The 63,295-nt window shown below is 48.6% G+C and overlaps 4 protein-coding genes across 5 annotated transcripts; all 4 read right to left on the bottom strand.

The window, feature by feature from the left end:
* Positions 1-3,216: 3,216 nt before the first annotated feature.
* LOC119975700 (heat shock 70 kDa protein 1A-like) lies at positions 3,217-5,585 on the bottom strand. The gene has a single exon (XM_038815509.1). It carries the CDS (start codon positions 5,450-5,452, stop codon positions 3,542-3,544), a length of 1,911 nt encoding a protein of 636 aa, XP_038671437.1. The 5' UTR covers positions 5,453-5,585; the 3' UTR covers positions 3,217-3,541.
* Positions 5,586-11,929: 6,344 nt separating this feature from the next.
* Positions 11,930-14,294, bottom strand: LOC119976049 (heat shock 70 kDa protein 1A-like). Its single transcript, XM_038816164.1, has one exon. It carries the CDS (start codon positions 14,158-14,160, stop codon positions 12,229-12,231), a length of 1,932 nt encoding a protein of 643 aa, XP_038672092.1. The 5' UTR covers positions 14,161-14,294; the 3' UTR covers positions 11,930-12,228.
* On the bottom strand, positions 11,930-50,939 carry LOC119976050 (heat shock 70 kDa protein 1A-like). Of its 2 annotated transcripts, none has more exons than XM_038816166.1 (2): positions 32,398-34,472; positions 11,930-12,225 (listed from the first exon to the last, which is right to left on the bottom strand). In XM_038816166.1, exon 1 carries the CDS (start codon positions 34,327-34,329, stop codon positions 32,401-32,403), a length of 1,929 nt encoding a protein of 642 aa, XP_038672094.1. In that variant the 5' UTR covers positions 34,330-34,472; the 3' UTR covers positions 11,930-12,225; positions 32,398-32,400. The 2 variants fall into 2 exon arrangements, with proteins under 2 accessions (XP_038672094.1, XP_038672093.1); XM_038816165.1 differs by lacking the exon at positions 11,930-12,225 and adding an exon at positions 50,760-50,939 and having other exon boundaries at positions 32,095-34,329.
* Positions 48,466-50,793, bottom strand: LOC119976051 (heat shock 70 kDa protein 1A-like). The gene has a single exon (XM_038816167.1). It carries the CDS (start codon positions 50,757-50,759, stop codon positions 48,831-48,833), a length of 1,929 nt encoding a protein of 642 aa, XP_038672095.1. The 5' UTR covers positions 50,760-50,793; the 3' UTR covers positions 48,466-48,830.
* Positions 50,940-63,295: the final 12,356 nt, after the last annotated feature.

A 63,295-nucleotide genomic window follows, 5' to 3' on the forward strand; every position in this document is an offset into this window, starting at 1 on the left:
ACCTTTGCCCTGTGACTCCTGCCCCACACTTGACCCTCGATGGCCACTCAAGTGGCCGGGCAAGTCTCTCAAGAGGGCGGCACAGCGGTTCGCACTGCTGCCAGGAACCAGGCTTCAATTCCAACCGTGGGTTACTGTCCGTGTCAGGTTTGCACGCTGCCTGCGTGGGTTTCCTCCGGTTGCTCCGGTTTCCTCCCACGGTCCAATGATGTGCATGTTAGGTGGATTGGCTGTGATCAATTGCTCTTTGGACATCCTAAAGATTGTCTAAATTGCCCAAGCCTAGGTGGGGCGGGGGGAGTGGACCTAGGTAGGGTGCTCTTTCATAGGGTTGGTGTAGACTCAATGGGCTGAATGGCCTCCTTCTACACTGTAGAGATTCTATGAAGAGTGAGCACAATTTTAATCTCTAAAATATGGTCACCCACTAGCACCTGACAAGATGAGCCAGAATGTGCAATAAATGTAGCATTCCCACTCTCGGCTATCGTTCATAAATGCAACCTTGCGACGGGGACCCATGACCTTGTGCTTTTACTGCAATGAGACAAATCTACGGCAGGAAAAGTCTCCACTTGTCAGAACAGGCCCTTCGGCCCTCGATGTTGTGCTGAGCAATGATCACCCTACTCAAGTCAACGTATTCACCCTATACCAGTAACCCAACGCCCCCCCCCCCCCATTATCCTTATAAAAAAAATAAAAATAAAAAATAATTTAAAAAAAAAAAATTTTTTTTTAATGACTTGATCTTGGTGGGCCGCATAAAGACCTTTGGCGGGCCGCATGCGGCCCGCGGGCCGTAGTTTGCCCACCCCTGGAATAGGATGTCCAATGACAAATCTCTTCAAGCAAGTAGAGAAGTATGGAAGGCAATGAAAAAACGCAAACGGAATGCTGGCCTTTAATTCGAGCAGAAAAAAATACACATTCGGGGATTTATCTTTCTGTTATAAAGCTTTGCTGAGACCCCATCTGTGTGTTCAGCTCTAGGCACCACACCTCAAGACATACATATTGGCCATGAACTGGTGCAACGCAGGTCTGTCGGAATTACACTGGAACTTTAAAGTAGTCCTTCTGTAGTGCACAACTTAAAACAAAAGAGACATTTTGTCCAAGGTTTACATCTTGCATTCACTGGCACAATTCGCGAGAATAACAGAATCTACTTGCCAACCATTCAGCACTCCCTTCTCCCAGAGCAGAAACTTGCCCTGACATTGGACCTCTTCCGAAATGTCCTGCTGTGTGCAAGGCAAAAAACTCTGATTTCAGGAAATGAAAGGTTATTTTTGTTTTTACAAGGACAATTTTGGTGCACGGCTTTTTCAATTCAGAGAGGTGGAACCAGGTTCAGTGTCAAACAGGATCAGCTCCGAAATGTCTCCACCGAACCAGAAAATAATCTAACCAACAGATAAAAGAAAATTCCTGCGGACGCTAGACTCTGAAACAAGAAACGGAAAATACAGGACCATCTCAGCGGGTCTGGCAGGGTCTGTGGAGAGAGAAGGGAGCTCATGTATCGCGTCTGGAATGCTCTTTGTCAATGCTCTTTCTCGAACTAACAGATATTCAGTCGGTGTGGTAAACATCGTGCTGTGCCCGGCAATGGCGGCACAGAAGCACAGTGGTTAGCACTGTTGCTTCACAGCGCCAGGGTCCCAGGTTCTATTCCCGGCTTGGGTCACTGTCTGTGCGGAGTCTGCACGTTCTCCCCGTGTCTGCGTGGGCTTCCTCCAGGTGCTCCGGTTTCCTCCCACAAGTCCTGAAAGCTTGTTAGGTGAACTGGACATTTTGAATTCTCCCTCAGTGTGCCCGAACAGGCGCCGGAATGTGCCGATTAGGGGCTTTTCACAGTAACATCATTGCCGTGTTAATGCAAGCCTACTTGTGACAATAAAGATTATTATTATTATTATTATTATTATTATTATTAATGACAGAACTATTTAAGCGTGCCACACACTTCCCCTCCATGACCATCTGGGCACAGCCAAGAGTGTTGAGAAACATGGTTGCTCAATTGGCTGAGTTGCCGGGGACAAATTGGCAGTCTGGTTATACTGCCTGCTCCGTTCAAACCCATCGTCAAACTTCCCTCACCCCCAGCACAACCTCAGACAGCTTGGAGGGGGAGGGGTGGGCACAGTTGTCATTGGTTGTGTAGCCACCGAAGCTAGCCACTTCCCGACATAAAATGGAACATTGAGTTGCATGCAGGGAAAATTGGACAATGACAGAGAGGCAAGCAGGTTGCAGAACCTCTCTGTGGATTCTGTCTGTGAAGAAACCAGACAGCATAGAAACTAACAAGCTGCGCATATTAATTGAGTGATTCCTGGGCACAATGGACACAATTAAGAATAACAAAGGCCAAGCTAGACTCTTCGGCGCCAGCAGGAGTCCCGGACAATAAGATACAAACAGCCCCAAGAACCGCCCAGTGATCGAGGAACAGCCCCGTTATTGGGGAAATTCAAATCAATCGATTGGGAAGAGACCCAATCGATTGCAAGTTTATAGAGAGTCCGCCCAGATGGCCGCGAAACCCAAAACAGTATAAGACAGAGACCCCGACCCCAGCTCTCTCTCTAAGCCAGCCCTCCTCACTCTTAGCCGGCCCTCCCAGCAGAACACCTTTGCAGCAGCTCTCCAGGAACTTGCACGTGAGGAGGAGAGGCCTGGCCAATTGCTACACCGACAAGTAAGTGTCATACAATGCATGCTACGAGAGTAGACACTCCTGACCCCTTTAGCCCACACCAACTGGAAGCCTGCGGATCCAGGACAAAGCAAGAGGCCATTGTTCCCTGATCCGGCAGTTCCCTTATTCCAGATAAGTATGGGCCTAGTAGTGGTAGGAACAGTTTAGTCTTAGTATTATGTGCATGAGTAGTAAATAACTGTGTAATAATAAACGTGTCTTGTTTGAACTTACTAACTGGTGTATTGAGTAAGTGATCTGAACTTGAACTTGAATCTTGTGGCGGTATCAAAGATACCTGGCGACTCCAGAGCTTAGGAATAAAACAGAGCCAATTGAGTGTAAAGCACACTCACCCAGAACGAGCAACAGTTGGTGCCCAACAGCAAGTGTGTAAACAGTGGGACACTGCGCAAGAAATGGGTGAAGGGGAGGTTATGTGGCAAATGGCATTTAAAAGTGCTGCGTATCACTTGCTCGTGTTAAAAACAAAACGCCAAACCGAATACTTTCAATGCAGGACTTTATTAGCCTCTTAAACATATGTACTCAGATAATCAGATGTAACCAGGAGAGTAAGAACACACTTCAGCATAACCATGTATAAAAAACATGCAAACTCACTTGATTAAAAACCCCTTATCGCAAAACCAACTGGGGTCCTTCAAAGCCAAGTAACCAACTTGTGCAATATATCTGTCCAAATGACAGCAAAATACTGACGTCATGTCAACACGTATTCAAGTTACTTACACTGGGGGTGTGTGTGTGGGCGAGTGGGGTGGGGGTAGTGGCGAGAGGAGAGGGGGAAACAACAGTTTGGGAAGGAATTCAATCGACCTCCTCAATTGTTGGACCACTGAAGGAATTTCCTTTGCCAGCCTGGTCTCCAAAGCCGACGGGCACATCGCCCTGGTATAGTTTAGCAAGAATGGGATTGCAGGCATTTTCCAGCTTCCTCAGTTGCTGCTCAAACTCATCCTTGTCTGCCTCCTGGTGCGCCTCCAGCCAGGATATAGCCTGGTTACACATTTCAATGACCTTCTGCTTGTCTTCCTCGCTGATCTTGTCTTTCATTTTCTCCTCCTCCACCGAACTCTTCATGTTGAAGGCGTACGACTCCAGGGAGTTCTTGGCTGCAATCAATTTGCACTGATGGTCATCTTGGCCCTTGTACTTTTCTGCTTCCTGCACCATCCTCTCAATTTCCTCCTTGCTCAGCCGACCCTTGTCATTGGTGATGGTAATCTTGCTCTCTTTGCCGGTGCTCTTGTCCACGGCCGACACGTTCAGGATGCCGTTGGCATCAATGTCAAAGGTGACCTCGATCTGTGGTACTCCGCGTGGTGCAGGGGGAATCCCACTGAGGTCAAATTTGCCCAGGAGGTTGTTGTCCTTGGTCATGGCTCTCTCTCCTTCATACACCTGAATCAGGACGCCTGGTTGACTGTCAGAATACGTGGTGAAGATCTGGGTCTGCTTGGTGGGAATGGTGGTGTTACGCTTGATGAGCGCGGTCATCACCCCGCCTGCTGTTTCAAGACCCAACGAGAGGGGAGCAACATCCAGGAGAAGTAAATCCTGGACATTCTCCGACTTATCCCCCATCAGAACAGCCGCTTGGACAGCCGCTCCATAGGCCACGGCTTCATCAGGATTGATGCTCTTGTTCAGCTCTTTGCCGTTGAAGAAATCTTGCAGCAGTTTCTGGATCTTGGGGATGCGAGTGGAGCCCCCGACCAAGACCACATCGTGGATCTCTGATTTGTCCAACTTCGCGTCTCTCAGAGCTTTCTCCACTGGTTCCAGAGTGCCTCTGAACAGGTCAGAATTCAGCTCCTCAAACCGAGCCCTGGTGATGGAGGTGTAAAAGTCTAAACTTTCAAACAGAGAGTCAATCTCAATACTGGCTTGGGTGCTGGAAGACAGGGTTCTCTTGGCTCTCTCGCAGGCTGTCCTCAGTCTCCTGACCGCCCTCTTGTTCTGACTGATGTCCTTCCTGTACTTACGCTTGAACTCCTCAATGAAATGATTGACCATGCGGTTATCAAAGTCCTCGCCTCCCAAGTGGGTGTCACCCGCTGTGGATTTCACTTCAAAGATCCCGTCGTCAATGGAGAGAACAGACACGTCGAAGGTGCCACCTCCCAAGTCAAAGATGAGAACATTGTGTTCCCCTCTGCCCTTCTTGTCCAGGCCGTAGGCAATGGCAGCTGCTGTTGGCTCATTGATGACACGGAGGACATTGAGGCCAGCGATCACCCCGGCATCCTTGGTTGCCTGGCGCTGGGAGTCATTGAAGTAAGCAGGCACAGTGATGACAGCGTTGGTGACGGTGTGTCCCAGGTAGGCCTCAGCCGTCTCCTTCATCTTAGTCAGCACCATGGAGGAGATCTCCTCAGGGTTAAAGGTTTTATCCTCCCCCTTGTACTCGACCTTCACCTTGGGCTTCCCCGCGTGGTTCACCACCTCAAAGGGCCAGTGCTTCATGTCAGACTGGACCAGAGGGTCGTCAAACCTCCTCCCGATTAGCCTCTTGGCATCAAAGACTGTGTTCTGGGGATTGAGAGCCACCTGGTTCTTGGCAGCGTCTCCGATGAGTCTCTCAGTTTTGTTGAAGGCCACGTAGCTGGGGGTGGTGCGGTTGCCCTGGTCATTGGCGATGATCTCCACCTTGCTCTGCTGGAAGACCCCCACGCAGGAGTAGGTGGTGCCCAGGTCGATGCCAATGGCTGCTGGCATGGTTTTACAGGGTCCTTGTGTTGGGCCCTGTGGTGTGTGGGTGTCAAACTGTCCCAGCTTACGACGATGCCGGGGCTTCTGTCGCCGTTGGCGCCGGCCAGTTGCTTATTTACAGTCCGCCGGCGGAAATCCAGAACTGCAGCCAATGACAGGACGCCCCGCCCCCCGTCTCTCGAATGCGGAGACAGGCCCAATGCCGGGAGGGCCCAATCAGCGAGCGCGCAACACGGTTGCCTGGCCGACCAGGTAATAGCAACATTACGTCGAACAAAGGGCGCGCACGTGGGACCCTTGTTGTCTCTTTGCACCTTTTAATGTCCTGCCTGCGTCCAGCAAAGGTGCCTTACCTCCAATTCTAGCCCAAGTATCAACCATTCACATGGAAGAAGACGCTGATTCCTGGACGAAGTGGGGGGGAGGGGGTGGGGGGGGGGGGGGGTCTTAACACCAGGAAAGGCACACAAACACAGGCTGGGCCCGCTTGTATCCATTGAAGTTGAGAAGAGTGAGCAGTGATATCCAGATTTCACTTGACTTAACAGAGTGGATGCTCCACTCCACCCACCACCCCCCCCCCCCCCCCCCACCCCTTGTGGGAGAGACCTGGGGATGGGATTCTCCGGCCTTTCCGTCGCTTGTCAATGGGATTCCTCACTGAAGCCATCACACTCCGCGGGGAAACCTAAGGGCGGGGCTCCGCTGCCGGAGATTCCCGCCCCCAGCGAATGAGCGGAGAATTCCGGCCTCGAACTAAAGATCCCAGTTTAAAAATAAAGGACCTGCCATTTAGATTAGGAGAATGTTTTTTTTTCTCGCCGAAGGCCTGTGGTCTGTGAAATTCTCTCTGGCAAGGCGTGCCGCAATTATGAGTGGCATGGACAGAGTGGATAGTCAGACGCTTTTTGCCAGGGTGGAAAAGTCAATTACTAGCGGACATAGGTTTAAAGTGCGAAGGGCAAAGTTCAGAGGAGATGTGCGAGGGATGTTTTTTTACACAGAGGGTAGTGGGTGCCTGGAACTCGCTGCTGGGGGAGGTGGTGGAAGCAGATACGAAAGTGATATTTAAGGGGCATCTTGACAAAGACATGAATAGGATGGGAAAAGAGGGACAAATAAACTAATCTGTGCAGACCAGATACAATATGCAAAAGCCCAACATTGGAAATAACTCCCTAACACCCAAAATTTATTGAAGTTTTTACATATTGTACACTATCATAGAATTTACAGTGCAGAGGACAGCACGGTGGCGCAGTGGTTAGCACTGCCCCTTTGGTGCTGAGGACCCTGGTTCGATCCCGGCCCTGGGTCACTGTCCGTGAGGAGTGTGTGATGCACTATCAATTGCGACAAGACGAGAGTAGAGAGTAATCAAAGCTTTATTACGCAGAGATGTGGAGCCTCCCGCAGCTGTTGCCGAAATGGCTGCAGCTCGGAGAGCCGACACATTTATACTCCGCCTACTGGGCGGAGCCAGCAGGGATCTACCCCCGTACCTGTAGTACAGGGGCCTTACCATAATACCCTTGTATGCAGTATATAATACAACAGTGGTGACTGCCACATTCACCCCCTGTTAAAAAAAAGAGTCCAGCGGGGTGGTGGAAACTATTTACATACAGGTTGTTAAAAAAATTTTGAAAAAGTTTACAAATTTAGACGGTTGGGCGCCTTGATCCGCCGTTGCGAGCGCCGCAGGTGTGTTGTTGATGCCGGCGTTGGCTCGATCATCGGTGACTCCGGGAGCGTGTCGACCTCATCTTCATCCATGGGTGGGACGAAGGGGAGGGTGGATCATCCTGGAGCGGGGGCTGTGGCGGGGTGCTCTGGGGGAAGGGAGGGTGGTGCCAGGGCAGAGGGGGCAGTGTGTAGGGACCCAGCAGGTGCCAGGTCCCAAAGGGAGACTGTGTCAGAGACCCAGTCACTGTGGAAGTAAGCAGGGAAACTGAACAGAGCAAAGATGATGTTAAGGGCTTTGAAGACGGTGGCAGACGTCATGTCAGGGCATGGGATGGCGAAGGGGAATCTCGAGTACTCGTCAACCACATTGAGAAAATACGTGTTGCAGTCGGTGGAGGGGAGGGTCCCTTTGAAGTCCACGCTGAGGCGTTCAAAGGGGCGGGAGGCCTTCACCAGGCTTGCACAGTCTGGCCGGTAGAAGGGCGGTTTACACTCCGCACAGACCTGGCAGTCTCTGGTGATAGCCCTGACTTCCTCGATGGAGTGGGGCAGATTACCGGCCTTTATGAAGTGATAAAAGTGGGTGACCCCTGGGTAACAGAGATCGTTGTGCAGGGTGCGGAGTCGGTCCACTTGTGTGCTGGCAAATGTACCTCAGGATAGGGCAACGGGGGGGGGGGGGGGGGGGGGGGGGGGTCGTTGAGCTTAGCGGGGTGATACAAAATCCGTAATTGTAGGTGGAGAGCTCGATCCTCCACCTCAAGATTTTAGCATTTTTGATCTTGCCCCGCTGTGTGTTAAACATGAAGGCTACCGACCATTGGTCAGTGAGGAGAGTGAATCTCCTGCCGGCCAGGTAATGCCTCCAGTGCTGCACAGCTTCTACGATGGCTTGGGCCTCCTTTTCAACAGAGGAGTGCCAAATTTCGGAGGCATGGAGGGTGGGAGAAAAGAATGCCACGGGTCTGCCTGCCTGGTTGAGGGTGGCGGCCAGAGCGACGTCTGATGCATCGCTCTTTACTTGGAATGGTAACGTCTCGTCGACCGTGTGCATCGCGGCCGTGGCGATGTCGGCCTTGATACGGTTCAAGGCCTGGTGAGCCTCGGCCGTCAGTGGGAAAGCAGTGGATTGAATGAGTGGTCGGGCCTTGTCCGCATAGTTTGGGACCCATTGGCCGTAGTACAAAAAGAACCCCAGGGCATCGTTTGAGGGCCTTGGGGCAGTGGGGGAGGGAGAGTTCCATGAGGGGACACAGGCGATCGGGGTCGGACCCTAGAACTCCGTTCTGAACCACATAGCCGAGGATGGCTACAAATTTAGACGGTTGGGCGCCTTGATCCGCTGTTGCAAGCGCCGCAGGTGTGTTGTTGATACCGGCGTTGGCTCGATCATCAGTGACTCCGGGAGCGTGTCGACCTCATCTTCATCCATGGGTGGGATCAAGGGGACGGTGGATCATCCTGGAGCGGGGGAAGAGTGAATCTCCTGCAGGCCAGGTAATGCCTCCAGTGCTGCACAGCTTCTATGATGGCTTGAGCGTCCTTTTCAACAGAGGAGTGCCGAATTTCGGAGGCATGGAGGGTGGGAGAAAAGAATGAGCACACACTTCTCCTTGTTGGAGGTTAGGTTAAGGAATTTGGCAGTGTGGAGGAATTTGGAAAGGTTAACGTCGTGGTCCTGCTAGTCGTGGCCACAGATGGTGACGTTGTCCAGGTACGGGAAAGTGGCCCGCAGTCTGTACCGTTCAACCATTCGGTCCATCTCCCGTTGGAAGACCGAGACCCCGTTAGTGACGCCAAAGGGAATCCTAAGGAAATGGCAAAGGTGGCCATCCGCTTCAAATGTGTGAGGGGAGCAAGATGGCAGCGCTCACCTAACCTGCACGAGTTGTGAGGGGAGCAAGATGGCGACGCCCACGGGCCGCACGAGGTCTGCGGGGAGGAAGATGGCGGCGCCGGGGGGTCGCACATGGGGGGCGCCGGGGCAACAACGGCAACCGAGTGGGCCTGGCACACAGCAGCAAAATGTCCTTTCTTACCGCAGGCCTTGCAGAGCGCGCTCCTTGCAGGTCAGCGTTGTCGGGGGTGCTTTGACTGTCCAGAGGAGTAGACCTTGGGTCCCCCGGAGTTGTGTGGTTGTCGCATGGCGCTGGCCTGGGGTTGGCTGGGGGGCGGTTGCTGATGGGGTAGGGCGTTCTCTGTCGGGGTCCACGATGTCCAGGAGTGGCAGGCCGCGCGGTGGGGGGCATACGCTTGAATATTGCGTGAGGCGACCATGAGCGAGAGTGCTAGTTTCTTGGTCGGCGCAAGGTCGAGGGTAGCCCCTTCTAAGAGTCGCTGGCGGATGTAGGCCGACTCTATGCCTGTAACAAGCGCGTCTCTAAGTAGCAAGTCTGAATGTTCAGAGGCTGAGACGGCCTGGCAATCGCAGTCTCACTAGGAGGTGCAGGGCCAGAAATCCTCCACAGACTCACCGGGGAGTTGATGCCGCGGTGAGAGGAGGTGCCTGGCGTAGGTCTTGTTGGTCTGCTGCATGTAGCTCTCCTTCAGTTGCGCCATGGCCTCAGCGTATGTCCGCGTGTCCCAGATGAGGGGGAAGATGTCTGAGCTCAGGCGCGTGTAGAGGATCTGGAGCTGATGTGCTTCTGAGGGTGGTTCAGTCGCAGATCCGATGTATGCCTCGAAGCAGGCTAGCCAATGTGCGGAAACTGACTTGGCATTGTCTGCTTAAGGGTGCAGCTGCAGGCGACCAGGCTTGATGCGGAGATCCATTGTTTTAAAATCTCTGCATAATTAACTGATGCACTATCAATGACGACGAGACGAGAGTAGAGAGTAATCGAGGCTTTATTAAGCAGAGATGTGTTGCCTCCTGCAGCTGTTGCCGAAATAGCTGCAGCTCGGAGAGCCCATACATTTATACTCCGCCTACTGGGCGGAGCCAGCAGGCAGGGATCTACCCCCGTACCTGTAATACAGGGACCTTACCGTAATACCCTCGTATGCAGTATATACAACAGTGGTGACTACCACAGTTTGCACATTCTCCCCTTGTCTGCGTAAGTTTCACCCCCACAATCTCAAATAGTGCAGGTTAGGTGGATTGCTAAATTGCCCATTAATTGGAAAAAATATTTGGGTACTCAATTTATTCAAAAAAAAATTTACAGTGCAGAAGGAGGCCATTCAGCCCATTGAATCTGCACCAGCCCTTGGAAATAGCACCCTACTTAAAAGGTAATGCAGTAACCTCACCTAACCTTTTGGACACGAAGGGCAATTTATCATGGTCAATCCACCTAACCTGCACATCTTTGGACTGTGGAAGGAAACCAGAGCACCCGGAGGAAACCCACTCAGACACTGGGAAATCGTATAAACTCCACACAGTCACCACCCGAGGCCGGAATTGAACCCGGGTCCCTGACGCTGTGAGGCAGCAGTGCTGTGACCTCCGCCCCTCCCCCCCCCCTAATCCCCGAAGCCCCCTTCCTTCGTTGTTTCAGGGCCCTTTTCTGGGCCGTTCACTGTGCCCTGGGTAGTCATTTGTTATTTACAAGTGGGCGATGCCTCCCCTCCCCCTTTTATTGTTGGTCCCTCCCTCTTCATCCCGATACCCCGGAGACCGCCATTGAGGGGCACGGCTTCAACCTCACCCCCACAACCTTGGACATTGCCTCGGGGAAGGCTGTCCAGAACCCGACAGATCTGGAGCTTGCCCGAACATGTGGGTATGATTGGCTGGGCCTCCCTGGCATCGTTCACACATATCCTCCACCACCTTACTCATTCTGGTTCTTGTCAAGTGCGATGAGGAGGTGGAGTTGACCCTGTACAGTGCTTTGCTCCACAGTCCCTACCCTATTTCCACCCCGAGCTCTTCCTCCCAATTTTCCCCAAGTTTCGTCCAGCGGGAAGCACGTCCTTTCTAAAGGTCGTCTGTACACATCCCCACAGTGTGTCCAAAAACTTTAATGGGACTCTCCAGGAGTTGGAAATAGAAGCGCTCAGACAATACAGTACACGCATCCTCATACCATTTCCCAAAGGAAACATTCTAAACGTGGAATATTAGCAACAGGAGGAGCAACCTGTTGACTTCTGTTCAAAGTAAAGATGTGTGCACCCCTTTCCGATCATCTTTAAACATTCTGCAACATCCAATTAGAAATGTAATTTATTCCGGAATTAATTGAACTGTATTGTTGCTCCCTCGGACGATTCGTAGAATCTTTGAAAGTTTATAACAGGGGCAGACCTCTCTTTTTTTTTATTCCAATGAATAAAAACAATTGCCCACATCCCATGAACAAATTAGAAAGCAATAAACTATCTAGAATCTACAGTGCAAAAATAGGCTACTCGGCCCATCGCGTCTGCATCGGCCCTTGGAAAGAGCACCCTGCTTAAGCCCACACCTCCACCCTATCCCCATGACACAGCAACCCCACCTATCCTTTTTGGACACTAAGGGAAATTGATCATGGCCAATCCACCTAACCCGCACATCTTTGGACTTGTGGGAGGAAAGCGGAGCACCCGGAGGAAACCCACGCACACACGGGGAGAACGTGCAGACTCCGCACAGACAGTGACCCAAGCCGGGAATCGAACCTGGGACCCTGGAGCTGTGAAGCAACAGTGCGAGTCACTGTGCTGCCATGCCACCCTATAGTTGGCTGTTGCAACAGTAATAATGGGAAGTGGTTGACAAATTAAGGTGGGCTGAATTGTTAATCTGTGCAACTAAACACGAATGTACCAGGAAGAAAGAAAAGAGAACGAGTATAAAACAAGTTAATTGAAAATTTCAGATTTAATTTCACACAATTAAATAGTAGCACAAACAACATTCATTTATGGAAAATTGACAGAGTTAAAATATGTCCAGGCACCTCACAATAACTAAGAACGATAGCAAATATGCATCATATACATAAAAAACATTTCCTTTCCTTCAAACTTAATGGAACAAAGGCACAGCAAGATGTTAAATAAGAACCTCACTTGTCCAACATTTTAGGAAAAATCAATGTCCATATAACCATTTGTGCAATATTTAATTCAAGGCATTAAACAAAGTTAATTCCGGCCTTTCAATCCACCTCCTCCACAGTGGGTCCTGTGGGATAGGCATTCCCAGCCTGGGATCGGCAAGAGCTCCCAGCTGCTGCTGCTGCTCCTCCTTGGTACAGGTCGGCAATGATGGGATTGCAGAGTTTTTCCAGCTCTTTCAGCTGGAACTCAAACTCCTCCTTCTCTACCATCTGATTGTTCTCCAGCCACTGTATTGCCTGCTCACACTGCTCAATGATTTTCTTCTTATCTGCCTCACTGATCTGATTCCTCACACTCTGCTCCTCCACCCAGCTCTTCATGTTGAAGGCGTATGACTCCAGGGAGTTCTTGGCTGCGATCCTCTGTCGCTGGACTTCATCCTGGCTTTTGTACTTTTCTGCTTCCTGCACCATCCTCTCAATCTCCTCCTTGCTCAGCCGGCCCTTGTCGTTGCTGATGGTGATTTTGTTGGATTGGCCGGTGCTCTTGTCAACAGCAGAAACATTGAGGATGCCGTTGGCATCAATGTCAAAGGTGACCTCGATCTGTGGCACCCCACGGGGGGCAGGGGCAATGCCACTCAACTCAAATTTGCCCAGGAGGTTGTTGTCCTTGGTCATGGCTCTCTCTCCTTCGTACACCTGAATGAGGACCCCGGGCTGGTTCTCAGAGTAGGTGCTGAAGGTCTGGGTCTGCTTGGTGGGAATGGTGGTGTTACGCTTGATGAGTGTGGTCATCACCCCTCCTGCGGTCTCGAGACCCAGAGACAGGGCAGCGACATCCAGGAGAAGTAAATCCTGGACATTCTCCGACTGATCCCCCATCAGAACAGCCGCTTGGACAGCCGCCCCATAGGCCACGGCTTCATCAGGATTGATGCTCTTGTTCAGCTCTTTGCCGTTGAAGAAATCTTGCAGCAGTTTCTGGACCATGGGGATGCGAGTGGAGCCCCCGACCAAGACCACATCGTGGATGTGTGATTTCTCCATCTTGGCGTCTCTCAGAGCTTTCTCCACTGGTTCCAGAGTGCCTCTGAACAGGTCAGAATTCAGCTCCTCAAACCGAGCCCTGGTGATGGAGGTGTAAAAGTCTATGCCTTCAAACAGAGAGTCAATCTCAATACTGGCTTGGGTGCTGGAAGACAGGGTTCTCTTGGCTCTCTCGCAGGCTGTCCTCAGTCTCCTGACCGCCCTCTTGTTCTCACTGATGTCCTTCTTGCATTTACGCTTGAACTCCTCAATGAAGTGACTGACCATGCGGTTATCAAAGTCCTCTCCTCCCAAGTGGGTGTCACCCGCTGTGGATTTCACCTCAAAGATCCCGTCGTCAATGGAGAGAACAGACACGTCGAAGGTGCCACCTCCCAAGTCAAAGATGAGAACATTGTGTTCCCCTCTGCCCTTCTTGTCCAGGCCGTAGGCAATGGCAGCTGCTGTTGGCTCATTGATGACACGGAGGACATTGAGGCCAGCGATCACCCCGGCATCCTTGGTTGCCTGGCGCTGGGAGTCATTGAAGTAAGCAGGCACAGTGATGACAGCGTTGGTGACGGTGTGTCCCAGGTAGGCCTCAGCCGTCTCCTTCATCTTAGTCAGCACCATGGAGGAGATCTCCTCAGGGTTAAAGGTTTTATCCTCCCCCTTGTACTCGACCTTCACCTTGGGCTTCCCCGCCTGGTTCACCACCTGGAAGGGCCAGTGCTTCATGTCAGACTGGACCAGCGGGTCGTCAAACCTCCTCCCGATGAGCCTCTTGGCATCAAAGATGGTGTTGGGTGGGTTGAGAGCCACCTGATTCTTGGCAGCGTCTCCGATGAGCCTCTCGGTGTCGTTGAAGGCCACGTAGCTGGGGGTGGTGCGGTTGCCCTGGTCATTGGCGATGATCTCCACCTTGCCGTGCTGGAAGACCCCCACGCAGGAGTAGGTGGTGCCCAGGTCAATGCCAATGGCTGTTCCTTTAGCTGGTGGCATCTTGAGTCCTGATCCAAGCCGAGTGAATTCAGTCGCTGCTGCTGCTGCTGCTGCTGCTGTGAAGTTTTGCTGATGCAGTGATCCAGTTGCCACCTGCTCTGTGCTCCGGGCGGGAGGGTGATTGTGACTGGGAGCCGCTCAGCTCTTGTCCTTTATATCGGCTGAGAGCGGCCGAGTGGCGGCGCCCGGAGGCTGATTGACGGCGGCACGGACCAATGGGGGCGGGGGAGGTGACGTCCCGCGGAATGTTCGGAAGCGGCGGCCAATGAGAGCGCGGGGCGGTGATGTCACCGCGGAATGTTGGCCAATGAGAGCGCGGGGCGGTGATGTCACCGCGGAATGTTGGCCAATGAGAGCGCGGCGGGCGGGCGGCAGGCGGAGAGTTGGAGAGTTTTGTGGAAGGTTCGAGTCCCGGGAAGAAAGTTGTGGAAAGTTGCGGGAGGCGGGGACGGGAATGGACTGTGAGCAGCGGGAAGCGGCTGGAAGCGGGAAGGAGGAGCGGAGCAAAGGGGGCATTGTTGGTCAGCGCCGGCCAGGGTGATGCCAACCCTCCCGGACTGGCCGGGAGTCTCCCGGAATTGGGGAGAGATCTTGGGAGCAAATCCTGGAGAGGGGGAAGGAAACATGGAGCATTTAACAAGTTGATCTTTTTCATCACTTAACACATTCCAAATTTCTTTCTCAATTTTTGTTTTTAAGAATCCCTCTGTGCAGGAGGCCATTCAGCCCCAATTCTTTACTCCCCCAAGTCCCAATATGTCTGCGCCAATTGGATTAAACTCAGCTATTTAAGTGTAGTAAGGCAAAATGTTTTTCTCTGCATACACACACAGAAAGAAGTCTTACAACATCAGGTTAAAGTCCAACAAGTGTGTTTCAAACACTGGCTTTCGGAGGACTGCTCCTTCCTCCGGTGATGTTTCCTCAGCAATTGCTGTGCATTTCTCAACCGGGGGACTGCCCGGTTTGGAGCAACGGAGGGGGGGGGGGGGGTGGAATGAGTTCCCCAGCACATCTTCGGGGCACCCCCAGTTATGCTGTCCCTAATCGCAGCTGTTATATGTATGGTAATTGTGTTATGGTAAAGGTAAAGCCGCTATAGTCCCAGATGACCAGAGGCTTCTTTCCCCCTTGAGGGGGGAGAGCTGACTGGTGGTGATTTAACCTGAGGATCACCACACCTCAGGAGAGGGGCAAGGTTGAGAAGGCTGGGCCGTCATGAATAACCTCGGCCGGTACGGGTTTTGAACCCACGCTGCTGGCATCTCTGCATCATAAACCAGCTGTCCAGCCAACACACATGCATCTCACTCAGCTAGAAATGTTATCTCTGCATATTTATCCATTCATATCAATAATTACACATAGGATTGAAAACTTTGAAATCAAACGAAGGTTTTATTCAAGTCGAAATGACTTGCTTCCCATTTACATATTGTAATAGTTTGAACAGGGAGACGACTTGCGGTCAATCAAAGTTCCCTTACCAGCCTCCCCGGACAGGCGCCGGAATGTGGCGACTAGGGGCTTTTCACAGTAACTTCATTGACGCCTACTCGTGACAATAAGCGATTTTCATTTCATTTCAAGTTGCAGACATAATCAGGTCCACAAATGGAGGCTAACATGTTTACTCAGCACCCAGCACAGGTTATATTGGGCCTGTGTTGTTCCTCGTGTCTTAATAAAGCTCGCAGTCTCAAGTGTGGAGAAGATGCTTTATTGTGGGTTCGTTCAGTTTCCAGAGCTCGACCTAGAACTACCTTCCAGTGCTAACTACCAGCTTTGCTTGCTGTGTGTCCTGCTTACCAGCCCCCCTGCTGTGAAGAGTGTGTCCTCACTTCCTGTCCTGATCTATTTATATGGCTCTCCCGTGCTCCCTCTAGTGGTCGCTCAGTTGTGTTGCACCTGGTTAACTTGTGATCACCACATCCCCCTTTTTCTCTTAACATATTTTCTGAACATCGTTAAAGAAAATTGTACATCCTGTCCCAGTGTATTTATAGCTCTCCCGCTCGTGTTTGCTCTGTTGTTTTTGTATCTGGTCAATCTACGATCACCACATCCCCCTCTTTCTCATTACATAGTTTCTGTACATCATTAAGGAAAATTATACAAAACAGTAACTTATGATATGCGTATCTATACAAGTGATGATGCTATTGCCTTGGTTAACAAAGCCAATGTATTTATATGTCCAAACTTAATAAACACATTTATGAGTCCAAACTTGATGAATTTGTTCAGAGCTTTTTCTTTTTTTCTTTTTGTTGTTGATGACGTGGTGATATTGATATTGCAAGTCCGCTGTGAATGTTGTTGGTGTTCCTTGTTATCTTAAGTACCCAATGCGTCATCCCGAGGTGTTTGCATGGTCACATCACTGATGTTGACTGGCATGGACTTTTTTTTGTGCTTGTGGTGTTGATTTATTGTCTCATCCGCCTTGGATGCTGGTGTGCTTGCTTGTTCTGGAGCAGACGTGAGTTTGTGCGATTCGTTGTCATCCCATGACATGTTTGTAGTCTTGTTATCGTTTTGCAGTGTGCTGTGGCATCGTCCATCATGTGCCAAGTAGTACCATTGTGTACAAGTCGTTGTTTCATTGCTGTTGTTTCTGTCGTTCCTGTTTTTTGTTGTTTCCGTTGCCGTACTTGTCGCTGTTTTTGTCGTTTCCGTCTTTGTTGTTGTCGCTATCTTTGCTCCTGACTTTGTTGTGTTTGTTGCCCTTCTTGTTGTTTCTGCCTCTGTCGTTGTCGCTATCTTTGTGCCTGACGTTGTTGTTTGTCTTGTTGCGCTTCATGTTGCTTTTATTCTTGCTGTTGTCGTTCTCGTTTCTGCTGTGCTTCTTGCTATTGTTGTTTGTCTTGTCGCGCTTCATGTTGCTTTTCTTCTTGCTGTTGTCGTTCTCGTTTCTGCTGTGCTTCTTGCTATTGTTGTTGGTCTTGTCGCGCTTCATGGTGTTTTTGTTCTTGCTGTGTTTCTTTTGACTTTTGTTTTTCTTGTTATACTCTATGAGTGTCCCGAGTGGATAATTTGAGTCATTGAGCATTCCGTCTCGCGAGTGGTGCGAATGATCTGATGTTGCATCGGTGCAGGTGACATCAATCAGTTGTGGAGAATTGGATTCCGCATCTTTGCTTTCTTGGTGCTCGTCTTCCGGAGTCAAAGTCTTCTTGATTACATTTGACGCGGTGTCTGTGGACTCTCGGCGCTCCTCTTCTGGAGTCCAAATCTGCATGATTTCAGTTGACGTGGTTTCTCTAGACTCTTGGTGCTCCGCTTCTGGAGTTAAAATCTTCATGATTTCTGTTGATGTTATCTCACTGGACTCCAGGTGCTCCTCTTCTGGAGTCAAAATCTGCATGGTTTCTTTTTGTTTGATGTCTCTGGACTCCAGGTGCTCCTCTTCTGGAGTCAGAATCTGCATGGTTTCTTTCGGCATTGTCTGTGTGGACTCCAGGTGCTCCTCTTCTGGAGTCAAAATCTGCATGTTTTCTTTTGGCGTTGTCTCTCTGGGCTCCAGGTGCTCCTCTTCTGGAGTCAAAATCTGCATGTTTTCTTTCGGCATCGTCTCTCTGGACTGTTGGGTGGCCCGACTCTGTGCTTCTGTACAGACAAGCTGAGAACTGTCAGTCTCACTGTGATCCTGTACGTCGAGTGCGAGCACCTTGTTACTGTTTTCACTCTGTGCGTCGGTACAGACAAGCTGAGAACTGTCAGTCTCACTGTGATCCTGTACGTTGAGTGTGATCACCTTGTCACTGTCTTCGCATGCAGTGGGCAGAGGTGCATTGTCTTCTTCTTGTTCCTGTGAGCGTGTTGGACTTTCATAGTCCGCTCTTTCTTCTTGTTCCTGTGAGCTTGGTAGACTTTCATAGTCTGCTTGCGGTTGCTCAGGTACAGCGGGTTTACCTTCATGGTCTTGTTCATGCTTGGTGTCCGCCCGGGAGTGTTTGCTTGCATCCCTGTTGGCGTCTTTCATCACTCGCACTGTGGAGCCTGTCATCGCTCGCTCCGTGGAGTCTTCCTGTGCTCTCTGTGTGGCGTCGTCTTCGTCTTGGGTATTGCTGTCATCCAATGTATCGACGAGCTGCCATGGCACCATGGTGTTGGATTCATCCACCATGAGTAGAGTCGTGTTGAGCTTTGCAACGGTGTCGCTGATGCTGTGATCAGCATGTCCAAATAACTCCTCCATGTCTGAGTAGTATTCTTTGAAACCCATTTCATCTTCGTTGGCTTCTTCTACCACGAGTTGATTCGTGTTGAACTTTGCGACCGTGTCGCTGATGCTGTGATAAGCATATCCGACTGACTCAGCTGTGTCTGAGTAGTATTCTCCGAAAACCAAATCATCCTGGTTGGATTCTTCTACCACGAGTTGATTCGTGTTGAACTTTGCGACCGTGTCGCTGATGCTGTGATAAGCATATCCGACTGACTCAGCCATGTCTGAGTAGTATTCTTTGAAAACCAAATCATCTTGGTTGGATTCATCTACCACGAGTTGGTTCGTGTTGTGCTTTCGACCGTGTCGCTGATGCTGTGATAAGCATATCCGACTGACCCAGTCAGGTCTGAGAGGTAATCGTCGAAAAACAAATCATCTTTTGTTGTTTCGGAATTCTTTTTGTTCGCTTCACTGTGTGTGGTGAAGGCAGCTTTTTCCAAGGTTTTGTGCAAGTTGTTTTTAACTGTTGGTTTAAGTTCAGGCGTTTTTTGTGTTCTGAGGCAAGAAAATTTGGTTTTACCACTTTAAGTGTCTTGTTTTCAATTTTCGGGCATTTCCCTTTTAAGTGGGCGTGGTCAGGATTCTCAGACGTCATGACGTCACGCGTAGGAACGACTTGCACATGCGCAAATCGGCTTTCTTTCCTTGTGCGGTTCGGTGTCCATTGCGCATGCGCGGCTTGCGCATGCGCATGACGGTCCGCGACGAAGACTTTTTTTTGACTGCGCATGCGCGGCTTGCGCATGCGCATAACGACCCGCGACGCGATCTTTTGTAAACTGCGCATGCGCGACTTCCGGTCCCGGCGCATGCGCGACTTCCGGTTCCGGCGCATGCGCAACTTCCGGTTCCGGCGCATGCACAGACGCGATTTGTAGTTCTTTGCTTACCATAGACTGCAAAATGTGCTCCGACGCCATTTTATCGCGGATTTCAGCGTTTTTTCTTTCTAAAAGTTGTAAGTTACCTTTTCTTTCCGATCTGGACTGGATTTCAGCGTTTTGGCTTTGTGAAAAATTCATGTTATTTCTTCTTTTTGATCTGTACTGTGCATTCGCGATTTCCTGATCTTTTTGTGATTTTTTAAGTCTTGCATCACTCAGTCTCTGTGCAGGTTGGACTGTGAGCATGCCTTGCTGTTCAAATTTCTCACAGTACTCTTCAAATTTGTTTAGTAACGTTTGTAAGCTGTTCCTGTATTCACCTTTTGAGTGTTTAAATCCATTATACACTTTCCTATTGACAGGCCCTTCGATGAGAATTGCTATTTTAATTTTGTCTGAGGCTTCTGCAACATCATTAGCTATGAGATAAAAATCGAACATTTGTTTAAACCTTTTCCAGACATTTCTTACATTACCAGTCGTGTCCAGCTGAGGTGGGTATCCATGCCACATCCTCGAATTAGCGATGTCTTCCCCAGTCAAATGTCCAGTAGGAGATTTCCATGCCATTTTGTGCTTTCTGTATCTGCAGCTGAGTTGTCCTGTCGTAAGCGTCCTGAAATCACTGCTGGTACCATGTGTTGTTCCTCGTGTCTTAATAAAGCTCGCAGTCTCAAGTGTGGAGAAGATGCTTTATTGTGGGTTCGTTCAGTTTCCAGAGCTCGACCTAGAACTACCTTCCAGTGCTAACTACCAGCTTTGCTTGCTGTGTGTCCTGCTTACCAGCCCCCCTGCTGTGAAGAGTGTGTCCTCACTTCCTGTCCTGATCTATTTATATGGCTCTCCCGTGCTCCCTCTAGTGGTCGCTCAGTTGTGTTGCATCTGGTTAACTTGTGATCACCACATCCCCCTTTTTCTCTTAACATATTTTCTGAACATCGTTAAAGAAAATTGTACATCCTGTCCCAGTGTATTTATAGCTCTCCCGCTCGTGTTTGCTCTGTTGTTTTTGTATCTGGTCAATCTACGATCACCACAGGGCCCAGTGTTAATTTGCTGATGTAGCTCAGGGTGAGCGTCAGTGTGTGTGACACCACTCAATGTCTGTGTGTATGTACATTATGTATTTACGTATATCCTGTTTTTTTTATGCATGGAACAATCTATCTGGACTGTATGCAGAACAATGCTTTTCACTGTACCTCTGTACACATGACAATAAATCATATCCAATCCAAACCCAAAATGTGAATGCAGACAGCATAACCTACAAGGTACAGTCGAACATTGTGAAGGCCGTTCTGCTCGCCTGCTGCTGACACCAAGCACTGACACCCCAATACAGAACAGGAATTAGCCTCTGTAAATCTGGCCCACTCAACAGACTGCGCCCATTCCCTGCTAACCGGATCACTGTCAACTTCATTTCAGAATTACTTGAAACAAAATGGAATCAATTATCGACTAAGGTTAGAAATCAGGACAAGCGAAAAGCAGAAAGGATAGGATTTCTCATGTCTGCTATAACAACCCTAACATTTAAAAAAAGGTGTCAGGAAACTGAGGTCTTTGGCGAATAGAAGAACTGGAATGTAGTTCCGGGGTGGGCAGTCCGGGAGCCATGTGCGGCCCATGAGACACTTTGTTGGTTGACCCTTTCCCACGTAAAGGGGCACCATTCCGCCGATTCCTGACCACGTAGCTTTTCTCTCACCGTTGTGAAGAGATTCGCACGTAAAACAAGGGCAAGTGAAGTGAGGCGTGTGCTAATCGCACACAACATTGACTGTGAGAGCCGTGCGCTCCCTCTGCATCTTTTGTTTGAAGTTGATGGACAGTTCCATTAATATATAAACGATTATGCATTTTCTCCAACTTGTTCTCAAATATGCAACATGTATTCAATCTTATACACAGAGTCTGGTTAGAGAACAAGCCTGATTTGAACCTTGCGGCCCACCCAATTAGAGGGCCACTCATTAGCCTAGGTTGCCCATCACTGATATGGTACCATTGGTAATCTCAGGATGCCCAAACATGTTTTACAGACAGTGAAGTGCCAGTCATTGCTGTAATTTGGGGAGCAGAAGCTATTTTGTACACAGCTCCCAAGTGATGCACAAATGACTGATCATCCTGTTTTTTAGTGCTGGTCATTGTGAATTATCTATTGGCCAGTGTTTCGGGAGGAACCCCCCCTCCTGGGTTTGAAATGACTGCTGTGGGATCTTTCCTGCCGAGTTGAGAAGGCGGATGGACACTCCAGTCAATGTCTGGGCTGAAAGCTGAACGATCAGACTGTGCAGCACTTCCTCAGTGCGGCTGAGTGGGCGGCGCCCGGAGGCTGATTGACGGCGGCGCGGACCAATGAGGGCGCGCAATGAGGATGATGACACCTCGGAATATTGGCCAATGAGAGCGCGGGGCGGTGATGTCACTGTGGAATGTTAGCCAATGAGAGCGCGAGGCTGTGATGTCACCGCGGAATGTTGGCCAATGAGAGCGCGGGGCGGTGATGTCACCGCGGAATGTTGGCCAATGAGAGCGCGGGGCGGTGATGTCACCGCGGAATGTTGGCCAATGAGAGCGCGGCGGGCGGGCGGCAGGCGGAGAGTTGGAGAGTTTTGTGGAAGGTTCGAGTCCCGGGAAGAAAGTTGTGGAAAGTTGCGGGAGGCGGGGACGGGAATGGACTGTGAGCAGCGGGAAGCGGCTGGAGGCGGGAAGGAGGAGCGGAGCAAAGAGAACATTGTTGGTCAGCGCCAGCCAGGGTGATGCCAACCCTCCCGGACTGGCCGGGAGTCTCCCGGAATTGGGAACAGATCTTGGGAGCAAATCCTGGAGAGGGGGAAGGAAACATGGAGCATTGAACAAGTTGATCTTTTTCATCTTTCAACACAACACCTTTGTTATAAAGTGATTGCATTTGGGGCCAAAGGGTATTTTGCTGCCAGTGATGAATAATTTCCATTTGCAAGATGATGGGCCCTGAGAATTGAAATGCTGTGTGACAGAGTGTGGGAGTGGGGTTCATAGGGGACAGGACATCTTGGATTAAAATTTGCAGCAATATATCTGTACGGAGTTGGCAATTCCAGCTGCCAACACCTCGATGCCCCCCTGGCAACTGTATGAGACGGTGCCAGGCTGGTCATAATTTTGGTGTCAAACTTCGGGCCGAGATGATCCTCTGACACCTCTGTGTGCCTTGTTGCAGGTTCCGGGGTTTAGGTGTTTTAGTAAGCTCAGAGAAAGGGGCAAAAGAGGGGGAGGTGTGGCGCTGCTAGTCAAGGACAGTATTACGGTGGCGGAAAGGATGCTAGATGGGGACTCTTCTTCTGAGGTAGTATGGGCTGAGGTTAGAAACAGGAAAGGAGAGGTCACCCTGTTGGGAGTTTTCTATAGGCCACCTAATAGTTCTAGGGATGTAGAGGAAAGGATGGCGAAGATGATTCTGGAAAAGAGCGAAAGTAACAGGGTAGTTGTTATGGGAGACTTTAACTTTCCAAATATTGAATGGAAAAGATATAGTTCGAGTACATTAGATGGGTCGTTCTTTGTACAATGTGTGCAGGAGGGTTTCCTGACACAATATGTTGACAGGCCAACAAGAGGCGAGGCCACATTGGATTTGGTTTTGGGTAATGAACCAGGCCAGGTGTTAGATCTGGAGGTAGGTGAGCACTTTGGAAACAGTGACCACAATTCGGTGACCTTTACGTTAGTGATGGAAAGGGATAAGTATACCCCGCAGGGCAAGAGTTATAGCTGGGGGAAGGGCAATTATGATGCCATTAGACATGACTTAGGATGTGTTGGTTGGAGAAGTAGGCTGCAAGGGTTGGGCACACTGGATATGTGGAGCTTGTTCAAGGAACAGCTATTGCATGTTCTTGATAAGTACGTACCAGTCAGGCAGGGAGGAAGGGGTCGAGCGAGGGAACCGTGGTTTACCAAAGAAGTGGAATCTCTTGTTAAGAGGAAGAAGGAGGCCTATGTGAAGATGAGGCGTGAAGTTTCAGTTGGGGCGCTTGATAGTTACAAGGAAGCGAGGAAGGATCTAAAGAGAGAGCTGAGACGAGCAAGGAGGGGACATGAGAAGTCTTTGGCAGGTAGGATCAAGGAAAACCCAAAAGCTTTCTATAGGTATGTCAGGAATAAAAGAATGACTAGGGTAAGAGTAGGGCCAGTCAAGGACAGTGGTGGGAAGGTGTGTGTGGAGGCTGAGGAGATAAGCGAGATACTAAATGAATACTTTTCGTCAGTATTCACTCAAGAAAAAGATAATATTGTGGAGGAGAATGCTGAGACCCAGGTTATTAGAATAGATGGCATTGAGGTGCGTAGGGAAGAAGTGTTGGCAATTCTGGACAAGGTGAAAATAGATAAGTCCCCGGGGCCGGATGGGATTTATCCTAGGATTCTCTGGGAAGCCAGGGAAGAGATTGCTGAGCCTTTGGCTTTGATTTTTAGGTCATCATTGGCTACAGGAATAGTGCCAGAGGACTGGAGGATAGCAAATGTGGTCCCTTTGTTCAAGAAGGGGAGTAGAGATAACCCCGGTAACTATAGGCCGGTGAGCCTAACGTCTGTGGTGGGTAAGGTCTTGGAGAGGATTATAAAAGATACGATTTATAATCATCTAGATAGGAATAATATGATTAGGGCTGGTCAGCATGGTTTAGTGAAGGGTAGGTCATGCCTCACAAACCTTATCGAGTTCTTTGAGAAGGTGACTGAACAGGTAGACGAGGGTAGAGCAGTTGATGTGGTGTATATGGATTTCAGTAAAGCGTTTGATAAGCTTCCCCACAGTCGGCTATTGCAGAAAATACGGAGGCTGGGGATTGAGGGTGATTTAGAGATGTGGATCAGAAATTGGCTAGTTGAAAGAAGACAGAGAGTGGTAGTTGATGGGAAATGTTCAGAATGGAGTTCAGTTACGAGTGGCGTACCACAAGGATCTGTTCTGGGGCCGTTGCTGTTTGTCATTTTTATAAATGACCTAGAGGAGGGTGCAGAAGGATGGGTGAGTAAATTTGCAGACGACACTAAAGTCGGTGGAGTTGTAGACAGTGCGGAAGGATGTTGCAGGTTACAGAGGGACATAGATTTTTTTTTTTTTTATAAATTTAGATTACCCAATTATTTTTTCTATTAAGGGGCAATTTAGCGTGGCCAATCCACCTACTCTGCACATTTTTGGGTTGTGGGGGCGAAACCCACGCAGACACGGGGAGAATGTGCAAACTCCACACGGACAGTGACCCAGAGCCGGGATCGAACCTGGGACCTCAGCGCCGTGAGGCGGTTATGCTAACCACTAGGCCACCGTGCTGCCCTCAGAGGGACATAGATAAGCTGCAGAGCTGGGCTGAGAGGTGGCAAATGGAGTTTAATGTGGAGAAGTGTGAGGTGATTCACTTTGGAAAGAATAACAGGAATGCGGAATATTTGGCTAATGATAAAATTCTTGGTAGTGTGGATGAGCAGAGGGATCTCGGTGTCCATGTACATAGATCCCTGAAAGTTGCCACCCAGGTTGATAGGGTTGTGAAGAAGGCCTATGGTGTGTTGGCCTTTATTGGTAGAGGGATTGAGTTCCGGAGCCATGAGGTCATGTTGCAGTTGTACAAAACTCTAGTACGGCCGCATTTGGAGTATTGCGTACAGTTCTGGTCGCCTCATTATAGGAAGGACGTGGAAGCTTTGGAACGGGTGCAGAGGAGATTTACCAGGATGTTGCCTGGTATGGAGGGAAAATCTTATGAGGAAAGGCTGATGGACTTGAGGTTGTTTTCGTTAGAGAGAAGAAGGTTAAGAGGTGACTTAATAGAGGCATACAAAATGATCAGAGGGTTAGATAGGGTGGACAGCGAGAGCCTTCTCCCGCGGATGGAGGTGGCTAGCACGAGGGGACATAGCCTTAAATTGAGGGGTAATAGATATAGGACAGAGGTCAGAGGTGGGTTTTTTACGCAAAGAGTGGTGAGGCCGTGGAATGCCCTACCTGCAACAGTAGTGAACTCGCCAACATTGAGGGCATTTAAAAGTTTATTGGATAAGCATATGGATGATAAGGGCATAGTGTAGGTTAGATGGCCTTTAGTTTTTTTTTCCATGTCGGTGCAACATCGAGGGCCGAAGGGCCTGTACTGCGCTGTATCGTTCTATGTTCTATGTTCTATCACTATGACGCTGTATTTCCATCTCCAAGCCATTGCTCAACTTCGTCCATGCCACAGATATTTTCATTTGTGTCTTTGCTACCGTTAGACTGACTATTCCGACACACATCAGGCTGGCCTGCCACATGAGATCATTCCAAACTCTGCTGTGTCTGTCTTAACTCTCATCAAGTCCTGTTCCTCACCACTGCTTTCCTCACTGACCTACATCGACTCCAACTCAGTCAAAATCCTTCATTCTAAAACTCTCAACCTGGTTTTCAAATGTCTCCTTTCCCTTGCTCTCACAGATGAAATAGGAGCAGCAGTAGTCCATTCGGCCCCTCCAACCTGCCCCACCATTCACAAAGATCATGGCTGACCTGTTTGTCTTTCCAAATCTGCAATTCCCATCCACACCGAAAAACCTTTGATTCCCTTACCCAACAAGAATCTTATCTACCTCCACTTTAAAAGAATTCAGTTTCCCCGCTTTCACCGCCTTGTGAGAGATCCAAGATCTCACAACCCTGCTGTCCCCAAAGTCACACAATCCTGCTTTCCCCAAAGTCACACAACCCTGCTTTCCCCAAAGTCACACAACCCTGCTTTCCCCAAAGTCACACAACCCTGCTGTCCCCAAAGTCACACAACCCTACTGTCCCCAAAGTCACACAACCCTGCTGTCCTCAAAGTCACACAACCCTACTGTCCCCAAAGTCACACAACCCTGCTGTCCCCAAAGTCACACAACCCTACTGTCCCCAAAGTCACACAACCCTGCTGCCCCCAAAGTCACACAACCTTGCTGTCCCCAAAGTCACACAACCCTGCTGTCCCCAAAGTCACACAACCCTGCTGTCCCCAAAGTCACACAACCTTGCTGTCCCCAAAGTCACACAACCCTGCTGTCCCCAAAGTCACACAACCCTGCTGTCCCCAAAGTCACACAACCCTGCTTTCCCCAAAGTCACACAACCCTGCTTTCCCCAAAGTCACACAACCCTGCTCTCCCCAAAGTCACACAACCTTGCTTTCCCCAAAGTCACACAACCCTGCTGTCCCCAAGTCACACAGCCTTGCTTTCCCCAGTCACGCAACCCTGCTGTCCCCAAAGTCACACAACCCTGCTTTCCCCAAAGTCACACAACCCTGCTTTCCCCAAAGTCACACAACCCTGCTGTCCCCAAAGTCACACAACCCTGCTGTCCTCAAAGTCACACAACCCTGCTTTCCCCAAAGTCACACAACCCTGCTGTCCCCAAAGTCTCACAACCCTGCTGTCCCCAAAGTCACACAACCCTGCTGTCCCAAAAGTCACACAACCCTGCTGTCCCCAAAGCCAGATAACTTGCTGCATCTGGATACCAACCTTTTCTGACTCATGAACTCATACAACGAGATCCCTCTGCTCCGCAGAATTCTGCAGCCGTTCTTTGCTTCAGTAAAAGTCTGCTGTTTGATTCTTGCTGGCAAAGTGAACAACTTTCACATTGTGTTCTTCTGCCACACTTTTGTCCAATTGCTCAATTTATTTCTGTACATCTGCAACCCCCTTCTGTCCTCTTCACAACATACTTTCCAATCTATCTTTGCTTCATCTGCAAATGTATTCCCTGTGCCTTTTCGCCCCTCATTGAGGTCATTGATATAAATTGTATAATGTGTAGAACTCTACACTGACCCCTCCAGTAACACCCTCCAACTAGACGTCACTACTTAAATATAAGTGGTCGCTCATTTAACACAGCGATGAAGAGAAATATATTGTCATCGAGGGTCGTGACTCTCTGGATCTTTCTTCCTCAAAAGGTCGTGGAAGCAGAGTCTATGAATATTTTTAGGGCAGAACTATCCATTGAAATCCTCCAGTGCGGCACGGTGGTGCGGTGGTCAGCATAGGACCTGGATACAATCCCGGTCCCGGGTCACTATCTGTGTGGAGTTTGCACATTCTCCACCACAACCCAAAGATGTGCTGGGTGGGTGGATTGGCCGTGCTAAATTGCTCCTTAATTGAAAAAAAATAATTGTCTACTCTAAGTTTATGAAGAAAAAAAGAATCCCCCTAAGCCATTCAGCCATCTGATCTGCACCTTCCCCTTGAAAACGCACCTTATTCAGGCCCCTATCCTAACCCCATAACCCCACTAACCGGCACATCTTTGGACAGTAAGGGGCAACTTAGCACGGCCAGTACACCTAACCTGCACATGGAACCTAGAACTAGGGCAGCACGGTAGCGATTAGCACAATTGATTCACAGCTCCAGGGTCCCAGGTTCGATTACCAGCTTGGGTCACTGTCTGTGCTGAGTCTCCACATTCACCCCGTGGCTGCGTGGGTTTCCTCCGGGTGCTCCGGTTTCCTCCCACAGTCCAAAGACGTGCAGCTTAGGTGGATTGGACATGCTAAAATGGCCCTTAGTGTCCACAATTGCTCTTAGTGTTGGGTGGGGTTACTGGGTTATGGGGATAGGGTGGAGGTGTTGACCTTGGGCAGGATGCTCTTTCCAAGAGCCGGTGCAGACTCGATGGGCCGAATGGCCTCCTTCTGCACTGTAAATTCTATGAACAGTACAGCACAGTACAGGCCTTTCGGGCCATGATGTTGTGCCGAACTAATCTGAAACCATCCATGTTACAAGCTCACCAACCTTATTCCTGATGCTCCTCGCATTGAAGTAGACACACTTCAAACCACCTGCACATCTTTGGACTGTTGGAGTAAACCGGAGCACCCGGTGGAAACCCTTGCAGACCAGGCAAGAACGTGCAATTTCCACACATACAGTGACCCAAGGTGGGAATTGAACCCTGGTCCCTGGTGCTGTGAGGCAGCAGTGCCAACCACTGTGCCATCACTGCGCTGCTGGATTGATTCTTAATTAACAATGGGGTGAAAGGGTAGTGGGCGTGGGCAGGAACGTGGGGTTGAGGTTACAATCAGATTAGCCATGATCCTATTGAATGGTGCAACAGCGTCCATGGAATTCCTACAGCGCAGGAAGAGAGTGTTTGGCCCATCGTGTCTGCATCGACCCTCTGAAAAAGCACCCTACCTAGTCCCACTCCCCCACCCATCCCTGTAAACTCATAACCATGTCACCTAACCTCCACATCTTTGGGCACAAAAGCTCAATTCATCTCTATCCATCTTCAACCACCTTATGTCCTCTTCACAACAAACTTTCCTACGTATCTTTGTGTCATCTGCAAATTTAGTCACCATGCCTTTTCTCCCCTCATCTACATCATTGATTATAAATTATAAGAAGTTGGGTACTCTGCACAGAGCCCTACAGAAACCCAGGCGTGACATCTTTGAACAGTGTGAAGAAACCGGAGCACGCGGAGGAAACCTACTGAGACACGAGGAGAACGTGCAAACCACACACAGACAGTCACCCAAGGGCAAAATTGAACCGGGATCCCTGGCGCTGTGAGGCAACCTTGCTAACTAACCACTGCACGCTGCTGGATAGGTTCTTAAAGAGCAAGGGGGTGAAAGGATATCGAGGGTAGGCTGGAATGGGGGGGTTAAGGTTACAATCAGATTCGCCATGATCTTACTGAACGGCGCAACAGGCTCCATTGAATTGAAACAGTGCAGAAAGAGGCCATTCGGCCCATTGAGTCTGCACCGACCATCTGAAAGAGAACCCGACCGAGACCCACTCCCCCTTCCTATCCCTGTCACCCCATAACCCCACCTTACATGCATGCCTTTGGACACTAAGGGGCAATTTATCCCAGCCAATCCACTAAACCTGCACATCTTTGGACTGGGGGAGGGAATCGGAGTATCTGGAGGAAACTCACACAGACACGGGGAGAACATGCAGATTTCGCACAGACAGTGAGCCAAGGCCGGAACTGAACCCGGGTCCCTGGCTCTGTCAGGCTCCTGTGCTAACCATTGAGCCACTGTGCCGTGATCGAGGGGCCGAGTGGCCTCCTCCTGGTCCTAATTCATGTGTTTGTGTTCTGCTAATCAGAAAAAACAATCAATTTTTGCTCACTCTCTGTCTTCTGCCATCCAATTGTCTATTCAATCTTCTTGACGTTAAGAATCTCGCCAAACCCCATCAACCTCTGGAATAACGATGCTCTTCTGATTCTGCCGTCTGAAGCCGAGTTGCTCTAATGCTGTTGGGCGCTCCATAGAATCATAGAAATTACAGTGCAAAAGGCGGCCATTCGGCCCATCGAGTATGCACCGGCCCTTGGAAAGAGCACCCGACTTAAGGCCACCCCTCCACCCTAGCCCTGTAACCCCTCCTTCAGCAGCCTAAACCCCAAGCTCTGAAATCCCCTCCTTCCACATCACCAGCTGTCTCTCTCTCTCCTTTACCAGCGTCATGTTAAATCCTCCATCTTTGGCCAAGTAGTCTGCAACCTGCCATAATATCGTCTGCAGTGTCTCGGTGCCACATTTTGCTTCGGTACCCTCCTGTAAACCTCCTCGAGGCGGTTTATTGAATTAGTGGGAAAATGTGAACAGAATGTGTTCCTGCTGGTGGCAGGGACAGCAGCAAAACCCCTTCTGGCGTCCAATGTCACGGTGACTGTAAAATGTACAAGATTAAACAACAGTCAATGCCAGACGTGGTTAGGCTTCATTCCGGAGTGTGGCCTTTATTCCCTTCTCTTACTTTTTTCTTGTTTGTGTGAGAGACATGAGCATCACTGGCAAGGCCACATTTAGTGAATTTCGGGGCTCGAGGGGCTGAATGGCCTCTGCTCCTGTTTCCTATGTTGCTGCCGCTGAGTGCACTTGGTGAGCAGTTGCAGAGGGCGACATTGCCACCTACTGTCCCGGCATGGAAGCTGCTGCTTCCCTGCTCCTGAACTGTCTGCTGGTTCTTCTGGAGTCGCCGTTCAGTCTACCCGTAAACGGGGCTCAGTTGGCCGGACAGCCCGTTCGTGATGCAGAGCGAGGCCAGCAGCGTGGGTTCAATTCCCGTACCGGCCGAGGTTATTCATGAAGTCCCCACCTTCCCAACCTTGTCCCTCTCCTGAGGTGTGGGTGATCCTCAGGTTAAATCACCACCAGTCAGCCTCTCCCCCCTCAAGGGGGAAAGCAGCCTATAGTCATCTTTGGTATGTTGGGCTCAGTTTGATTTGGTTTAATCTCGGAGTAGCGGACGGTGCAGAATGTGTCAATGGCGTGCCACCTGTGTGTTGTAGAGCGGACAGCAGAAACATAGACAATAAGAGCAGGTGGAGGCCATTCGGCCCTTCCATCCCGCTCCGCCATTGATTATGATCATGGCTGATCATCCAACTCAACAGCCTAATCCCGCTTTTGTCTTCTAATCTGTTGCTCGTTTTACTGGAGTGTGATTAACACGCCTCCATTTAAAGGCCGTGTGCTTAACACTACTATGGCTCTGTATGTGTAATTATGCTCGGAGTCACCAGGTGTCGTATTGAGACACCGTCACAAGTATATCAAGGTCAGGTTCAAAGTAATAAATCCATACACCGATTAGTAAGTCCAAACGATTGGTGTTTATTATAACAAATATAATAAATACTCATGCATACGCTAAAGAGACTAACTTACTTCTAATACTAAACAACTAAATACTTATCTAGACAGGAACAGGCAAGGTCAGGGAGCAAGGCCTTCGTCCCGTTCTTGGTCTGTAACTTTCTGATTGGCAAAGTTGTCAAGAGCTAGCAAGGTCTGGATCACGTAGCGATCGTTGTGTTGGCACTTACAGTTCGATGGCTGATGCTCAACGTCCGGTGATGAAACTGGAGTCAGGATGCGATGCAACAGATCTGGGCCGGAGTCTGGAAGCAACAGACCGAGTCATGTGCTTGACCTTCTTTTTATAGGTCCCAGGAGGTTCAGGCCCCCTTGGGGTGGTTCCCTCCTCGATTGGGTCTTTCCCAATCGATATCTTTCAAATTCCCCAATCCTAGGGTCGTTTCTCGATGTTTGGGGCGGTCCCTACCGCTCTTTGTTTTGGTTGCTTTGGCGCCGTTCTGTCTGGGCGTCTATGGAAAAGTATCCATCGATACTTAAATGTTTCTATTGTACCTGGGCCTGGGCCGGGATCACCTCATTAATATGCAGATCTGTTTCCCATTTGCACCTTTGGCTGAAACTCTGCAACTCTTTGGAAACTGGTTTCTGTACGTGCAAAATGCAAAACAGTCTTTTGCAAGCTGTGTGTCCTCACTGTGACTGTTTTTCCCTGTGTTCCTTGCGGTTCTCCATTTTGTAGCCCAGTGTCCATCTTAGATGGCTACAAATCATACAATACTTTTATTCACACCAGGGAAATCTTAGTCCCTTGCTCTGTAATCAGAGTTTGATTGAAAAATCTTGTTCAGTTTAGCGTTCAGAACGTCACTCCAGAAAGCGTATATAATTAGAAGTAAATGGTCTCAAAATGTTTAAGTTGCAAAAGGGTGTCATGAATTGCCAATCTAGTTGTTCACTGAAATGGGTTCAAATAAACCACAGAGCTGGTGGATAGATTCTGTCAGCGATCCTTTGTCAGTGGAAAAATAAATCAATATTTAAAAGCACATTTTCAAAAATGTATTCATGTCAGAAATCAACACAAATAAATCATTCCGTGAGCAAAAAACTTTATTTAATGAAAAATATTCAGCCCAGCTGTGAGTAAGTGCAAATAAATTTAACCTGTACATTGAGGACATTTCCATACTAGATGTGAAACACAGTGAACCTCTTCAATATAATACATTGATCAAATTATTCCAATTAACAACAGTGGGTGTGGTACAGGCTCTACACAGTTTCCAGGCACTGTCACCATCACAGTTATATTACAGTCACTGTAGACCTGGCAGCATCGAGACCAGTAAATGCCACCACTGTCAGTCAGGAATACAACACGTCTCAGCGCCCAATCCAGTAAAGTCCAAAAATCTGATGTGTCCGATTCCCAACGTACATCCTTGTTCTTTCCGGCCTTTCAATCCACCTCCTCCACAGTGGGTCCTGTGGGATAGGCATTCCCAGCCTGGGATCGGCAAGAGCTCCCAGCTGCTGCTGCTCCTCCTTGGTACAGGTCGGCAATGATGGGATTGCAGACTTTTTCCAGCTCTTTCAGCTGGAACTCAAACTCCTCCTTCTCTGCCATCTGATTGTTCTCCAGCCACTGTATTGCCTGCTCACACTGCTCAATGATTTTCTTCTTATCTGCCTCACTGATCTGATTCCTCACACTCTGCTCCTCCACCCAGCTCTTCATGTTGAAGGCGTATGACTCCAGGGAGTTCTTGGCTGCGATCCTCTGTCGCTGGACTTCATCCTGGCTTTTGTACTTTTCTGCTTCCTGCACCATCCTCTCAATCTCCTCCTTGCTCAGCCGGCCCTTGTCGTTGCTGATGGTGATTTTGTTGGATTGGCCGGTGCTCTTGTCAACAGCAGAAACATTGAGGATGCCGTTGGCATCAATGTCAAAGGTGACCTCGATCTGTGGCACCCCACGGGGGGCAGGGGCAATGCCACTCAACTCAAATTTGCCCAGGAGGTTGTTGTCCTTGGTCATGGCTCTCTCTCCTTCGTACACCTGAATGAGGACCCCGGGCTGGTTCTCAGAGTAGGTGCTGAAGGTCTGGGTCTGCTTGGTGGGAATGGTGGTGTTACGCTTGATGAGTGTGGTCATCACCCCTCCTGCGGTCTCGAGACCCAGAGACAGGGCAGCGACATCCAGGAGAAGTAAATCCTGGACATTCTCCGACTGATCCCCCATCAGAACAGCCGCTTGGACAGCCGCCCCATAGGCCACGGCTTCATCAGGATTGATGCTCTTGTTCAGCTCTTTGCCGTTGAAGAAATCTTGCAGCAGTTTCTGGACCTTGGGGATGCGAGTGGAGCCCCCGACCAAGACCACATCGTGGATCTGCGATTTCTCCATCTTGGCATCTCTCAGAGCTTTCTCCACTGGTTCCAGAGTGCCTCTGAACAGGTCAGAATTCAGCTCCTCAAACCGAGCCCTGGTGATGGAGGTGTAAAAGTCTATGCCTTCAAACAGAGAATCAATCTCAATACTGGCTTGGGTGCTGGAAGACAAGGTTCTCTTGGCTCTCTCGCAGGCTGTCCTCAGTCTCCTGACCGCCCTCTTGTTCTTACTGATGTCCTTCTTGTATTTACGCTTGAACTCCTCAATGAAGTGACTGACCATACGGTTATCAAAGTCCTCTCCTCCCAAGTGGGTGTCACCCGCTGTGGATTTCACTTCAAAGATCCCGTCGTCAATGGAGAGAACAGACACGTCGAAGGTGCCACCTCCCAAGTCAAAGATGAGAACATTGTGTTCCCCTCTGCCCTTCTTGTCCAGGCCGTAGGCAATGGCAGCTGCTGTTGGCTCATTGATGACACGGAGGACATTGAGGCCAGCGATCACCCCGGCATCCTTGGTTGCCTGGCGCTGGGAGTCATTGAAGTAAGCAGGCACAGTGATGACAGCGTTGGTGACGGTGTGTCCCAGGTAGGCCTCAGCCGTCTCCTTCATCTTAATCAGCACCATGGAGGAGATCTCCTCAGGGTTAAAGGTTTTATCCTCCCCCTTGTACTCGACCTTCACCTTGGGCTTCCCCGCCTGGTTCACCACCTGGAAGGGCCAGTGCTTCATGTCAGACTGGACCAGCGGGTCGTCAAACCTCCTCCCGATTAGCCTCTTGGCATCAAAGATGGTGTTGGGTGGGTTGAGAGCCACCTGGTTCTTAGCGGCGTCTCCGATGAGCCTCTCGGTGTCGTTGAAGGCCACGTAGCTGGGGGTGGTGCGGTTGCCCTGGTCATTGGCGATGATCTCCACCTTGCCGTGCTGGAAGACCCCCACGCAGGAGTAGGTGGTGCCCAGGTCAATGCCAATGGCTGTTCCTTTAGCTGGTGGCATCTTGAGTCCTGATCCAAGCCGAGTGAATTCAGTCGCTGCTGCTGCTGTGAAGTTTTGCTGATGCAGTGATCCAGTTGCCACCTGCTCTGTGCTCCGGGCGGGAGGGTGATTGTGACTGGGAGCCGCTCAGCTCTTGTCCTTTATATCGGCTGAGAGCGGCCGAGTGGGCGCCGCGCGGAGGCTGATTGACGGCGGCGCGGACCAATGGGGGCGGGGGAGGTGACGTCACCGCGGTATGTTCGGAAGCGGCGGCCAATGAGAGCGGTGATGTCACCGCGGAATGTTGGCCAATGAGAGCGCGGAGCGGTGATGTCACCGCGGAATGTTGGCCAATGAGAGCGCGGCGGGCGGGCGGCAGGCGGAGAGTTGGAGAGTTTTGTGGAAGGTTCGAGTCCCGGGAAGAAAGTTGTGGAAAGTTGCGGAAGGCGGGGACGGGAATGGACTGTGAGCAGCGGGAAGCGGCTGGAGGCGGGAAGGAGGAGCGGAGCAAAGAGGACATTGTTGGTCAGCGCCGGCCAGGGTGATGCCAACCCTCCCGGACTGGCCGGGAGTCTCCCGGAATTGGGGAGAGATCTTGGGAGCAAATCCTGGAGAGGGGGAAGGAACCATGGAGCATTGAACAAGTTGATCTTTTTCATCACTCAACACATTCCAAATTTCTTTCTCAATTTTTGTTTTAAAGAATCCATCTGTGCAGGAGGCCATTCAGCCCCAATTCTTTACTCCCCCAAGTCCCAATGTGTCTGCGCCAATTGGATTCAACTCAGCCATTTAAGTGTAGAAAGGCAAAATGTTTTTCTCTGCATACACACACAGAAAGAAGTCTTACAACATCAGGTTAAAGTCCAACAAGTTTGTTTCAAACACTGGCTTTCGGAGGACTGCTCCTTCCTCCGGTGATGGTTCCTGAGCAATTGCTGTGCATTTCTCACCTGGGGACTGCCCGGTTTGGAGCAACGGAGGGGGGGGGCAGTGGAATGAGTTCCCCAGCACATCTTCGGGGCACCCCCAGTTCTGTCCCTAATCGCGGCTGTTATATGTATGGTAATTGTGTTATGGTTAAGGTAAAGCCGCTATAGTTCCAGATGACCAGAGGCTTCTTTCCCCCTTGAGGGGGGAGAGCTGACTGGTGGTGATTTAACCTGAGGATCACCACACCTCAGGAGAGGGGCAAGGTTGAGAAGGCAGGGCCGTCATGAATAACCTCAGCCGGTACGGGTTTTGAACCCACGCTGCTGGCATCTCTGCATCATAAACCAGCTGTCCAGCCAACACACATGCATCTCAGTCAGCTAGAAATGTTATCTCTGCATATTTATCCATTCATATCAATAATTACACATAGGATTGAAAACTTTGAAATCAAACAAAGGTTTTATTCAAGTTGAAATGACTTGCTTCCAATTTACATAGAATTTACAGTGCAGAAGTAGGCCATTCGGCCCATCGAGTCTGCACCGGCTCTTGGAAAGAGCACCCTACCCAAGGTTAACACCTCCACCCTGTCCCCATAACCCAGTACCCCACCCAACATTAAGGGCAATTTTGGACACTAAGGGCAATTTATCATGGCCAATCCACCTAACCTGCACATCTTTGGACTGTTGGAGGAAACCGGAGCACCCGGAGGAAACCCACGCACACACGGGGAGGATGTGCAGACTCCACACAGACAGCGACCCAAACCGGAATCGAACCTGGGACCCTGGAGCTGTGAAGCGATTCTGCTATCCACAATGCTACCGTGCTGCCATGTTGTAATAGTTTGAACAGGGAGACGACTTGCGGTCAATCAAAGTTGCAGACATAATCAGGTCCACAAATGGAGGTTAACATGTTTACTCAGCACCCAGCACAGGTTATATTGGGCCCAGTGTTAATTTGCTGATGTAGCTCAGGGTGAGCGTCAGTATGAGTGACACCACTCAATGTCTGTGTGTATGTACATTATGTATTTACGTATATCCTGTTTTTTTATGGATGGAACAATCTATCTGGACTGTATGCAGAACAATGCTTTTCACTGTACCTCTGTACACGTGACAACAAATCATATCCAATCCAAACCCAAAATGTGAATTGCAGATAACATAACCCACAAGGTACAGTCGAACATTGTGAAGGCCGTTCTGCTCGCCTGCTGCTGACGCCAAGCACTGACGCCCCAATACAGAACAGGAATTAGCCTCTGTAAATCTGGCCCACTCAACAGACCGCGCCCATTCCCTTCTAACCGGATCACTGTCAACTTCATTTCAGAATTACTTGAAACAAAATGGAATCAATTATCGACTAAGGTTAGAAATCAGGACAAGCGAAAAGCAGAAAGGATAGGATTTCTCATGTCTGCTATAACCACCCTAACCTTTAAAAAAAGGTGTCAGGAAACTGAGGTCTTTGGCGAATAGAAGAACTGGAATGTAGTTCCGGGGTGGGCAGTCCGGGAGCCATGTGCGGCCCATGAGACACTTTGTTGGTTGACCCTTTCCCACGTAAAGGGGCACCATTCCGCCGATTCCTGACCACGTAGCTTTTCTCTCACCGGTGTGAAGAGATTCGCACGTAAAACAAGGGCAAGTGAAGTGAGGCGTGTGCTAATCGCACACAACATTGACTGTGAGAGCCGTGCGCTCCCTCTGCATCTTTTGTTTGAAGTCGATGGACAGTTCTATTAATATATAAACGATTAAGCATTTTCTCCAACTTCTCAAATATGCAACATGTATTCAATCTTATACACAGGGTCTGGTTAGAGAACAAGCCTGATTTGAACCTTGCGGCCCACCCAATTAGAGGGCCACTCATTAGCCTAGGTTGCCCATCACTGATGTGGTACCATTGGTAATCTCAGGATTCCCAAACATGTTTTACAGACAGTGAAGTGCCAGTCATTGCTGTAATTTGGGGAACAGCAGCTATTTTGTACACAGCAAGCTCCCAAGTGATGCACAAATGACTGACCATCCTGTTTTTTAGTGCTGGTCAATGTGAATTATCTATTGGCCAGTGTTGAGGGAGGAAACCCCCCTCCTGGGTTTGAAATGACTGCTGTGGGATCTTTCCTGCCGAGTTGAGAAGGCGGATGGACACTCCAGTCAATGTCTGGGCTGAAAGCTAAACGATCAGACTGTGCAGCACTTCCTCAGTGCGGACGAGTGGGCGGCGCCCGGAGGCTGATTGACGGCGGCGCGGACCAATGAGGGCGCGGGGCGGTGATGTCACCGCGGAATGTTGGCCAATGAGAGCGCGGCGGGCGGGCGGCAGGCGGAGAGTTGGAGAGTTTTGTGGAAGGTTCGAGTCCCGGGAAGAAAGTTGTGGAAAGTTGCGGGAGGCGGGGACGGGAATGGACTGTTAGCAGCGGGAAGCGGCTGGAGGCGGGAAGGAGGAGCGGAGCAAAGAGGACATTGTTGGTCAGCGCCGGCCAGGGTGATGCCAACCCTCCCGGACTGGCCGGGAGTCTCCCGGAATTGGGGACAGATCTTGGGAGCAAATCCTGGAGAGGGGGAAGGAAACATGGAGCATTGAACAAGTTGATCTTTTTCATCTTTCAACACAACACCTTTGTTATAAAGTGATTGCATTTGGGGCCAAAGGGTATTTTGCTGCCAGTAATGAATAATTTCCATTTGCAAGATGATGGGCCCTGAGAATTGAAATGTTGTGTGACAGAGTGTGGGAGTGGGGTTCATAGGGGACAGGACATTTTGGATTAAAATTTGCAGCAATATGCCTGTACGGAGTTGGCAATTCCAGCTGCCAACACCTCGATGCCCCCCTGGCAACTGTATGAGACGATGCCAGGCTGGTCATGATTTTGGTGTCAAACTTCAGGCCGAGATGATCCTCTGTGTGCCATCACTATGACGATGTATTTCCATCTCCAAGCCATTGCCGAACTTCGTCCATGCCCCAGATATTTTCATTTGTGTCTTTGCTACCGTTAGACTGACTATTCCGACACACATCAGGCTGGCCTGCCACATGAGATCATTCCAAACTCTGCTGTGTCTGTCTTAACTCTCATCAAGTCCTGTTCCTCACCACTGCTTTCCTCACTGACCTACATTGACTCCAACTCAGTCAAAATCCTTCATTCTAAAACTCTCAACCTGGTTTTCAAATGTCTCCTTTCCCTTGCTCTCACAGATGAAATAGGAGCAGCAGTAGTCCATTCGGCCCCTCAAACCTGCCCCACCATTCACAAAGATCATGGCTGACCTGTTGTCTTTCCAAATCCGCAATTCCCATCCACTCCGAACAACCTTTGATTCCCTTGCCCAACAAGAATCTTATCTACCTCCACTTTAAAAGAATTCAGTTTCCCCGCTTTCACCGCCTTGTGAGAGATCCAAGATCTCACAACCCTGCTGTCCCCAAAGTCACACAAGCCTGCTGTCCCCAAAGTCACACAACCCTGCTGTCCCCAAAGTCACACAAGCCTGCTGTCCCCAAAGTCATACAACCCTGCTGTCCCCAGTCACACAACCCTGCTGTCCCCAAACTCACACAACCCTGCTTTCCCCAAACTCACACAACCCTGCTGTCCCCAAAGTCACACAAGCCTGCTGTCCCCAAAGTCACACAAGCCTGCTGTCCCCAAAGTCATACAACCCTGCTGTCCCCAGTCACACAACCCTGCTGTCCCCAAACTCACACAACCCTGCTTTCCCCAAACTCACACAACCCTGCTGTCCCCAAAGTCACACAAGCCTGCTGTCCCCAAAGTCACACAACCCTGCTGTCCCCAAAGTCACACAACCCTGCTTTCCCCAAACTCACACAACCCTGCTGTCCCCAAAGTCACACAAGCCTGCTTTCCCCAAAGTCACACAACCCTGCTGTCCCCAAAGTCACACAAGCCTGCTGTCCCCAAAGTCACACAACCCTGCTGTCCCCAAAGTCACACAACCCTGCTGTCCCCAAAGTCACACAACCCTGCTGTCCCCAAAGTCACACAACCCTGCTGTCCCCAGTCACACAACACTGCTGTCCCCAAAGTCACATAACCCTGCTGTCCCCAAAGTCACACAACCCTGCTGTCCCCAAAGTCACACAACCCTGCTGTCCCCAAAGTCACACAATCCTGCTGTCCCCAAAGTCACACAACCCTGCTGTCCCCAAAGTCATACAACCCTGCTGTCCCCAAAGTCACACAACCCTGCTGTCCCCAAAGTCACACAACCCTGCTGTCCCCAAACTCACACAACCCTGCTGTCCCCAGTCACACAACCCTGCTTTCCCCAAGTCACACAACCCTGCTTTCCCCAAACTCACACAACCCTGCTTTCCCCAAGTCACACAACCCTGCTTTCCCCAAACTCACACAACCCTGCTTTCCCCAAGTCACACAACCCTGCTTTCCCCAGTCACACAACCCTGCTGTCCCCAGTCACACAATCTTGCTTTTCCCAAAGTCACATAACCCTGCTGTCCCCAAAGCCAGATAACTTGCTGCATCTGCATACTAACCTTTTCTGACTCATGAACTCATACAACGAGATCTCTCTGCTCCGCAGAATTCTGCAGCCGTTCTTTGCTTCAGTAAATGTCTGCTGTTTGATTCTTGCTGGCAAAGTGAACACCTTTCACATTGTGTTCTTCTGCCACACTTTTGTCCATTTGCTCAATTTATTTCTGTACATCTGCAACCTCCTTCTGTCCTCTTCACAACATACTTTCCTATCTATCTTTGCTTCATCTGCAAATTTATTCCCTGTGCCTTTTCGCCCCTCATCGAGGTCATTGAAATAAATTGTATAATGTGTAGAACTCTACACTGACCCCTCCAGTAACACCCTCCAACTAGACGTCACTACTTAAATATAAGTGGTCGCTCATTTAACACAGCGATGAAGAGAAATATATTGTCATCGAGGGTCGTGACTCTCTGGATCTTTCTTCCTCAAAAGGTCGTGGAAGCAGAGTCTATGAATATTTTTAAGGCAGAACTATCCATTGAAATCCTTCAGTGCGTCACAGTGGTGCGGTGGTTAGCATAGGACCTGGATACAATCCCGGTCCCGGGTCACTATCTGTGTGGAGTTTGCACATTCTCCACCACAACCCAAAGATGTGCTGGGTGGGTGGATTTGCCGTGCTAAATTGCTCCTTAATTGAAAAAAAATAATTGTCTCCTCTAAATTTATGAAGAAAAAAAGAATCCCCCTAAGCCGGAGGACATAGAACATAGAACGATACAGCGCAGTACAGGCCCTTCGGCCCTCAATGTTGCACCGACATGGAAAAAAAAAACTAAAGGCTATCTAACCTACACTATGCCCTTATCATCCATATGCTTATCCAATAAACTTTTAAATGCCCTCAATGTTGGCGAGTTCACTACTGTTGCAGGTAGGGCATTCCACGGCCTCACCACTCTTTGCGTAAAAAAACCACCTCTGACCTCTGTCCTATATCTATTACCCCACAATTTAAGGCTATGTCCCCTCGTGATAGCCACCTCCATCCGCGGGAGAAGGCTCTCGCTGTCCACCCTATCTAACCCTCTGATCATTTTGTATGCCTCTATTAGGTCACCTCTTAACCTTCTTCTCTCTAATGAAAACAACCTCAAGTCCATCAGCCTTTCCTCATAAGATTTTCCCTCCATACCAGGCAACATCCTGGTAAATCTCCTCTGCACCCGTTCCAAAGCTTCCACGTCCTTCCTATAATGAGGCGACCAGAACTGTACGCAGCCATTCAGCCATCTGACCTGCACCTTCCCCTTGAAAGAGCACCTTATTCAGGCCCCTATCCCATCCCCATAACCCCGTAACCCCACTAACCGGCACATCTTTGGACAGTAAGGGACAACTTAGCACGGCCAGTACACCTAACCTGCACATGGAACCTAGAACTAGGGCAGCACGGTAGCACAGTGGGCAGCACAATTGATTTACAGCTCCCGGGTTTCAGGTTCGATTCCCAACTTGGGTCACTGTCTGTGCTGAGTCTCCACATTCACCCCGTGGCTGCGTGGGTTTCCTCCGGGTGCTCCGGTTTCCTTCCACAGTCCAAATACGTGCAGGTTAGGTGGATTGGACATGCTAAAATGGCCCTTAGTGTCCACAATTGCTCTTAGTGTTGGGTGGGGTTACTGGGTTATGGGGATAGGGTGGAGGTGTTGACCTTGGGTAGGATGCTCTTTCCAAGAGCCGGTGCAGACTCGATGGGCCGAATGGCCTCCTTCTGCACTGTAAATTCTATGAACAGTACAGCACAGTACAGGCCTTTCGGGCCATGATGTTGTGCCGAACTAATCTGAAACCATCCATGTTTCAAGCTCACCAACCTTATTCCTGATGCTCCTCGCATTGAAGTAGACACACTTCAAACCACCTGCACATCTTTGGACTGTTGGAGTAAACCGGAGCACCCGGAGGAAACCCTTGCAGACCAGGCAAGAACGTGCAATCTCCACACAGACAGTGACCCAAGGTGGGAATTGAACCCTGGTCCCTGGTGCTGTGAGGCAGCAGTGCCAACCACTGTGCCATCACTGCGCTGCTGGATTGATTCTTAATTAACAATGGGGTGAAAGGTTAGTGGGCGTGGGCAGGAATGTGGGGTTGAGGTTACAATCAGATTAGCCATGATCCTATTGAATGGTGCAACAGCGTCCATGGAATTCCTACAGCGCAGGAAGAGAGTGTTTGGCCCATCGTGTCTGCATCGACCCTCTGAAAAAGCACCCTACCTAGTCCCACTCCCCCACCCATCCCTGTAAACTCATAACCACGTCACCTAACCTCCACATCTTTGGGCACAAAAGCTCAATTCATCTCTATCCATCTTCAACCACCTTATGTCCTCTTCACAACAAACTTTCCTACGTATCTTTGTGTCATCTGCAAATTTAGTCACCATGCCTTTTCTCCCCTCATCTACATCATTGATTATAAATTATAAGAAGTTGGGTACTCTGCACAGAGCCCTACAGAAACCCAGGCGTGACATCTTTGAACAGTGTGAAGAAACCGGAGCACGCGGAGGAAACCTACTGAGACACGAGGAGAACGTGCAAACCACACACAGACAGTCACCCAAGGGCAAAATCGAACCGGGATCCTTGGCGCTGTGAGGCAGCCTTGCTAACTAACCACTGCACGCTGCTGGATAGGTTCTTAAAGAGCAAGGGGGTGAAAGGATATCGAGGGTAGGCTGGAATGGGGGGTTGAGGTTACAATCAGATTCGCCATGATCTTACTGAACGGCGCAACAGTGTAGAAGTCAGGTATTTTAAATACACTTAATATAGGTAAGAAGACTGTTTAAGACAGAAATATCAATTCCCAGTTTTAAAATGAAAGAACCATACAATTTCCAAACTCAGTCATGAGTTTGCAAAACACAGAAGTTTGATAAAAACATCACATTTTCCAAGGGCAAGGGCGGAATCCATAGCAACGAGGGATAAGGATGAAGCATTGTTCGGTTCTCACGCCGCTCGAGATTAAGTTGAATCATATCCCATAAATTATACAAGCTAAAAAAATATCTTGAACTATATTGCCTTGTTTTTAATAAATGGACAGTTAAAACATCGACTCAAATATAATATATATATTTATATATTTGATTCCAACATTCTCAGTGAAACAATCTTATAAAAGACAGTTTGAGTTGTATGTTCTGAAATATGCCTAGCCTAGCAATATGAGATAACATGAGGTCTCCATGGTGGCAATAGGTAGGTCAGCATTAGACCAGTTTTTGCTGGTTTTGATAAAGCACAATATCCCATGAGAAACATACCAATAAGCAACAATTAGAAGTGGCGTTACATTGTCATGATGGACGGCTTGTTATCAAATCAAGTGTGTTTTGAATATAGCTTAAACCAATTAGGATTATATTGGGGTGTGATCGGATCGCTTAAGACAGATATCAAAGAGTATATCCATGGATGATTTGACCACCATTTTTAGTGAAGTGAGGTGAAGTGAGGAAACTAAGAAGTGAGGCGTGAAGAGACTAGAGACGAGAGACTAGAGACTAGAGGCAGAAGATTAGAGGCAAGAAGACAGACAAGTCAGAAAGGCAAGAAGACAGACAAGTCAGAAAGGCAAGAAGACAGACAAGTCAGAGAGACAAAGAGAACAAGACAGAAAGAGAGAGAGAGAGAGAGAGAGAGAGAATTAGAAAAGAGTTCTGTATTCCTATTTCATTTTCATACTTTGACTTCAGCCTCTGACTTTTAAAGTTGTGTTCAGGCTATTGTCTCAGAAGATAATTCCTGTGATTCTTTGAAGAAAATCAAATTGTCTACAAACTACCTTTTAAATCATTTTCAAGTTGTAACCAATGAACTTTGAATAAAACAATTCTTATTTGCACCTGACAAGTTTTTAACTTGAATTTCTACTGAGTTTCAGCAATGTCTCACCAACAACCGGCAACCGTAAATTAAACAAAACTGGAATCAGATCCTAAAAGTGATACTTCACAATTTGGCGAGCCAGCCAGGAGGGGAGGAGTTCTGATTCGACCTTCGGAGAGGTTCGGAAAACTTCGTGAGAAATCGGAGGAGGAACAGGCGACGACGGAAGCTTCGGGAATAATCGGAAGATATCGGAAGACAGTCGGAATCCACGGCTAGACTGGGGTAAGAAATATCTTTTTCACCCATTAAAAGTCTTAAAGCCGCATCAATCAGTGCTTCGACCCCTGAAAAGGACATTTTTATAGACTGTGTTAAATCAATCAGCTGCTGGTTGTTGAGACTAACGCAGCCTACACAGAAAAAGTTAAGTGAAAGGTTGAATTTATGGCTGATCCAGATGAAAGTATAGATTTAGACCCTTTAGAATGCAGAAATTTACTCCCTACGACGGTAAAAGGAGGAACTGGGATACCAGATGTTTCCATTGAAGATATGTTGGGGGATTTTGGGTCTTTCTTTCGTAAACAATTTGACCTATGTGAAACCTTAAGAAAAATTGAATCAAAGTATAATATCCGCAGAGGACAGTGGTCCTTTGATAATATCAAGAGAGCATGGGGAAAAAGCACACGATTGCACAGTGCAGAACGTGTTAAATGGTCCCTGGCAATTATGGGACAATTACGCAGACAGCAAGAGATAATTACTAAAAATAAAACTGATCATGAATATAGGACCACTAAAGACCAACTAATTGCAGTTGTTGAAGAATTGCGAGATGTAAAATCCAAATTTGAACAGGACGATGAACTTAGAACAGAATTGCAAAACAAAACTTCTAAACTCCAGCAGTTATCTGTTCAAATAGAGTTCCAAGATCACATTTTTGATGTTGAGTCAAAATACAAACAGTTACAATCAAAAACTGATCAAACTGTACTTGAAAATTCAAAGTTAATTGCAGAAAAATGTGTTTTAGAAAAAGAATTGCAAGATACAAAAGCAAAGCTTGAACATTATGATGAAATTAGCACAGAATTGCAAAACAAAACTTCTAAACTCCAGCTGTTATCTTCTCAAATAGCAGAATTACAAAATCAAATTTTTGAGTTTGAGTCAAGATACCAAAAGTTGCTATCAAAAACTGAACGGATTGAACTTGTAAAATATAAGGTAATGGAACAAAAATGTGTTTTAGAAAGAGATATGCAAGATGCAGAATCTAAACTTGAACATTATGATGAAATTGGAACAGAATTGCAAAACAAAACCTCTAAACTCCAGGAGTTATCTATTCAAACAGCAGAATTACAAGATCAAATTTTTAAGGTTGAGTCAAGATACCAAAGATTACAATCAAAAACTGAGCGAATTGAATATGATAATTGCAAGTTAATCGAAGAAAGATATGTTTTAAAAAACGATTTAAATATTGCCACTGAAAGTGGCAAGGTCCTAAAAGACTGGATTCAAACAGCAGCTGAAGTAACACAAACTCAACAAGCAGCCCACCTAGTGGCACAATTGGCAAATGCACAGCCAAAATCAAGTGTCACGAATAAATCAATTCCTTTGCCAAATGAATCAGACGAAGATAGTGTTCCTACAAAGCGTAATACTAAATTAATTCAACTAGCCCCTTTAAAACGCAAACGGGTTAGAGTTGGAAGCAAAAAAATAGAGGAAGAAGGTGAAACTATCTCTAGAAACATATTTGATCATCAATGGACTCAGGAACCAGCAGAGCCTGCACAAATTGACGAATGGTCCAAAAATCTCCCACATCCTAAAAAGGGTGGTATGTCCACATGGAATGGAATTAACAGATTAAAATCCATTTACAGTCTCCACCCATTTGATGGAGTACAAGTTCTAACTATCATGCTAGGTACTCGCGTAATTTCAACCCTTAGAACTGAGGTGGAATTTGCCCTTGGAGATGATTTACAAAATTTAGACGCTGGTTGGCTAGCAATCAGAGATTGGCTATTAACATTTCGCCCCCCGAGGACCGATTGGTCTAAGATCACATCTTGCATTCAAAAAAGTAATGAAGATATTCAGGATTTTGAGGACAGATTTTTACAGACTTGGATGGAATATTCGGGAATGACACTTACAGACGAAACTGACACATGGGATGCAAGCGATTTAAATCCGTTAAAAACGGCTTTTGTAGCCGGTGTTAAAACTGAAGTCTCTGATGCTTTGAATTTGGTTTTACCATCTTGGGCCAAAACTGGTACATACCGAGACATAGTTGACCGGTGCATTCAGATAGATCGCGGTTTACGCAATCGGACAAGCTCATCAGCAGTGACTAAAGCACAACCACAAGATTCAGGGCAAACATGTACCCTGGCTCCATTAAAATCACGTAAGGAAAATATACCACTATGTCTTTACTGCGGTAAAGTAGGACACTGGATGGCAAAATGCTATCTTAAACCACGGATGGATTCGAGAGATGATAATGAGGTAGACAATTTTCACTACAATACATTTCCACCTCGTGGTCAACCACGTAATGCGCACAAACAAGATGCACCTAGGGTAACGTTCCAACAAGACAGACCCAGACTTACGTACAGGAATTCTAAAACCTCCCAACCTTATCCATGTAGGGAGGAACCTTATCCACGTAGGGAGGAACCTTATCCACGTAGGGAAGAACCTTATCCACGTAGGGAGGAACCTTATCCACGTAGGGAGGAATCTTACCCATGTAGAGAGAAATCTTACCCACACGGGGACGAACTGTACCCACGTAGGATTCTACACGATGATAACAATGCTATGAATGAAATGTTAAACAGCTGTCCTCCAGCTCAAAGACGTTCTCTGTGTGATAATTCAAAAAACTGCTAGACCCCACTCTTGATGATTCTCTCCATTTCTCTCTACATGCACTTTTGCAGCAGAAAAATGATGGATTATATATTTCATTAAGAGTGGAAGGTATTGATATCGATTTTCTATTTGATACTGGAGCTGAACTTACCTGTGTTACTGAACAGAATGCTGCTTTCTTTCCCCTGACTTCAGAGAAACTTGAAGCTTTTGCTGCAGGAGGAGACTCTGTCCCTCTTCGGAAGACTAAACCACTGCTCTTAGAATTTGGACCACATCAACTGATAGCGTCAATATGGGTAGGTCTGGTAACACAACAAACAGGCTCCATTGAATTGAAACAGTGCAGAAAGAGGCCATTCGGCCCATTGAGTCTGCACCGACCATCTGAAAGAGAACCCGACCGAGACCCACTCCCCCTTCCTATCCCTGTCACCCCATAACCCCACCTTACATGCATGCCTTTGGACACAAAGGGGCAATTTATCCCGGCCAATCCACTAAACCTGCACATCTTTGGACTGGGAAAGGGAATCGGAGTATCTGGAGGAAACTCACACAGACATGGGGAGAACATGCAGACTCCACACAGACAGTGACCCAAGGCCGGAACTGAACCCGGGTCCCTGGCTCTGTCAGGCTCCTGTGCTAACCATTGAGCCACTGTGCCGTGGTCGAGGGGCCGAGTGGCCTCCTCCTGGTCCTAATTCATGTGTTTGTGTTCTACTAATCAGAAAAAACAATCAATTTTTGCTCACTCTCTGTCTTCTGCCAGCCAATTGTCTAGTCGATCTTCTTGACGTTAAGAATCTCGCCAAACCCCATCAGCCTCTGGAATAACGATGCTCTTCTGATTCTGCCGTCTGAAGCCGAGTTGCTCTAATGCTGTTGGGCGCTCCATAGAATCATAGAAATTACAGTGCGGAAGGCGGCCATTCGGCCCATCGAGTATGCACCAGCCCTTGGCAAGAGCACCCCACTTAAGGCCACCCCTCCACCCTAGCCCTGTAACCCCTCCTTCAGCAGCCTAAACCCCAAGCTCTGAAATCCCCTCCTTCCACATCACCAGCTGTCTCTCTCTCTCCCTTACCAGCGTCATGTTAAATCCTCCATCTTTGGCCAAGTTCTCAGCAACCTGCCATAATACCGTCTGCAGTGTCTCGGTGCCACATTTTGCTTCGTTACCCTCCTGTAAACCTCCTTGAGGTGGTTTATTGAATTAGTGGGAAAATGTGAACAGAATGTGTTCCTGCTGGTGGCAGGGACAGCAGCAAAACCCCTTCTGGCGTCCAATGTCACTGTGACTGTAAAATGTACAAGATTAAACAACAGTCAATGCCAGACGTGGTTAGGCTTCCCTGCTCCTGAACTGTCTGCTGGTTCTTCTGGAGTCGCCGTTCAGTCTACCCGTAAACGGGGCTCAGTTGGCCGGACAGCCCGTTCGTGATGCAGAGCGAGGCCAGCAGCGTGGGTTCAATTCCCGTACCGGCCAAGGTTATTCATGAAGGCCCCACCTTCCCAACCTTGTCCCTCTCCTGAGGTGTGGGTGATCCTCAGGTTAAATCACCACCAGTCAGCCTCTCCCCCCTCAAGGGGGAAAGCAGCCGATAGTCATCTTTGGTATGTTGGGCTCAGTTTGATTTGGTTTAATCTCGGAGTAGCGGACGGTGCAGAATGTGTCAATGGCGTGCCACCTGTGTGTTGTAGAGCGGACAGCAGAAACATAGACAATAGGAGCAGGAGGAGGCTGTGGTTTATTTGAACTGGGTTCAAATAAACCACAGAGCTGGTGGATAGATTGTGTCGGCGATCCTTTGTCAGTGGAAAAATAAATCAATATTTAAAAGCACATTTTCAAAAATGTATTCATGTCAGAAATCAACACAAATAAATCATTCCGTGAGCAAAAAACTTTATTTAATGAAAAATATTCAGCCCAGCTGTGAGTAAGTGCAAATAAAGTTTAACCTGTACATTGAGGACATTTCCATACCACTAGATGCGAAACACAGTGAACCTCTTCAATATAATACATTGATCAAATTATTCCAATTAACAACAGTGGGTGTGGTACAGGCTCTACACAGTTTCCAGGCGCTATCACCATCACAGTTATATTACAGTCACTGTAGACCTGGCAGCATCGAGACCAGTAAATGCCACCACTGTCAGTCAGGAATACAACACGTCTCAGCGCCCAATCCAGTAAAGTCCAAAAATCTGATGTGTCCAATTCCCAACGTTCATCCTTGTTCTTTCCGGCATTTCAATCCACCTCCTCCACAGTGGGTCCTGTGGGATAGGCATTCCCAGCCTGGGATCGGCAAGAGCTCCCAACTGCTGCTGCTCCTCCTTGGTACAGGTCGGCAATGATGGGATTGCAGAGTTTTTCCAGCTCTTTCAGCTGGAACTCAAACTCCTCCTTCTCTGCCATCTGATTGTTCTCCAGCCACTGTATTGCCTGCTCACACTGCTCAATGATTTTCTTCTTATCTGCCTCACTGATCTGATTCCTCACACTCTGCTCCTCCACCCAGCTCTTCATGTTGAAGGCGTATGACTCCAGGGAATTCTTGGCTGCGATCCTCTGTCGCTGGACTTCATCCTGGCTTTTGTACTTTTCTGCTTCCTGCACCATCCTCTCAATCTCCTCCTTGCTCAGCCGGCCCTTGTCGTTGCTGATAGTGATTTTGTTGGATTTGCCGGTGCTCTTGTCAACAGCAGAAACATTGAGGATGCCGTTGGCATCAATGTCAAAGGTGACCTCGATCTGTGGCACCCCACGGGGGGCAGGGGCAATGCCACTCAACTCAAATTTGCCCAGGAGGTTGTTGTCCTTGGTCATGGCTCTCTCTCCTTCGTACACCTGAATGAGGACCCCGGGCTGGTTCTCAGAGTAGGTGCTGAAGGTCTGGGTCTGCTTGGTGGGAATGGTGGTGTTACGCTTGATGAGTGTGGTCATCACCCCTCCTGCGGTCTCGAGACCCAGAGACAGGGCAGCGACATCCAGGAGAAGTAAATCCTGGACATTCTCCGACTGATCCCCCATCAGAACAGCCGCTTGGACAGCCGCCCCATAGGCCACGGCTTCATCAGGATTGATGCTCTTGTTCAGCTCTTTGCCGTTGAAGAAATCTTGCAGCAGTTTCTGGACCTTGGGGATGCGAGTGGAGCCCCCGACCAAGACCACATCGTGGATGTGTGATTTCTCCATCTTGGCGTCTCTCAGAGCTTTCTCCACTGGTTCCAGAGTGCCTCTGAACAGGTCAGAATTCAGCTCCTCAAACCGAGCCCTGGTGATGGAGGTGTAAAAGTCTATGCCTTCAAACAGAGAATCAATCTCAATACTGGCTTGGGTGCTGGAAGACAGGGTTCTCTTGGCTCTCTCGCAGGCTGTCCTCAGTCTCCTGACCGCCCTCTTGTTCTGACTGATGTCCTTCTTGCATTTACGCTTGAACTCCTCAATGAAGTGACTGACCATGCGGTTATCAAAGTCCTCTCCTCCCAAGTGGGTGTCACCCGCTGTGGATTTCACTTCAAAGATCCCGTCGTCAATGGTGAGAACAGACACGTCGAAGGTGCCACCTCCCAAGTCAAAGATGAGAACATTGTGTTCCCCTCTGCCCTTCTTGTCCAGGCCGTAGGCAATGGCAGCTGCTGTTGGCTCATTGATGACACGGAGGACATTGAGGCCAGCGATCACCCCGGCATCCTTGGTTGCCTGGCGCTGGGAGTCATTGAAGTAAGCAGGCACAGTGATGACAGCGTTGGTGACGGTGTGTCCCAGGTAGGCCTCAGCCGTCTCCTTCATCTTAGTCAGCACCATGGAGGAGATCTCCTCAGGGTTAAAGGTTTTATCCTCCCCCTTGTACTCGACCTTCACCTTGGGCTTCCCCGCCTGGTTCACCACCTGGAAGGGCCAGTGCTTCATGTCAGACTGGACCAGCGGGTCGTCAAACCTCCTCCCGATGAGCCTCTTGGCATCAAAGATGGTGTTGGGTGGGTTGAGAGCCACCTGGTTCTTAGCGGCGTCTCCGATGAGCCTCTCGGAGTCGTTGAAGGCCACGTAGCTGGGGGTGGTGCGGTTGCCCTGGTCATTGGCGATGATCTCCACCTTGCCGTGCTGGAAGACCCCCACGCAGGAGTAGGTGGTGCCCAGGTCAATGCCAATGGCTGTTCCTTTAGCTGGTGGCATCTTGAGTCCTGATCCAAGCCGAGTGAATTCAGTCGCTGCTGCTGCTGCTGCTGCTGCTGTGAAGTTTTGCTGATGCAGTGATCCAGTTGCCACCTGCTCTGTGCTCCAGGCGGGAGGGTGATTGTGACTGGGAGCCGCTCAGCTCTTGTCCTTTATATCGGCTGAGAGCGGCCGAGTGGGCGCCGCCCGGAGGCTGGTTGACGGCGGCGCGGACCAATGGGGGCGGGGGAGGTGACGTCACCGCGGAATGTTCGGAAGCGGCGGCCAATGAGAGCGCGGGGCGGTGATGTCACCGCGGAATGTTGGCCAATGAGAGCGCGGGGCGGTGATGTCACCGCGGAATGTTGGCCAATGAGAGCGCGGCGGGCGGGCGGCAGGCGGAGAGTTTTGTGGAAGGTTCGAGTCCCGGGAAGAAAGTTGTGGAAAGTTGCGGGAGGCGGGGACGGGAATGGACTGTGAGCAGCGGGAAGCGACTGGAGGCGGGAAGGAGGAGCGGAGCAAAGAGGGCATTGTTGGTCAGCGCCGGCCAGGGTGATGCCAACCCTCCCGGACTGGCCGGGAGTCTCCCGGAATTGGGGACAGATCTTGGGAGCAAATCCTGGAGAGGGGGAAGGAAACATGGAGCATTTAACAAGTTGATCTTTTTCATCACTTAACACATTCCAAATTTCTTTCTCAATTTTTGTTTTTAAGAATCCCTCTGTGCAGGAGGCCATTCAGCCCCAATTCTTTACTCCCCCCAAGTCCCAATGTGTCTGCGCCAATTGGATTAAACTCAGCTATTTAAGTGTAGTAAGGCAAAATGTTTTTCTCTGCATACACACACAGAAAGAAGTCTTACAACATCAGGTTAAAGTCCAACAAGTTTGTTTCAAACACTGGCTTTCGGAGGACTGCTCCTTCCTCCGGTGATGTTTCCTCAGCAATTGCTGTGCATTTCTCACCTGGGGACTGCCCGGTTTGGAGCAACGGAGGGGGGGGGGGGGTGGAATGAGTTCCCCAGCACATCTTCGGGGCACCCCCAGTTATGCTGTCCCTAATCGCAGCTGTTATATGTATGGTAATTGTGTTATGGGAAAGGGAAAGCCGCTATAGTTCCAGATGACCAGGGGCTCTTTCCCTCTTGAGGGGGGAGAGCTGACTGGTGGTGATTTAACCTGAGGATCACCACACCTCAGGAGAGGGGCAAGGTTGAGAAGGCTGGGCCGTCATGAATAACCTCGGCCGGTACGGGTTTTGAACCCACGCTGCTGGCATCTCTGCATCATAAACCAGCTGTCCAGCCAACACACATGCATCTCACACAGCTAGAAATGTTATCTCTGCATATTTATCCATTCATATAAATAATTACACATAGGATTGAAAACTTTGAAATCAAACGAAGGTTTTATTCAAGTCGAAATGACTTGCTTTCCATTTACATATTGTAATAGTTTGAACAGGGAGACGACTTGCGGTCAATCAAAGTTCCCTTACCAGCCTCCCCGGACAGGCGCCGGAATGTGGCGACTAGGGGCTTTTCACAGTAACTTCATTGACGCCTACTCGAGACAATAAGCGATTTTCATTTCATTTCAAGTTGCAGACATAATCAGGTCCACAAATGGAGGCTAACATGTTTACTCAGCACCCAGCACAGGTTATATTGGGCCCAGTGTTAATTTGCTGATGTAGCTCAGGGTGAGCGTCAGTGTGTGTGACACCACTCAATGTCTGTGTGTATGTACATTATGTATTTACGTATATCCTGTTTTTTTTATGCATGGAACAATCTATCTGGACTGTATGCAGAACAATGCTTTTCACTGTACCTCTGTACACATGACAATAAATCATATCCAATCCAAACCCAAAATGTGAATGCAGACAGCATAACCTACAAGGTACAGTCGAACATTGTGAAGGCCGTTCTGCTCGCCTGCTGCTGACACCAAGCACTGACGCCCCAATACAGAACAGGAATTAGCCTCTGTAAATCTGGCCCACTCAACAGACTGCGCCCATTCCCTGCTAACCGGATCACTGTCAACTTCATTTCAGAATTACTTGAAACAAAATGGAATCAATTATCGACTAAGGTTAGAAATCAGGACAAGCGAAAAGCAGAAAGGATAGGATTTCTCATGTCTGCTATAACAACCCTAACATTTAAAAAAAGGTGTCAGGAAACTGAGGTCTTTGGCGAATAGAAGAACTGGAATGTAGTTCCGGGGTGGGCAGTCCGGGAGCCATGTGCGGCCCATGAGACACTTTGTTGGTTGACCCTTTCCCACGTAAAGGGGCACCATTCCGCCGATTCCTGACCACGTAGCTTTTGAGCCGAGCGCTCCCTCTGCATCTTTTGTTTGAAGTTGATGGACAGTTCCATTAATATATAAACGATTATGCATTTTCTCCAACTTGTTCTCAAATATGCAACATGTATTCAATCTTATACACAGAGTCTGGTTAGAGAACAAGCCTGATTTGAACCTTGCGGCCCACCCAATTAGAGGGCCACCCATTAGCCTAGGTTGCCCATCACTGATGTGGTACCATTGGTAATCTCAGGATGCCCAAACATGTTTTACAGACAGTGAAGTGCCAGTCATTGCTGTAATTTGGGGAACAGCAGCTATTTTGTACACAGCTCGCAAGTGATGCACAAATGACTGACCATCCTGTTTTTTAGTGCTGGTCATTGTGAATTATCTATTGGCCAGTGTTTCGGGAGGAACCCCCCCCTCCTGGGTTTGAAATGACTGCTGTGGGATCTTTCCTGCCGAGTTGAGAAGGCGGATGGACTCCAGTCAATGTCTGGGCTGAAAGATGAACGATCAGACTGTGCAGCACTTCCTCAGTGCGGCCGAGTGGGCGGCGCCCGGAGGCTGATTGACGGCGGCGCGGACCAATGAGGGCGCGCAATGAGGATGATGACACGGCGGAATGTTGGCCAATGAGAGCGCGGGGCGGTGATGTCACTGTGGAATGTTAGCCAATGAGAGCGCGAGGCGGTGATGTCACCGCGGAATGTTGGCCAATGAGAGCGCGGGGCGGTGATGTCAATGCCGAATGTTGGCCAATGAGAGCGCGGCGGGCGGGCGGGCGGCAGGCGGTGAGTTGGAGAGTTTTGTGGAAGGTTCGAGTCCCGGGAAGAAAGTTGTGGAAAGTTGCGGGAGGCGGGGACGGGAATGGACTGTGAGCAGCGGGAAGCGGCTGGAGGCGGGAAGGAGGAGCGGAGCAAAGAGGACATTGTTGGTCAGCGCCGGCCAGGGTGATGCCAACCCTCCCGGACTGGCCGGGAGTCTCCCGGAATTGGGGACAGATCTTGGGAGCAAATCCTGGAGAGGGGGAAGGAAACATGGAGCATTGAACAAGTTGATCTTTTTCATCTTTCAACACATTCTAAATTCATTTTTTAAAAAAGAATCCGTCTGTGCAGGAGGCCATTCGGCCCATCGGAATTGCACCTTCCCTTTGGAAAAGCACCTTATTTAGGAACTCGCCGTAACCCCACTAACCGGCACATCTTTGGACACTAAGGGGCAAAGCAGCGTGGCCAGGAAACCGAACCCGGACATCTTTGGACTGTGGGAGGAAACCGGAGCACCCGGAGGAATCCCACACAGACACGGGGAGAACGTGCAGACTCCGCACAGACATTCACCGACACTGGCTCCCGGTCCGTCAACGCCTCAATTTTACAATTCTCATCCATGTGACCCGCGTCAATGAGCAAGACCCTGGCCCGGGATGTTTTCCTTCCTACCCTCACGGTGCTGAGAACGATTCAGCTCATCCAAAACGCTCGCTGCCCAATTCTTTATTCCCGCCATGTCCCAATGTGTCTGCACCAATTGGATTAAACTCCATTTAAGATACAAAAGTCTAGAAAGACAAAATCTGTCTACATTATGTATATCATACCTTCTCAAGGGCAATTGAGAATAATAATCTTTATTAGTGTCACAAGTAGGCTTACATTAACACTGTAATGAAGTTATTGTGAAAAGCCCCTAGTCGTCACATTTCGGCGCCTGTTCAGGTACACAGAGGGAGAATTCAGAATGTCCAATTCTCCCAACTGTCACATCTTTCGGGACTAGTGGGAGGAAACCAGAACACCCGGAGGAAACCCACACAGACAGGGGGAGAACATGCAGACTCCGCAGAAACAGTGACCCAAGCGGGAATCGAACCTGGGACCCTGGCGCTGTGAAGCAACAGTGCTACCCACTATGCTACCATGCCACGCTTTACAATCAGGCCTGGAAAAGTCTGCTTCCTGCCATCACGGTGCTAAGCCTGATTGATGCCACTCTATTGCCACCCCTGGCTGGATCGAGAATACCACTGGGTTAGTCTCTCAGCATCCCTGTGCTATACATATGTGTCACTCTCAATACATTTTTTTAATGCATATTGTTACGGGAGCGGCGTTTTCAGAACCCCAAAATGTATCATGGAGTTCAACCAACCCTCACTTTAATGTATTGTTGCTTTTGAAGCACACGGCTTGATCTCCAGGTGTGGTATTACAATTATGGACACGTGGGTTTTTGAACACAAAACAATGGTTATTCCATGAATTCAACTTAACCTTCTTAAATAAACATTGGATCCCTTAACACCCTTACTTAAAATAGTACAACACTAAATAATTCCTCAAAATGTTCCTTCATACCTCCAAAAGACTTAACACCTTTAAACAGAAACACATCAGGTTAAAGACATTACTATTATGAGTTTAAATCACCCAAATGATTCAGAGATAGTCTTTCCTGGCAGAGATCACAGCAGATCCAGCTCACTACGAACACAGACACACCCACGCTCTTTTCTCAAAACTGGCTTTCTCCTTTCAAAACAGCTCACAGCAAACCAGCCAGGCACTTTTCAGCTGCTCTCTCTCAAACTGAAACTAAACACTGCAAAATGGCTGAGCTAAAAAACCCAGCTCCACCCACACTCTGACATCACTTCAGTAATATGAGCTGCTCCATTTCATAAAGGTACATTGCTTAACCGTCCATTTCTTAAAGGTACTCTCACATGACAATATCTTCACACATGCACACTTACCTTTCTGTTGTGGCAAAGCATGGTAGGATACCCAAGCTGATTATTAGCCTGTTGAACAGCCATGTTATGAGCACATTATCGTGGCCAATGAGTCCTGGCATTGGACCTGAACCAGGAGTTTCTGGGCCAGTTGCAGGAACACTACCACCGCACCACAAGACCTCCTCTCACTGCATGATATATACACACATGATGCAATTATGCAAATGAGGAACCTTGCAGTCAAATGCATCTTTCATTCGAGTTCAAATTATTCTATTTCCAGTTACATACTACCCGAAAGCTGTAGGCAATTTAAGGTGTGAAATTATCATTGAAGGCAAGTCATCAAATCCAAAATAATGTGATGTCAGCAACCACCGGAATTGGATTTTCTCAGCCCCCTCCCCCCCCCCTCGCTCATTCCACGGCCCGTACAGACTCCCACGTGAATATGACCTCTGCCTACTTAATCCCACTGATTTGGAACATAACAGAACCAATTATGGGCCAATAATGTGGAATACCCCTTCAGTTAAATTGATAAAGCATTGAAGAGCAGGATTTTGCACGCATGCCATGGTCATTCCCACCTTAAAATAATTCCAAAGTATCGGCATTACTTTTCAACGCCTTTGGGGAATGAAAAAACTTGCATTAAAATGGCACCTTTCACAACCTCAGGATACGCCACACTGCTTTACAATCAATGCTATACATTTTACAGTGTTATACAAGGGTGGCGTGGTGGCGCAATGGTTATCACTTCTGCCTCACAGCGCCAGGGACCTGGGTTCAATTCCGGCATTGGGTACGTTTGTGGAGTGGACGCGTTTTCCCCGCGTCTGTGTGGGTTTCCTCCAGGTGCTCCGGTTTCCTCCCACAGTCCAAAAATGCGCAGGTTAGGTGGATTGGCCACGATCAATTGCCCTTAGTGTTCAAAGGTGTGGCGGTTGGGTGGGAGACTGGACCTAGGTCGGGTGCTATTTGAGAGGGTTGGTGCCGATTCGATGGGCGAAATGGCCTCCTTCTGCACTGTAGGGTTCCTATTGATTTGGATTGTGGCTCTTGTGGTAATATCGGAAAGATAACAGTGAGTTTGCACTTGAAGAAAATGAGACAATAATCAGATAACCTGTTAAAAGCAAATTACTGCGGATGCTGGAATTTGAAACCAAAAAGAAAATGCTGGAAATTCCCTCCCCACCTGGCAAAATTCATCAAATTCCCTCCCCATTTAGATCCGGGATTCCCCTGATGCACTGCATCATATTGACAGCTTCCAGTTCGTGTGCCCTAACCGTATTCTATTCACCATGAATGTGCAATCTCTCTACACCTCCATCTCACACTAGGATGGCCTGAGAGCTCTTTGCTTCTTTCTCGAAAAGAGGCCCGAACAATTCCCATCCACCACCACTCTCTTCCTCGTTCTATCTCTCAACAACGTCTCCTTTAACTCTTCCCACTTTCTCCAAATCAAAGATGTAGCAATGGGTAACCGCATGGGTCCCAGCTACACTTGCCTTTTTATGGGGTATGTGCAATATCTCTTGTTTCAGGCCTATCCGGGCCCCATCCCACAATTCCTTTGCCGATACATCGATGACTATTTTGATGCCGCTTCATGTTCTCGTCCGGACCTGGAAAAATTAATCAACTTTGCTTCCAGTTTCCACCCCTCCCATACAATCGCAGAACACCTGCCCCTTTACCTCTTCCATGCTTAACATCCCAGGCCCAAAACACTCATTCCAGGTTAAGCAGCGTTTCACTTGCATCTCTTCCAATTTGGTCTATTGCATTCGCTGCTCCCAATGTGGTCTCCTCTATATCGGAGAGACCAAACGCAGACTGGGTGATCGCTTTGCTGAGCATCTTCGGTCTGTGCGCATTCAGGACCCTGACCTTCCTGTTGCTTGCCATTTTAACTCAAGACCCTGCTCCCATGCCCACATGTCTGTCCTTGGCCTGCTGCAATGTTCCAGTGAAGCTCAACGCAAACTGGAGGAACAACTTCTCATCTTCCGGTTAGGCACGCTACAGCCTTCCGGCCTGAACATCGAATTCAACAACTTCAGATGATCAGCCCCACCTCGACCCATTTGTTTTCATCCCATTTCAACTGTCTTTTACCATTTCTTTCTTTCTTCCGGGTGCTCCGGTTTCCTCCCACAGTCCAAAAATGCGCAGGTTAGGTGGATTGGCCACGATCAATTGCCCTTAGTGTTCAAAGGTGTGGCGGCTGGGTGGGAGACTGGACCTACCCCACCATCTTATCCACCTTTCCTTCCCTTCTCCACTTTCCCTGCTCCCACATCTACTTCTGTCAGTTTACCCTCTGATGTTAGTTTCTCTGCTGTTTGACCTTTCACACCTTTTGTTCTCTCTGGGGACTGCTATTAACACTCTTTCCCTTTGGTATCTGTGGCCATTAGCACCCGGTTTCCCTGGGTTTCTGTGGCTATGACTCATCTTTCACTCTCACTCCACAGTATAAATATTTCCCACTTTCTCTCTGTTCGCTTTGACAAAGAGTCATTGGACTCGAAATGTTAGCTCTTTTCTCTCCCTACAGATGCTGCCAGACCTGCTGAGTTTTCCATCAGACGACCTGTTCTTCTTCAATCTTGTCATTGGATCTTTAATGTCAGCCATTATCTTATTGATTGGTGGAAGACTTAAGGGGTTGAGCGGCTCCTAATTTGCATGTTCGTATCTATCCAGAGGGAGAAGGGGGTCTTGATTTAACAGCACATCCAAAGATGACATCTCTGACTGTATCAGTCTGGATTGTCTGTCCAACCTTCCTGCCAACACTTACAATTTTATTTGTTTACCTGGATTGGATTGGATTTGTTTATTGTCACATGTACCGAGGTACAGTGAAAAGTATTTTTCTGCGAGCAGTTCAAACAGATCATTTAGTACATGAAAATAAAAGAAAATAAAAATAAAATACGTAATAGGGCAACACAAGGTCCACAATGTAAATACATAAACACCAGCATCGGATGAAGCATACAGGGTGTAGTATTAATCAGGTCAGTCCATAAGAGGGTCATTTAGGAGTCTGGTAACAGCGGGGAAGAAGCTGTTTTTGAGTCTGTTTGTGCGTGTTCTCAGACTTCTGTATCTCCTGCCCGATGGAAGAAGTTGGAAGGTGAATAAGCCTGCTTAAAAATTATAAACCAGTTCTTTTGAACAGCAGTTATTTTTGTTAAAAGTAATCTTGTGAACAAGAAATCCTAATTATTGCATGTGTTTATTAAATTAAAAATGTGTCCCCAAAAGAGATGATTTTTGTCGACCAGTCAGAATGGTTACGGAGGGAGGTCATTTTGTGCATTCACTCTTAATGACTTTGCAGGAGAAATTGAATTAACACCACTCTCCTGCTCATCTCTTGTAGCTTTGTAAACTTCCCATTATTGAACTTTTCATGTTGAGCATTCAGGATCATTATCACTCGCTGTAGAAACGTTTATCCTCATGTTCCCTTTGGTGCTATTTTCATTCAGCTCTCTGACACTCAGCCCTCCTCCATTAATCGGAAAGGTTTCGCCCTCCCTTCTACATCACCCTTCAGGATTTGAAAAACGCGAACAAGTCCCCTCAAACTTTATTTTCACTCTTGAGGAGTACAACCCCAGCTTCTCCAATCTATCCAGGTCACCCAATATCTTTTATCCCTGGAACCATTCTCATGAATCACTTCTGTGCCTCCTCGAAGGCCTTCACGTTCATTTTATAGTACAGCATCCAGAATAAGACACAATTCTCCAGTTCCAGCCTTAGTAGCTCTTCGTAACTTCCTTTCATTTGTACTGTGTCGCTATTTATAAACCCCAGGACCCAATTTGTTTTTAATCGCTTTCTCAACCTTCCCTGCCACCTTCAGTGATTTGCACATATATACCTCCACATACCGTACCAGCCTCCCCAAACAGGCTGCCGGAATGTGGTGACTAGGGCCTTTTCACAGTAACTTCATTGAAGCCGACTTGTGACAATAAGCCATTATTATTATATCACTGTTCCTGCCCCGTCCTTGAGTTTATACTGCCTTCCTCTTACCAGTGTATCACTTTCTGCTCTGCTGTGTTGTATTATATCTGCCTTCTATGCATTCCATCAGCCCTATCTACCTACTTGAAGTCCATCACCATCCCCTTTACAGTTCACGATACTTCCATGTTTTGTCTCATCTGTAAATTTGGAAATTGTGCCCACACACCCAGGTCTAGGCCACTCATATATGTCTGGAAAAGCAGCGGTTCTCATGCCGATTTTTTGCCAACTCCGCTGTATCCAATCCTCCAGTCTGAACACAACTGTTCACCTCTCTCTCTGCCGATGTTGTGTCCAAGGCTGTTGTGCAGAATTTTATTGAATGCACAGGCAGAGTACCATGGAAATTTGATATCGGAAGAGAAATTGTAGGTCTGGCAGCATCTGTGGAGAGAGAAATGCCACTTCTTCTCCTCGCTAGTGTTGATTGGCTTAACTACCATGTGAAAGTTATAGAGTCAGAGGGCAGAATCATACTGGACAGAAGAGGTCCTTTCCCCATCACGTTTTCACTGACAAACCTTCAACAATCCCATTTTCCAGCACCCGACCCTTGGCATTGAATTTTAATATTTCAAGCGCTCATCCACGTACTTTTCTAAAGGTTGTGAGGTCTCCAGCCTCTGCTACCCTCCCAGTCAGCGCATTCCAGACTCCCACCACCCTCTGGGTGAAAACCTTTTTCCTCAAATCCCATCTAAACGTCCTGCCCCCTCACCTTTAAATTACACCGTTATTGACCCTTCAATCAAGAGGAACAGCTGATCCCTATCCACGCCCCTCATAATTTTATACACATCAATCAGGTTCTCCCCCCCCCCCCCCCCAAAGCCTTCTCTGCTCAAAGGAAAACAACCCCAGCCTATCCAGCCTATGTAGCTGAAATGCTCCATCGTAGGCAGCATCCTGGTGAATCTCTTCTGCACCCTTTCTTTGTGCCTTCAGGTGTTCCAGTTTCCTCCACAGCCCAAAGATGTGCAGGTTAGGTGGATTGGGCATGCTTAAATTGCCCCTTAATGTCCAGTGATGTGCACGTTAGGTAGGGTTAAGGGAATAGGGCAGGGGCATGGGCCCCTTCTGTACTGTACAGATTCTATAATTCTAGGCCATTCAGGACATCAGGTCTGCTCCGCCATTCCCTTACCCGCTATTACCAGGCTCCTAAACGACCCTCTTATAATAATAATATTTATTGTCACAAGTAGGCTTACATTAACACTGCAATGAAGTTATTGTGAAAAGCCCCTAGTCGCCACATTCTGGCGCCTGTTCGGGTACACAGAGGGAGAATTCAGAATGTCCAATTCACCTAACAGCGCGTCTTTCGGGACTTGTGGGAGAAACCGGAGCACCCGGAGGAAACCCACGGGAGAACATGCAGGCTCCGCACAGACAGTGACCCAAGCCGAGAATCGAACCCGGGACCCTGTGAAGCTACAATGCTAACCACTGTGCTACCATGCCACCCATGTGGTGGGGCTGGTTTAGCTCACTGGGCTAAATCGCTGGCTTTTAAAGCAGACCAGCAGCACGGTTCGATTCCCGTACCAGCCTCCCGGACAGGTGCCGGAATGTGGCGACTAGGGGCTTTTCACAGTAACTTCATTGAAGCCTACTCGTGACAATAAGCGATTTTCATTTCATTTTCATTTCATGTGAACAAAGAACAGTCCAGCACGAGAACAGGCCCTTCGGCCCTCCAAGCCTGTACCGGTCATGATACCAACCTTTGCCATATCCCTCTCTACCCATCCTATCCATGTGTTTGTCAAGATGCCTTTTGAACGCCGTTAATGTATCTGCATCTTGTAGACCTCTATCAGGTCCTCTACCCCTCAACCTCCGTCTTTCCAATGAAAAGTCCAAATCTATTCAGCCTCTCCCTCTAGCTAACACCCTCCAGACCAGGCAACATCCTGGCAAACCTCCTGTGCACCTTCTCCAAAGCCTCCACATCCTTCTGGTAGTGTGGCAACCAGAATTGTGCGCAATATTCCAAATGCGGTCTTACCCAGGTTCTATACAGCTGTAGCATGACTTGCCAGTTTTTATACTCGATGCCCAGTCCAGACCTACCAAAATGCATTACCTCACATTTTTCCAGATTGAACTCCATTTCTCTGCCCAAGTCTCCAACCTATCTATATCCTGTTGTATCTTCTGACAATCCTCAACACTATCTGCCATTCCACCAACCTTGGTGTCATCCGCAAACTTAGTAATCAGACCGGCTATATTTTCCTCCAAATCGTTTATGTTTGCTCCAAACAACAGAGGCCCCATCACCGATACCTGTGGGAGTCCACTAGTCACAACTTTCCATTCAGAAAAACACCCTTCTACTGCTACCCTTTGCCTTTTGTGACCGAGCCAGTCCTATATCCATCTTACCATCTCACCTCTGATCCCATGTGACTTCACCTTTTGTACCAGTCTGCCATGAGGCACATTGCTTGTCAAAAGCTTTCCTGAAGTCCCTGTAAACAACATCCACCACTCTCCCCTCATCAATGATCTTTGTCACCTTCTCAAACTCAATCGTTAGTGAGGCACGACCTCCCCTTCACAAAACCACGCTGTCCCTCACTAATGAGTCCATTTGTTTCCAACTGGGTACACATCCTGTCCCTGAGAACTCTCTCCAATAATTTACCTACTACCGACGTGAGGCTCTCCAGCCTATAGTTTCCACGATTATTCCTACTACCTTTCTTAAACAGTGGTACCACATTAGCTATTCTCCAGTCCTCTCATCTATAGCCAACGAGGGATACAAAGATGTCAGTCAATGCCCCAGCAATTTCCTCCCTCAGTATTCAGGGGTAAATCCCATCTGGCCCAGGAGACGTATCTACCTTAATATCTTAACTACCAGGAGACTTATCTATCTTGCTACTGTACCGTCCACCTTATGGACTGACCTGATTAATACTAAGCTCTATGCTCCACCCGATGCCAGTGTCTAGGTATTTACATTGTGTATCTGGTGTTGCCCAATGATGTATTTTCTTTTCATGTACCAAATGATCTGCTTGAGCTGCACACAGAAAAATACTTTACACTGTACCTCGGTACACGTGACAATAAACAAATCAAAACGGATCTGAAAATCCTCAACTTCCCTTTCCCGCATTAACCCCAAACCCCTTGATTCCCTTACTGATTAAAAGTCTGCCACCACATTGTGAGTCTGGAATCACATGCAGGCCCGACTGGTAGCTTTCCTTCCCTAAATGGACATTAGGGAACCAAGATGGGTGTTTACGATTGACAATGGTTCCATGGTCACCATTAGATAAATTCCAGATTTTTATTGAATTCGAATCTCCATCATTTGCCATGGTGGGGATTTGAACCCGGGTCCCCAGACCATTACCCTGGGACTCTGGATAACAAGTGCAGCAATAACGCCACTACTCCTT

Source organism: Scyliorhinus canicula, chromosome 13 (assembly GCF_902713615.1).
Source record: "Scyliorhinus canicula chromosome 13, sScyCan1.1, whole genome shotgun sequence".
Taxonomy (NCBI): Eukaryota; Metazoa; Chordata; class Chondrichthyes; order Carcharhiniformes; family Scyliorhinidae; genus Scyliorhinus; species Scyliorhinus canicula.

Bases quoted from the DNA above. Each gene is read 5' to 3' on its own strand.
- LOC119975700 (XM_038815509.1), bottom strand. From the start codon at position 5,452: ATGCCAGCAGCCATTGGCATCGACCTGGGCACCACCTACTCCTGCGTG.
- LOC119976049 (XM_038816164.1), bottom strand. From the start codon at position 14,160: ATGCCACCAGCTAAAGGAACAGCCATTGGCATTGACCTGGGCACCACC.
- LOC119976050 (XM_038816166.1), bottom strand. From the start codon at position 34,329: ATGCCACCAGCTAAAGGAACAGCCATTGGCATTGACCTGGGCACCACC.
- LOC119976051 (XM_038816167.1), bottom strand. From the start codon at position 50,759: ATGCCACCAGCTAAAGGAACAGCCATTGGCATTGACCTGGGCACCACC.